The sequence below is a fragment of the Trichosurus vulpecula genome, chromosome X, assembly GCF_011100635.1.
Source record: "Trichosurus vulpecula isolate mTriVul1 chromosome X, mTriVul1.pri, whole genome shotgun sequence".
Taxonomy (NCBI): domain Eukaryota; kingdom Metazoa; phylum Chordata; class Mammalia; order Diprotodontia; family Phalangeridae; genus Trichosurus; species Trichosurus vulpecula.
The window spans coordinates 51,948,989-52,021,077 of NC_050582.1; the positions used below are offsets into that span (position 1 = coordinate 51,948,989).

A 72,089-nucleotide genomic window follows, 5' to 3' on the forward strand; every position below is an offset into this window, starting at 1 on the left:
CAACTGGACGTGGCCTTCCCCTAAGGCCATGGGCCTTGCATTATCATTGGGACCAAGTCTCTGCCTAGCCTAGCACTCTATTGTCCAGCTGTTTCCCACCCTTAATCCTGATCAAAATATCTATACCCTAGCTCTGTTAACCTAGCCCTCTATTGTCTGTCATCTCCATGTAGCCTTCAGCTATTTCCCACCTTGGAGTCTGACCTCATCTCAGTCCCATCAAGCCCCTCCCTAAACCCCTCCTCTAGTCACCCCAGACCACCCCTCAATCCTTTCCACAATCTTTGTGTATATAATCTCCATCTTTCCTCCATGAAGGTGCTCAGATTCAATCTAATTCAGTAGATTGAATCTGGCCTGCTTGTGAAAACAGGTGTCACAAAGGGTGGGATTTCTTAAGACAACCCATTATGGCAAACCCTTAATAAATTTTGTCTTTTGCCTTGGCTGAGAAGGCTTGAGTCGAATTCTTTTGGCAGGACCCGCTGTGTTGGTACTTTGGGGTGTTGAGGACCCCTCAACCCCAAACCTCTTCAATGTGAGACTCTCAGGAAAAAGGGTAATGTGGGGTCTTGAGAGAATGTCCAGGAATGGGGAACCTTCAGCCTCAAGGCCGCATGTGGCCCTCTAGGCCTCCAACAGAATCCAGACTTCACAGAACAAATCCCCTTAATAAAAGGATTTGTTTTGTAAAACTTGGACTCAGTCAAAAGGCCACGCCCAAGGACCTAGAAGGCTACAAGGCTGCAACTTCCTCACCCCTGGTTATAATTTGAATGAGATGGAGAGTCATGGAGAATTCAGAGGAAAAGGCTAATACTTTGTGGCAGTGAGGGCCCAGCCAGCACCAGGGAGCATAAGTTTCTAGCATCAGTTTTAACACTGAATGAAACAATGCTGTTGGTTGGAAGAGCCAGGTGGAATACTTGATACCTCACTGGGTTCCGATTGTAACAATAGGGGAGGGAAATCATGAGAATTCTAAAGGTGGGCACAGAGAGGACCTGCAGTTCTGGATCTAAGTAGGTATTTTTTTCTCTTATCCAAAGTTGTTTATTTAATTAGAGAAGGGTTATTCTGTTGGGGATAGTTATATAGCCTGAGAAAACTAGCTGTCTACTGAGCTTCAGTAGAGTCGGCCTATTACAAAATGTGTCTCTAGAGCACTACTTTTCCTTATACCTTTTCCCCTTTGCTTTCTGTGTCCCCTATCCTCTCTAGGTCTCTCATGTCAGGAAAGAAGCTTTTGGAAAAGCCGCTAAGTAACTCTTCCACATTAACTTGTTAAGGTCTCTATACACTAACTTCTCCTGGTGGTTATGTATATGGCTTCTAAAGGAGGGCCACTGTAGTGGAGAGTGTACTGGCTCTGAAATCTGGGGATCTGGATTCAAATTCTGTCTCTGAAGTTTACTACTAGAGCAAGTCACTTCATCTCACTGGGGAGGACGACTGGGTTTCATGGCCCCTGAAGACCCTTCTAGCTTGAGGGCTGAGATATATCTTACATAGCTTATCATCCTATGGGATAGCAATGTATAATCTAAAGCAATGAGCCCCTAACGGTCAAGTAGGCAAATTTCAGGTATTACTGGGGAGATATGAGGGACTAGGGAACTCCTGAGTCACTTTCAAATCCCATCACTTAATTCCAGCTAAGATATTTAACTAAGGGGAAGCTGCAAAATAGGAAGTCACTCTATGGTGAACAGGAAGTAAAAATGAGCATGGTAACCCCTGCTGTGATTGGAAATGTAATGAAGTGTTTACATACCTCCCTAATACCAAAGGCCCTGGGGAAAACAGTCTGCCTTCTACTCTCCAGGACTCCATCAGAATCACAGCTGCTCTCAGTGGGCCTGGTGCCAAGGTGGATAGATAGCACATCTTTGAGCAAAGAAGTTAAGGGCAGATTTGAGTTCACTTAGACAACATCAAATAAAAACTGTGTGTTGATTTGCCTGGTTTTGGTGGCTTGCTTCCCAAATCCCTTGTTTGAGAAACTGTCTGGCTCAGGAATTCCTTGCTTTGATTAATGAACTCTATTGCCTATGTGAACAGGATCAAAGAAGGCTGGGTAGCTTGGTTGTCTTGTCCAGGTTACTTTCTGCTTTTTCTTATAGACCAAAACTCCTACTATGATCTAAGCATGACCTTTGTATTAGCACTCCCTACCGTTCTTGGTATTCTTCTGCTAGGCCAAAACGTAGTCCATCATAAAGCAATAATAAAAAGTATAAAACTTATTCTTTTGTCTTCAGTGTGTTTTAAAGAATGCCAACTTCTCAGAAGCCCCCCTATTATTTTAAACAAATAGCATTCCATTTTTTTAAAGGGAAAAATCCAACTGAGGGGATAGCAAGTTTCCTAATATCTTGGAAGGTGAATAAAGATCCAAGTATTCCCATGGCATTACTATAAGCCTGTAGTCAGATGGCAATTGTCAGCCACCATCTAGCAGTATCACCTCAACCTCCGCAAGGACACAAATCACCCAAGATCAACCTCATCTAAAGATCATCTCAGGGAACATGGGTTCTGGTAAGAACAACCATTCTACCCCATCTTCTCTGATCTGTCTCTTTCCCTGCCTCTGTCTCTTGGTCTCACACCTCCTCCCCCAGTTTTTCTTTCTTTGTCTCTATCTTTCTTGGTGTTTTGCTAGCTCTGTCTCTAGCTATCTTTCCATCTCTAGCTTTCTGTCTGTCTCTATCAATCATTTCTCTTTCTCTTTCTGTCTCTGCTTTTATGCATTTTTCCTGTCTCTTTCAGTCAGTCTTTTTCCCTATTCCTGTGTCTCTTCCCTCCCCTGGCTCCCCTCAACTTCTGCTCTCTATACTTAAACTTATCTTTCTACCCACATACATTTACATGTGCTAATTTATTTGCTGTAGTGGAAATGGTATGCTTAAAACTCTGTGACCTTGAACAAATAACTTCCCTTCAGTGGGCCTCAATTTTGGAGCAATGGTCCTAGCACTAGCAACCTAAGGTTGTTGTGGGGCTGAAATAGCATCATAGATTGAAGCCTGTGAAGAGATCAACTATCATTATTATGTTGCTTAAAACAAGATTAATAAGGGCCCCCACTCACTTGACTGTGGTATGAAGTTTAATTAATATTTCCAAAGCCCAGTTGGCACCACAGAACAAAAGGGCTATTTAAGTGGGCAGCATACTAAGTACCACTCCTAGCTTAAGCTGCTGCTGACTCTAATTGGGTGGTGTCCAGGGCGAGGCATTTTGATTAGTTTAGCTATAGGAAGTTTGGGTGTGGAAGTCGGGAGGAACAGAATATGTGGCCATTTTAGCTGGCCCTGGTTAATTGGGAGAATCCCCAAATCTCAGGGTTGGAAGAAAACTCCAACTAGGCCACCCAGTAAATGAGTGGCCTGAACATTGCATAGAGGGATAATGGATGATCTTGGGCAAATCACTCAGCTTTTCTGGGCCTTAGTTTTCTCATATGGAAAATTAGGAGGTTGGACAGGATAGATAATCCCAAAGGCCCCTTCCAGCTCTGTCTAGAATCCTCTGAAGTTCCACCAATTCTAGCTTATGAGGCCCACCGGAACAACTCTAATATCTCCTCCTGGTATAGCTTCCTCCCCATCCCCACCTCTATCCCCACCCCCACCCCCATCCAAGTCTTCCCTTTTCCCACCTAAGTCTTCCCTTTTCCTGCCCAAACAGTCCCAGTTCATTCCTTCAACTAATTCCTAAGTGGCATGGTTTGCATTGATTCTTCCACCATCCTATTTTAAAATATTGATGCCTTTGGGTTATTTATTTGCAAATAGCATTTTATCTTTTCCAATTGCATGTAAACATAATTCTAAACATTCATTTTTTATGATTTTGAGTTGCAGGTTTTTCTCCCTCCTCTCCCCCCTCCCTAAGACAGGCAAGCAATCTGATACATGTTATACATGTGCAATTGTGTTAAACATATTTTTGTATTAGTCAGATTGTGAAAAAAGAAATAGAACAAAAGGGAAAATTGGAGTTTTATTTTAAACATTATACTCATTATACTCGTAACATTGTATGTATATATATATATACTCATAACAATATACTCATAACATTAAACATTATAACAGTATACTCCTCCTTCTTTTGAAACATCCCTAATAAAAAAGAACAGTAGTTAACCAAAGCTCACTGCCAAAGCAACCAAGTCTGACAGCATATGCAACATTCTGTACCCATAGCCCCTCACCTCTCTACCAAGAAGAGGAACATGTGCTTCACTCTCTTCTCTGAAACCAAAATCATAGAAGTTAATCCAAATTTAGTTATCTTATAATGTTATTTTTATTTACATTACTGTAGTCATTATGTAGATTGTTATTTTGGGTTTTTTCCCCATAGATTATTAAGGTAAGGGATATTTGTAGTTGAGGTTTATATACCATTTAATATTGACAAAGCCCTTTCTATACCTGACCTCATTTGAACCTTTATATACATGACCTTATTTGAAGCTTGTGACAGCTTTGTGAGGTATGACCATCCTCTTACAGACTCAAGCAGTATCAGTGACTTGCCCAGGGTAAGTGGATTCATTTCAAATCTAGTATTCTATCCACCCTACCACAAGAACCTCTACCAGTATCCGCTCTGATTCGGAGCTTCTAGGAAAAGGATAATATACAGCATAGCATGAGATTTTCTCTCTTCCAAGCCAATTTCCATAGTCCTCAGATCAAACAAGTATCCAAAATAAAAGAACATTCCAATCCATACCGAGATAACTTTGCCTGGATGGGACCCTGTGAGTGTAAGAATGTGTTCAAATGTTAACAATAGTCAGCTGTCTTTGAGATTGGTAGAAGACATTCCTCCCATACAAGGGAAACATTTATTTTTTTTCTTTTTCTTTTTAAAGAAAGCCATCACTTTCCTCATCAGTTACAAACTTATCTTGGGATAATGATAACAGATTCTTTCTCATGGGATCCCAGATATCCAGCTGCAAGGGAACTCAAGGTTCACCAAGTCCAATCCTCTTATTTTAGTTTTAAAATTCTTTATGTAGCTTTTATTTAACTTTAAATTTTTTTTCAACAAACAAGCATTTATTTTCTCTCCCTCCTACCTCTCCAAATCTGGGAGGGGAGCAAATCCTTGTAAACAAATACACATAGTCAATCTGAACCAATGCCCATATTGCCCAAGTCCAAAGTATCCAGGTCTCAATCTGTACCCTGAGTCCATCACCTCTGTTGGGAGGTAAGTGGCTGGCTTCATCATCAGTCCTCCTCTAGAATCATGGCTAGTCAGTGCATTAATCAGAGTTCTTAAGTCTTTCCTGATTTATGATCTTTACAATGTTGCTATTACTGCATAGATTGTTCTCCTGGCTGTGCTCATTCTACCTACTTTGTATGATTTTATACAAGTCTTCCCAGGTTTCTCCGAAACCATCCCTTTCATCATATAGCACAATACTATTCCATCACATTCATGTACCACCACTTGTTCAGTCATCCCCCAAGCAATAGTTTCCAGTTTTTTGCCACAACAAAAAGAGTTAAATAAAACATATATGTTTTTATTTATATATTATATGTATATATAAAAATATAAAAAATAAAATATATAAATAAACACAAATATTTATATTTATATAACCTCCTCATTTTATAGAGGAGAAAAACTGTGGTCCAGAGAATTTCAGGGTCACTCATTTGATCCTAGATCTAAAACTGGAAGGCACTTCAGATGCCATCTAGTCTTACTGTTTCATTTTCCAGATGAGGAAACTGAGGCCCAGGGAAGTAAAGTGACTTGCCCAAGGTCACACAGTCAACATCTGAGGTGGGACTGGAACCCAGGCCCCATGACTTTATCTCTGGCATTCTGTACCCCACATCACCTCCCTCATTCTCTCCTATTACATGGCACTGAGTACATTTGTAATATTAAAAAGAGCCACTGCTTTTTTCCAAGCATTACCAGTAATCCAAGATTACCAGGTCAGCCTCCTGGGCTTTGACATAAAGCTCAAAGCAGCTCAATCCCCACACTGTGTTAGTTATTAGGCCAGGTACAAGGCACAGCGCCCAACTTAAAAGAATTTTCTCAGTCCATTTTGGTACCTCCACTCCCGGAACATTTCCAACATTTTAAAGTAGCAGATGATTTGATCCATGGGTTAAGGATGTTGATGAGAATCTCTTGGGTGAGGCCCCATGGGTTGTGATCTTGAACTTTGTGATTGGTGAAAAGTATACAAATCAGCAAGTTCACAGATTCATTGACATATCGGATCATATGATTTCGGGTTAAAAGGAGTGGCCTAGTGGAAAAGGTACAAAATTTGGTGTGACAATAGGCAACTTCTCCAGACCACAGTTTCCTCCTCCATGAAATGAGATGCTAGATGTTTTTTAATGGGCTTTTCTAACTCTAAAGCCTCTCATGCTATGAGTGGTACAGACTGGAAGTGTTTGGAGGTGAAAGGGAGAGAACATTGAAAGTTGCAGTGATCTAGAAAAACCCTGTAGGAAAAGGCATTTGAGAGAGCAGAAAGCCTGTGCAAAATTGTGAATAATCATTTTTCTTTCCTACTTCCTTTTAAGCCACTTTCTCCTTTCTTGGTAGCCCCATAACCTGTTCTCCCAGCAATATCTTATGGTGTAATTCCTAAAGCCTTATTTTTAGTTGGTTCTCAATCCAGTTTTAAGGTATTATATGATATTGGTCTCGGGTTTTTTTGCACAGGTTTTTTGCATTGTAATGGGGTATTCTAGAGAGCAAAAATGCTTTAAAAGAACCAGGCTTACATACAAAAATCCATTGCTAATATAGCAACAACTACTTTGGGTACTGATTGCCTCTTTGGATATATATAATATATATATATATGTATATAAAATAACAAACTTGTATTCATAATCTTTTCTGTGGTATGTTGTACTGAAATTTCAAAATTACTTTTGCACCATTTTTATACATTTTTTTCTTTGATGTTGGTACCCATTTTGCTGGGAAACAATGCCGCTTTTTTATTTTAAATATTTTATTAGTGATAATGCAACTTCCAAAGCGATAAATTATGGATAAATTTTCAGAATTAGGCAGCTGTAAATTTTTTCTGTTAGGCTTTTCTCAAGAATTCTATGAACAAACTAGGCTATTTTTGTCTGAAAAGCAAAGAATTTGGTTTGTTTTCAGCTGGTAGGGTATGTTTTTTGTGGTAAAAGAAAAGCTATTTGGTCATTGTTATAATCTTTATTCATAACGAGATTTTAAGATCATCCTGTGTATTATAGTAAATAGATGATTTTGAGATTTAAGGTTCTTAAGGGTTTGATTTGCTCCCTTTTCCTAAAATAAAAACTGCCTTTCCCAACTGTTATATCCTAGGTATTATACTTCTAATTTTAACTTGGATTAATCATTCTGGATCAAGATGTTGATGTGAACCAGGCTGCTTTTGAAGTACATATGTATTATAAATTATCTTATGTGTTATATTCTTGCAAGTTACTATCTTTTCTAAGAAAACAAAAGCCCTATTATTCCTACTGCAAACTACACAGGAATTGAGAAAGTACGATAATTAAAAAAAAAAAGAACCAGGCTAACAAATGAATCTCTAATAATATTTTAGGCACTTAGATGGTAGGGGAAATATTTAGAGGCATGAAGTGTTTGTACCTAAAGTAATATATTAAAATCCCTGATGGGCACCTCTGGAACCAACTCATCAATGTGGCTATACGTATGTGTGTGTGTGTATGTATGTATATGTATATATATGTACACACACACTCATAAGGGCAGTGCTGCCAGAGAGGAGTATTTTCCAGGCTGGAGCTAGAACAATAAGTGATATATAGAGAACATCTGCTTAGTAAATGCTTATTGATCTAACAGTTCAGGATGCCAGGTATCCATACTTTCTTATCCCATGGGATTCTTGTTCATGGCTTTCTGGGACTGCTTCATTAACTCAGTATAGCCTATCCATGACAGAGTAGTCAACAGGTTTTACGTGATATTTTTTCTCATATGGAAACTCCAGTTAAGTGATTACTTAAACAAAGAACTTTCAGAGATTGTTGGGGATGGTTCCGACTTCTTCATAAAAGATTTCTTAGGTAGGTCAATCAACAAACATTTAAGTGCTTACTATGTGCCAGGCACTGTAATTAAATTTCAATTTTTGGATTGTAGGATATCTGAATAGAAAACGTTGGCATTGGAATTTTTCGGATTCTAGATCTAGTGCTGGAAGGGTCCTCAGAGGCCAGCTTAGTGAAACTCCTTCATTTTATAGAAGTGGACTGAGGCTAGGAGGTAAAGGGAATTGTCCAAGGTCATACATCATAGATTTAGAGCTGGAAGAGACTTCAGAGGACAATGAATCAAACCCCTCTCACTTTACATTTGAGTCCACACTATTTTCCTAAAATGGCTTCTGTGGCTTCGGATCATAGGACCATAGTTTCAAAGCTTGACAAGGCTGTGGAATTCAAATAGTCCAACCCCTACATTTTACAGATGAGGAAATGGAGACCTAGGGTGGTTAAGTGACTTGCCCAAGGTCATGCATGTAGTTGGGATCATCTTGAGCTGAGAGGGACTTTGGAGGTCATCTAATCTATCTTCCCCTCCCCCACCCCACCATTTTACAGATCCTTCACTAAGTTTTCTTAAAATGGCTTTCATAGGAATGAATTATGAGCTGGGTGAGAGTTAGTGAGAACAGGGAGGTGCTTAGAAGTATCTTCTAGGTTTCTAGCCTGGTTATAATTCCCGTGGTTTAAGTGCAGTCAGCAAATCATCCAATTCAACAAACATTTATTTACTAATGCTATCAGCCTTAGATTACTTCCTTGTGTAGGCTTGTAGCTCTGTGACTGCAACGTGATGCTGTTGGCTGCTGAATAGGTGACTTTGGAGGGGATCAATACAGACCCATTCTCGTCTTTCATTATTTCAGTGAATCTGTGATTTCGAGTTTCTGTTTGCGCCTCCAGTGCTTACTACATTTATTTTCCTGCCTTCCTTTCCTTATTGATAGGAGTACAGGCCCCAAACTATCTTCTGTCTGCCCTTCCTTATGTGATTGCTACAAGATGAACTGTCATTGAGTTCCCATTCAGAGGTCCTATTTCCAGATCTGGGAACATCTCTCAGGTTGCATCCATCTGCATTCCTTGCACAGCCACTTATTAAGCCTTGTGCAAAGAATCAAGGCAATGCTCCGTGAAAAACATTAAACCTGGGTTCTGTGCACAGCAGTATGCTAGGTGCTGTTAGTTTGAACTTGAAGAACTTGAGAGGAAAAATACGTTTTTTCTCCCATGCCAAGTCCCTTTATCTCCGCTTCCTTCCTTCCTTCCTTCTCCCTCTCTTCCCTTCCGCTATTCCAGTCTCTCCTTATTGTAGTGCCTATTCATAACTATTACATTTTGATGCATTAACCTCTTTTGCTCTTGCAAAGTTTCTAGACTTCTGCTCCTCCTTCAACCCAGGTCCGCTCCTACTCCCCGCCCTCTAGTGCCTCGCTGCTGCTGTTGTCCCCGCCCCTTACTCATTACGTCACAGTGTCCCCGCCCCCAGGTTTGGAACGGACCAATAGGAAGGCGGTTCACAGCCCAGTCGTCCCGCCTCCACGCTAAGTCCGCGCCCTATTTCTCCTCCTCCTCTCCCACTCCGCCCCCTTCCCGCACGCTCACCCTGCGGACCTCCGGGGTTCCGAGGATCGGGCGCTATGAAAAGTGTTTGCCCTGTCGCTGCCGGTAAGGGGTTACGGCGCCAGCCTCCCCGCGGGGAGACCCAGAGGAGTCTGAACGGTGGGAGGCGTGGAGGGCTACGGGGAGAGAATCTGAGGTTCGGGCGGCCGGCGCTGCCTCTCCTCAGCTCCCCTCCCCCCCTTCCCCGCTGGCCCCCCCCCTCCCCCGCCAGCTTGGGCGGGAGTGGCTGCTCCCCCCCCCTCCCGGCAGGCCACGGGGCCGGAAGTGCCGCCATTTTTCGCCTTTCGTACTATTGACAATAACAAGCCCCAGTTTTCTCTCTTGAGCCCCCCCCCCCCTTCCTCCCTCGCTCTCTCCCTCCCCCCTCCCGAAGCCCAGCGTCTCCCCTCCCGGGGAGAGAGAAAAGGAGGTGGAGCGGGCGCTCGCCAAGCCTCCCCCCGCCGCTCCTGGAGCCAGGCGGGGAGGGGGAGAGGGAGAGAGAGAAAAGCAGGAGGGGGGACCAGCTAAGAGTCCTGGTCCTCCCTCCCTCTCCCTCCCCTCCCCTCCTCCCTCCACCCTTCACCCCCTCCCTCCCTCACTCACTGACTGGCTCGCTCCCTTCCCCTCCCCTCCCTCCCCTGCATCCCTGCTTCTCCCTCCCTCACCCCGGTCCTGGATGGGTTGCTTTTCCACCTTTTCTTTCTCGCCCACCCGAAGGGCTTCATGTTTCCCAGCCTATTGACCCCAGCATTTTCATGTTTCCAACAGGTTTCTCAAACCCCAACCCCCCAGCTGCTGCTGCTGCTCCTCCTTCCCAGGAGGTCAGACCTGCCACTGATGGTCATAACAGCACTAGCCCCACTTCGTCCACCTCTGCCTCCTGTTCCAAGAAGAGAAAGTTAAACATCAGCAGCATCAGCATCAGCAGCAGCAGTAGCAGCAGCAGCAGCAGCAGCAGCAACGAAAAAGAAGACTTTGATCCCATCCCTTTTTCCTGCTCCTCCCCTCCCCCGCCCCCTCCCAAGAACTCCTCTACATCCTCTTCTGCCGCCTCCTGCCCAGGGATTTCAGTTGCCACCCCCAACCATCACCACCTCCAGAAGAAACTGCGTTTTGAGGACTCCTTGGATTTTATAGGACTTGATGTGAAGATGGCCGAGGAATCGGCATCTTCTTCTTCACCTGGTCTTGCTGTATCTCAGCAGCAGCAACTTAAAAACAAAAGCTTATTAATCTCCTCTGTGGCTGCAGGGCACCATGCAAATGGGCTGACCAAAGCCCCCACTACCATCTCTAGCTTCACCAACAGCAAACCAGGTTCGGCCAAGAAATTGGTGATCAAGAACTTTAAAGGTAACACCAGCTAAAATCTGGAGTATTTGGGGGGATTTATGTTGGGATAAAGACCAACAGAGTTAGTTTAACACTTTGTGAGCAGCTGTATGTAGTTTGCCCTTGGGGGCAGACTCACAAAGTTCTCTCTTTTCGGGGGAAGGCGATTCTTTTGGGTGGGTGGGTGGGTGGGTGAGATATTGTTTACATTAATTGCCTTATGTTCCTTGTGCTGAAAGATATGCTGTGCATTTCTCTAAAATATTTAATATTCTTTCTTCACAATTACTGCTAATGTTTATTTGTACACTTAATCCGAAGTGGTTACTACTGTGTATTATATCTTACGGGATCCTCAGTTATTGCCTCTTTTTTACAAGCGAAGAAAACTAAAACTTAAAAAAGGTTGATTTGTTCCAAAAGTCATACGTAGTCTTGGTAACTCTTTCTGCTCGGGTCACATTTTCCTCTACTTCTGAAATGGTAATGAATTGATGCAGTTTTCTTTCTCTTCTCTGGTGGCCAGGTAGCAGGCTTTTGCTCTACCAAAATTGTTTAGTTTCTTGAGCATGAAGGACATGTGTTATATGGTGAGGCCACAGTTTAGTGCTCCCAGGAGATCAGGTATTTTGAACTTAGCATTAAATCCTTTTATAAGTTGATACAAATCTGTGGGCAATGATGTAGTCTCGGATTTATAAGATTAGCTCAGTTCTAAGCTAAAAACTCCAGTTTTCTTGAAGATAATTACATTTGTTTGGGGAGGAAGAAGGACTGTGTTTGTGTTTTAAGTACTGTATCCTTGAATTTGAAGTATAGATAGGGAAAGGAGATTTTCTAGTTCTTAATTCCATCCCCAACATCTTTCCTAGGCTTGAAATTTATGGTTTTGCAAGTGTTAGTTGTCTTAAGAAATTGAGTTTTATAGTTTCTTTCCTTAATAAAGATCTTTAGGAGATGTGGGGTTTTTTTTGTTTTATTAAGCCCATTTCTCCCTTTTCTTTGTCATGTGTTAGTGGTTTTTGCTAAACATGCATGAATCTCGCTCAACTGCCCTCTGCTAATGGTGCTTATTTTCAAGGGTGAACACTCGAGATGTTTTGTACCTCTTCATCATTTTATAGCCGAGCCAGCCATATACAACTCAATTAGTCACCCCTCTTAAGGCAATCCTCTTAGTCATTTTGGTTGCTTTTTCCCAGACTATCTCTAACATGAGCACAGCTTCATAGCATTGGAGTGCTCTGAACCAGACATGCAGCATTATTATCTTCTCTCCCCATAGAACTGCAGAGTGCATCACATTATATACTTCACATAGAGGTACATAAAAAACACTGCTGAGTGTTTTTGAACATATCCAGTGTCTTGTCCCTATCACTTTTGCTCCTAGAAATACAGGTAGCAAACTGAGGCTTTCACACCTAAATGAACTGTAATTATTTATAATGTATGACTGTGCCTGTAGATTAGGCTCACTGTTCCAGCCCTTGAATAATCTGCTTAATTTTTTTTGTATGTAAGGAATTTATTAAATGAGAACAGCTCCCGACATGTCATACAGTGTTAAAACTGGAAGTAACCTTCTAGTTCACCTCGTCCAACCCCCTGTCCTGGCACATTACAGTTTTAGCTCAGTCACCTGTACTTTCCATAGCTGTATGGCAACGCCAGATGCCATGGTCACCGGTACTTAGCATCTGCTTACTTTTGAAACTTCGCCTTTCCAAACAGTATTTTGAAAGACCATAACCTTATCACTACCTGCAGCTTTTTTTTCCCTGTACACTTGGTTTTAGAGGCATAAAACACTTTATATACACAGCACTAGTGACTAACTGCCGCACTAGTCTTAACACAAGTCAGGTCATCATATCAATTTTCCCATCTGTAAAATGTGCTATATGGTACTGATCTATACCTGTTTGTAGAATACTCTGAGACCTCTGCACTGAATGTGCAAATGTATTGTTCTAAAAATGAAATCTCTCGAATAAATTTCTGCAGATGCAGAGGATTGAACTAAGAAACATTTTTAATATTAAAACTTGTTGGGTTATTTACAAATTTTGTATACACTATAACAAGTTTTTATAGATAGTATCATGAATACCTGATGTTTCCATTTCTTTGGCTATCCGTTAATCCCATCTATAAAATGAGGACATTGGTTGATCTGTCTGGGAGGTCTCTCTTCTGACGTGTCAAAAGATTCATTCTGGAAAGTTAAGTTTAATGGAAAAATTTCTAAGTTTCCTGTGCTAGTTAATATTAAGGAGATTAGACTTTCCTCATGTTTATGTAGTCAGTGTTAGTGTAGAAGTGAGGAATTTGCTATTTTCATGGCAAGATCTTTTTTTCTCAAACCTACATTTGTCTTTTCTCTCATTTCTTTCCCACCCCCAAAACCTTTCATTTTTGCTGTAATATTTTTGCCTTAGGTAAGGAGAGTGACCTGTATAGTGTGTGGGGGGAGGAGGGGGGGGGAGGTTTGAAGAGTCTTGATCATTTGTCATTTGCCTGAAAAAAAGTCTTAGGCATGCACAAAATGATCTGTGAGTGCTGTGATCCTTTGGTGTTTCCACATTTGTTTAAGAAATAGGTTGTATTTGTTGTGGCTTTTTTTAAAAAGGGTGTCCATGAAGACTTTTGTTTTTTTAAATTTTTTTCTCTGAAAATATAGTTTGACCTGGATTAAGGCCCTGCCTTACTACTGATAAATGTCCATATAGAAACTCATGTTGATGTTAAGGCTGTATATGTGATGGAATGAAATTAGGATTCTCATTCTGATTTTGGAGCTGGCTCATCCATACCTTGAATCTCACTTTAAGGATTATTGGAACTCTGTAGGAGGAAAAGATTTGCTGGGTGTCTGGAAATCGGGGAGGAACAGAAGAGAGTTGGTTCTAATACTTCTATACTGTATGCAAGGTTTGTAGACAATATCTAAAAGGTCTTGATTTGAGGTGATTTTTAAAAGTTTTTGCTTGCTACACATACTAAGCTTAAAGAGAATGGTTACTTTAATGTTTAAGTAGGTATAACAGTATAGTTGGTGTTTCCTTGGCATGATTAACTGGCCCCTGAACATAACATTGTTGCCCAGTTGGTTTACTAAAGCTCCATTATATTTGAGAACCACTGGATGAACAGTGAATTCGATTGCAGACCCTTCTTTAAAACATAAGCTGCTTGACGTGCTTTTTGGAAACTTGTTGATGATGTCTCCTACGTAATAATTCTGATATCAACCTTTGTTTATCTTCTAGAAAAACCTAAATTGCCAGAAAACTATACGGATGAAACATGGCAGAAACTGAAAGAGGCCGTAGAAGCCATTCAGAACAGTACTTCAATTAAATACAATTTAGAAGAACTCTATCAGGTATGTCTGAGTTTGAACCTATAGATTACATTACCTCCAGTAGAGCGTGCCTGTGATTTTACTTCTCTGAAGCAATTTTAAAGTAGATTTTTGTGGGCCTTCGAATGCCATCGCCTTTGCACTTTACTTGATTTTGTTATAATTGTCAAGTATGAGGTTCTCTCACACACTAGGTGTGTCTGTATGCCTTCGTGCACACGTGCCCATGCCTCACATACGCAGGGACGTGGTTACTGAAGTCCTTATATAATAAGACTGGCTATAGGCTTGGCAGATAGAGCATGAAGCAAACCCTCCATGGACCCATTTCTAGGAAGTGCTTCTGCAAGGGACTTTGACGTCACCCAGTTTCACTGTAGCATGTCCTGAAGACTGGGTTCTAGTGTCTTCAAAAATGACATTTGCTACTGGTTGTGCCTGAGTGTTTAGAAAGGCCAGAGCAAATACATGATCTGTTTTGTTAGTTCCTTTCTGTCTGCTGCTGCTCACAGGGTCTATAAAAGGGTCTTAGAAACTCTTCTCTGCCTTGCCCCTAGAGTGGGCGCCTGTCTTTCTTAGATTGTGGCCCCCCAGCTTGGTCTCTTCTTACTTCTTTCCTGCCCCTTTGCTTCAAATCTCTCTTAGTGAATTGCAGTACCTTTGAAAGGATTTTTATTAAAAATTTTTTCTTTTTCTTTTGAATTTGATGAACAGGAACAAACATGACCATTTCCCCATACAGAGAAGCCCCAAAAGAAGACTTGCATATGAAACTCTGAATCTCCACTACAGTGCATTGGCTTGTGTCTTTGAAGACTCAGCTTGTTAGTTCCAATACTTCCCTGCTTGTCTATCAGTTGTAGTACTTTGAGAAATTAATTCAAAATACCACTTTTAGGGCATGAATTGATTTCATGTTCTTAGCTGACTAAAGAAGACTTAAGCCGGAGAGAAGCAGCTTTTGTGATGAAAAACTTGTTAACAATTAGAGCTATCTAAAAGTGGATTGGGCTGCCTCTCATTAGAAATCTTTTAGCCTAGGCTGGATAACTACTTGTCTGTTATTTTGTAGATTTCATTCTTCTGATACCAGCTAGCCTCGGAGGTCCCCTCTACCTCTTGAGATTGTGTGATTATGCCAAGGTACTTTACCGAACAGTAATTGGTGGTGTCACTCTTGCACCAAATTGCTTTAGTGACTTGATACGTGGCTAATTGGAGGAGAAAAATCCTCAAATTTAATATTAGTAGAATCCCAGGAGGAAATTTTTTTGGTGTTTTTTTTAAATCAATAGTTATAGTATTTATCTACATATTTTAATACTTGGACAGTTGGTTCTCAAATGACGAAATAGATTTTTTTTTTCTATACACAGCCTGTTTCAAAATTTCTAATTTACATATTAGACTATTGTGTTATATACCAGATTCTCTAAGGCACACAGGAGCTGTGTGGCTCTTTCTGGCTAGTGGTGATCTTACCTGTTTCTCTCATCGTATATGTAATTGAAGACTATTCCATCACCGTATTTGAAGCATGTTATAAATTTCACTTTGGGGGAAGAAAGGATTCTTCCATTTACTCTTTAAAAAGCATATAACTTGAATATGTCTTGACTTTTTCCCTCATCATCTTTGTTTTTTTCAAATAGCTTTTGGCATTTTTATTTGGATACTATTGTACATGGGATATAGCCTAGAAATATGGATTCAAAAATTATGCTTTTTATAATAGGAGTGGACTGTTATTAATGAACCTAATTTACTTGGTCTCAAGTATTTTTCTAAGCTTTTGAATTGAATTTTTTTTTATACTACCTTAGTATACACACATTTGAAGAGTTGCAGTTGTTGATTCTAATTGCTTTGCTATTTGAAGCCTAAATTTAAAACTTAAGTTTTTGGATTGTTCTCACAGAAAAATTATTTTGAGTTGTTCAGATGTTGAAAAGAGGAGGAACAAAGCTAGGGTACTGGTGTTTCACACCACCTGGCTTTCAGGTCCCTGTTTTGTACTTGAGGCAGATTCATTGTGTTTTTGTTTGTTTGTTCAAAGATGAGCCTTTGTTGGAGATTGTTTGCATGCTTTGCCCACTTAAGTTTTCAGTTTCTAGAATAGTGTGCACATCGAAGTTTTGTTTCTCTTAGCACTAGGAATACATACCAAATTAGCACACAGATTTTTAGAATTTGGGCTTAAGTAAGCACAATTCCATTTCTTTGTTTTCCAAGATGTTTACGTATTTAACTTTAGTATGTCAAAGCACTATAGTTTTGGGTGTGGGATAGGCAGTTCTAACTTCTGTAACTTGAAAACCATTAGCCATAGACCTGGTTGGCTTTAGTTTGTCTTATTGAATATAAATTGTATGAGCGTTGTTTCACTTGGCTATTGTATTTTTTAAGGGCCTTCTTCTCTTTCTTTTAAACATAATAGCAATTGATTCTGTGGCTAAAGTTTTCCTGCTTGGCTTCAGAATAGCTGGATGGTAAATGGATGGCAATTGAACAAATGCTTGTTAAGCACCTGTGTTCTAGCTTCTCGGTGAGACACACAGATCCCTCGGTCCTGCCGCTGGGAAGCTTCACATTCCAAATATGCTTCAGTAGACACCATTAACTAGGCTGAGAGAGCATTTCTGTTCCTTACTCCACAAAAGAGTACAGGCTGTGATGGGATGTGTATGACTCAAGTTGCCTCAGCAAAGATTTAATTTCTTGTGTGTCACGGTCTGTTCTAGGTTCAATGAAGAGATGACTTCTGCATTTTCTGGTTACGTACCAGTCACATAAATATATAAATATGACTAGTAGGAGGAGGAATAGTAGTGGTTGTTGTAGTAGTAGTAGTAGTAGTAGTTGTAGTAGTAGTAGTAGTAGTAGTAGTTGTTGTTGTTGTTGTTGATGATGATATTTAGCTTCCTTGTTGGCTTGTTAGTTGGAAATAAACCTGAGAACATTACTCTTATTTTCTGTCTGGGAGTCTTTCTGATCTCTGAAGGAAGAGAAGTTGAGCAGTCCAGGAGGGAGGCACACCATTACACTGGCAGTGTTTTGGAGAAGACCACAAAAGCAGGCATCTTGTTGGAGCAGTTCTGTGTGAAATAAATTTTAACTCCTGGGCCTTTGGGGTAGTGATGTATTTCTGGAGTATATAGGAGAAGGAGGTGACTAGCAGCAGTGCAGAGTATCTTTCCCTGGGTGAGGGAGGCCCTGACCCCTTTTAGTTAAGGAAAGGCTTTGGTGACCTCCTCTGCCCTGCCTGGGAACTGCCTATTCAGTTCAGCTAAAGTTTGCTTAACTTTCTCGTGCAGGTAACTAGGGTCAAACTTGACACTGTTTGTAATTGTAGGGAAAGTTAGGTTTTTTAAAAACTCGGAGAGATTTAGCAGTGTTTAAACATTGCTAAGTCCTTCCTAGGTTATAATCACAGTGTAATTCTTGGAAAAATTACCTACAACTTGGTACTCTTAATTTTTAATGATTTCAGTATGGTATGTGGGCCTGTTTTAAAACCATTAAGAGTGTGTTAAAATCTAGCTAGCTAATGAGAGAGTTCTGGTTGGCAGTATGGAATTGTTTTTAAATACATAAAGTCTGCAAAAAAAAAGATAATGCAGTAAGCAGGTATTGAATCAGAGAGAGACAACACTAAGGGTCAGTGCTTCAGAGAGGAAACACCGAAATTCAGTCTCTCCTCTGTTTCCTAGGTCTTCAGGTAGAGAAATTGTGGGTTTCCGTGGACTGTGTTACTTTCATTTTAATCCTCCTCATTTTTCTTTCTCTTCTTCCCAACAAATCCCACTCCTTACCCCCTTTTGCTCCTGCTCCCACACAATAGACAATATATTTTGGGAGCACAGGATTTGAATTTTAGCTATAAAGCCAAGACATGACCTATAGTTCTTCCTACACTCCATTTGCTGCATGCTTCTGCTTCCACTGGTGAGTGAGTTTTTCAGTCAAATAAGTGTTTGGGATGGGTATACTTTGGAGAGGAAAGGCCAGAAGTGGGATAAGTAAATTTAAAAAAATTTTCCTGTCATTAGCTTATATGAAAGAAATAAACACCTATACATTTTATATAAAATCTTAAAAGATTTACAATTTTGAAAAGTCTGTGTTCAGCTTAAGAGTAATTGCCAAGTGGTGAGGATAGATGGCTGGCACTGTAATCAAGAATGATTGGTAGCATGAGGTGTAGCCAGTAGGGTGCCGGACAGACTTGGAGTCAAGATGACCTGAGTTCAGATCCACTCTCAAACACTTGCTGGATGTGAGACCAGGGGCAAGTCACTTTCTCTCTAAGCCTCAGTTTCCTTATCTGTGAAATGGGGGTAATAAGAGCACCAATCTTTCAGGATTGTTGTAAGGTTAAATCAAATGAGATAATCTATGTGCAGTTCAGTGAGAGCCTTAAAGCATGCAGAGATATTCTTAATTTTGTGTAAGTAAAGGGCTTTGTGAACTGTAATGTACTATCTGTATAAATGGTAGCCATTATTACCATTTGTACAGTTAAAAAAAATAGGATGTTATACCAAACTCCACGGGCCCTACAAATTGTTCTGTTTTAGTGGAATTTATGAGTACAGAATGCATTGCTAAAATCCCAGAGCTGAGCCCAGCCCGAGCTTCGGTTTTCTTCTTTCACTTTTTTCATGAACCTGACAAATGTCAGCCAATGTGAACGTTTCTCCATACGAAGAACAGAAAAGGAGGAGTCCATATGAAGCTGTGAATCTACTGTGCTGCAAGCAGCTCGGGTTTTTAAAAAGACTGTCTTTCAGATTCCAGCCTTGCCCTGCTTGTCTCTGTCCCTTTTTGACCTGCCTTCTGCTTGTTTCTCCATTTTTCCAAATGATTCCTTGATGCTTTTATCTTTTTTAGTATCACTATCAATAGTAATGGTCCCCCCCACACCCCACCCTCTGCTTCAGTGCATTGCATTGTATTGAATTAATGCATTTTATACAGGTGATCTTTAGCATTTTCTGTTTCTAAAGCACTTGCCTTCTGGTATCTTCTTTTATCCTGACAATGGCCCTTTGCTGATGCTTTTACTGGTACAGTCACATCTTGGTGTCATAGATTTCTTTCCTTGCCCTAATAGCTATGGAGCTGTGGACAAGCCGCTTGGCCCTTTCTGAGCTTTAGGCCTCCCTTAGGACTTTGGAGGGAGTGTCTGATGAAATTGCATCCCCGAAATGCCCCATATCACCCCTGGAGCCCATCTCTTTCTGGACATTGCCACTCCCATATCTGTCACCACCATTGTGCTTTAAAAAAGCTGTTAAGGTTTTGGGGGGGTTTATTTTATGTTTTTGTCTTTTGGATTTTAAAAAATTCCCTTGTAACAATGAAAAAGAGCAAATTCAACTAACAAAGCCAGTGACATCTGAGAGTTGATGGGGGAGCTTTAATGGATAACCGCTACTTGATGGCTGAACAAAAGAACAGTAACAAGCATTAACTGTTGAATGTACTATCAAAACCAAGACCTTTCTTTTGTCTTAAATAAATGCAGTCTTGTTATCTTTTGTTTTTCCATCATCTATTGTAACTAAAATATGGAAAAAGTTATCTGTGTCCCCAGATTCATAGCTCCACAGATGTGCAGAGAACCAAAGGAGATGTTTTCTAATCTCTCTTCTTTACTAGCCCTCCCTCTCCTTCCTTTTAAAATTTCTTATCTCTTTTCTTTGCGTCTAAGTTTGGTCATTATAATCGAACACCATTCAATTTCAATTAAAATCTGGATTTTTTTTAAAAATTAGAATTTTTTTTCAGTTATCAAGCATTTTTTTTTCCTCTTCCACCTCCCTCTACCCAGAACAAAATGAAAAACAAAAGCCTTTAACAAATAGTCAAGCAAAACATCTCATATTTGCCGTGTCCATCTTGAGTCCGTCACCTCTCTGCCAGGAGATGGATAGCATTCCTAATCATCAGTCCTCTGGGACTGTTGATCATTGCCTTCAACAGCATTCTTGAGTCTGTCAGTGTTACTTGTCTTTATAATAATGTTGTCTTTGTAGGCATCGTTATCCTGGTTTTGCTCTCTTCACTCTGCATCAGTTCATGCCAGACTTCCTAGGTTTCTCCAAAACTGTCTCTTTTATTATTTCATGTGGCTTGATTCTGGCATGATACAGCAATGAATATGGTGTTCCATGACATTTGTAACATAATTTGTTTAGCCATTCCTTAGTTGATGGGTGCCCCCTGAGTTTTCTTCATTTTTCGATGACACTAGCTCTATCTTCACAAATTCCCTAAATTTAAATAAGGTTTCAAGGGACTCGATAAAGTTCTTCCCTTTTAGTTCATTAAAACTTTCCCTGGGTATTTAGAATTGATACCATGAATGTCTGAGTGATAGTTTAAAATGTAAATGATCAGCATCATCAAGTGCCTTTCTTGTGCACAGCATTATAATATCAGGGACATGAAAATTTCCAGAGCTCTGTGATGAAATGACACTAAATCTTTGATAATAGAAGGCTGAGATCTTAAGCATGCTGGGAATATCAGATGGTAAAATGAAGTAGAGACTGATTTGACCCATTTCTTTGCTGTCCAAAGATATAAAACCTGGACCTTTCAAAAGCACTGTGACTAACAGGGTCAGGGTCCAAAGACTTAAGCTATTTGCTAAGATTACTCGTTGTAGAAAACATGCTGTATCTAAGCCTTTAGCTTTCTGATATGAGAGTTTCTATAGTAATAGTATTTATTGTAATGGGATTTTACCATCTCAAGTATCCCGTTTGCATTGAAAGGACAGCTAAGATTAGAGTCCTTTCATCAAATTGCAATTATCCTTCAACTTTACTTATTCTTCTAAGTCTGCTTAATGACCCCTTCATAGAAAAACTCCAACTCCCAAATCATTCACAGAAGCCATGGAACCAGACATACTGAGACATCCAGGGCCTGGGAGAAAGACAGAGGTGAAGCATGTATTTCATCATCAGTAGGCATTCATTGAATGGGTACTTGGAACAGGGTACTGGTCTAGGACGCTGGGGATGCTAAGGTTCACAGACAAAAGAGCCCAAGACAAAAAGGCCCGGTCCTACTAGGGGATTAGAATCAGGTTGGAGAGGCAGGACATTATCTCTCTCCCTTTTTCTCTCTTTCTCTCTACCTGCCATCACACATCTTACCCAATGAATGGTAGAGATAAGTGCTGTAGGAATACAGGGAGTGATGATTGCTGGCTGGGGCAGTCTGGGAGTGCTTTGTGGAGACTGGAAGGCTTGAATTCGAGGGCCGGATGGCTTAGACCAGAAGAGATGAGTGGGGAGGGCAGTCTAACCCAGTACCTTTTTGAATGAATGAGGGAATTGCCAGGGATTGCCTGCTGTGGGACTGAGTTGAGAATCTCTTTAGGGGAAACCTATTTCTTCACTTTATTTTCCAGGAAGATGGGAAAGAAAGTTTCAATCTAGATGGGAGGTAGGGTAGTTGCCTGAAAAACTTCTCTCAGCCTGGTTTGATCCCTAGACCCTGAAGATTAGAATGTGGTTTACAGTATATTCCTTTTACTTCAGCCAGTGGATTTGGTTGCCCCTTGGAATTCATCAGATCTTTAGGGATGTGTGCCTAGGTCTCTTCTAGGAGATTGAAAAAGAAAAAGATGAATAAGGTAAGGTCCCTGATTTCAAAGGGCTTAGAATCTAGGAGAGGAGATTAGCCATGCACCTAAATAAAATAGAAAATAGACTGACTCCACTGTCAGAGCTCACATGAGGGGAGATTTCACTTCTCGCTGAGGGGATTGGGGAAAGCCAGGGTGAGGAAGGGCTAAAGAGCATTTCTGGGACAGAAGTGAGCAGCCAGGCAGCCAAGCTTGGGACATGTTCTAACATTAGGCGGAGTATAGAATGGGTAAAAAGAAGTGCTAGGAGATAAGGTGGCTGTAAGCCAAATAGCGGCTCTCCACTGTCATACTGTCTGGGATAGGCAATGGGGAGTCAGTGAAGGATTTGGAGCAGGGGAACATTGTGATGATTGATATCCCTGAGCTAGACCACTGGATCTGATTATGAAGAGAGGGTGGGGCTAGGAGATCCTCAGGAAGCAGGAATAACAAAGCTTGCTGTTGCAATTTGGAGGTACCAGTAGGAGAAACCGAGGGTGGCACTATTTTGACCCTGGGCAGAATGGCGATGCTGTTAACAGAAAAGGGGAATTGAGGAGAAGGATCAAGTTGGGGAGGAAAGAGAAGTTCTGCTCAGGACTTGCTGTTTGAGGTATCCATGGGCCCTTCATTTGGAAACATTCATCTAGAGTATAGGAAAGAGACGAAGGGTAAAAGATGCAGCTTCATGAGCAGGATATTAGAGAGGAGAGAAAAGAGGGACTAGGAACTTTTGCTGTTGATTGAGGCCTATAAAAGAATATTTTTTACATTTGTCACTACATCTGAATTCTTATCAAATTTCTTCAAAATCCTTTTACTCTCTGTGCCAGCTGTTTTACATTTGAAACGCATTTGGTATACATAACCACGACACTAGGCAGCAGCAGCCTGGAGGTTGTCCCTTTGTCATCTAGTCCAGGCAGTAAGAAGAGAACAGTTTAGCTTCTGTAGAAGGACAGGAAATTGCAATCATTTGTCTTAGGGTTATCAGTTGTACTGTTTTGCAAATTTATATTTGGTTAAATATTCTTAAATTGAAACCTTATGTGGGAGAAATTTCTCATAATTATATACTGTATCTCTTGTTAGGAAAATCCTGGTGACATTCTCTGCTTTTTCCAGTTGAGAAAAAAATTTTTAAAATTATAGAAAGCCAACTTTTAGCCCACTGTAGGTATTAATCTTTTGATTGAGGTACCAACAGTACCCAGAGAGTTATGCCTACGCGTGCTGAAGAAAAAGAAATTGGGATTTGTAACAAATCAGTGTGTAAGTAGATAGCTTTTGTATGTCACAGTTGCTGAGAATTGAATCTCCTCAGGGCAGTGTCTTAATCTTATCTACAGATGTGTTCATTTCAGTAGAACACTTGACTAAATCTAGTGACTTTTATCTTGATGTGTAACTATTCTCAAGTATGCTAGCTACCTTTTTTAATAAATATCATAAAAGGGTATTTTGATGTAAATCATTGATAATGTGTTCCATCCTTTCTTTAAGATGGTATTTGTGTTTGGCCTTTTTTAAAAAAATTATTGTTTTTCCAATTAATAAACATTTCCTTTCTCCTCCATATCAGTCACCAACTTGAGGAAGAAAAACAGAACCCTTGCAATAAATATACATAGTCAATCAAAACATCCCCACATTGGCCATGACCAAAAATGCTTCTTTTTCTATGTATTAGTCCATCACCTCTGTGTCAGGAGGTGGGGAACGTTCTTCATCATCTCTGGAATCACCATTGATCAGAATTCTTAACCCTTTCAAAGAAGAGCTTTTGATCGTACAAAGGATAGAGAAGGTCATGGAAGAGAAAATAGGCAGTTTTGATTACATGATATTTAAAGTTTTTTCCACAAACTAATATAGTGAAAATTAGAAGGGAAACAGTTAACTGGGGAAAAATATCTTTGCAGCAAGTTTGTCTAACAGTTTTATTTCTTAGATAGATGAAGAACTGATTCAACTTTATAAGAATTAGAGCCATCTCCCAGTTGATAAATGGCCAAAGGGTATTAGCAGGCAATGAAAAATCCAAGCTATCTAGAGCCCTGTGAAAAAAAATGCTCCAACTCAGTAATAATGAGAGATGTATATCTGTTTAATCTTGCAGGCTGTTGAAAACCTGTGTTCCTACAAGATCTCTGCAAACTTATACAAACAGCTGAGACAGATTTGCGAAGAGCACATCAGATCCCAAATTTACCAATTCCGAGAATATCCTTTTTAAAACATGAACAACATGTAGCACATTCACTTTTATTTGCCTTTCCATTCTCTCCCTGCATTTTCATCCCAGTTCCATTTACCTCTCTGGAAAGAGACATAGCAGGTTTTTGATTTTGGAACTGAATGTTTCTAATCTAATTTTACAGTGTGTGAGGTTAGTACCAATAAAGTGCACTTTCAGCCTTGGCCTCTTCCCCTAAAAAACTTCCATTAGGGATGGGGCAGGGAGAATGAATCTTCAATTAGAAACTGGAAACGTGGGACTTAGTGTATGGAAGTTCTGAGGGGGCTTCAACTCTGCCTTTAGGGCAGCCTTGAGAGGAAGCACTGACATTGTCAAGAAATTGCACCATCATCTGGGATTGTATTGTGTAGCTTCATTGTGTGGGACATTCTCCATGTTTATTTTTAAAACTGCTTTCGTGTATTACTTTGCATTAGACTGCTAATATTTTCTTAACATCCCTCCACGGATTCATTGGACAGTGTTCTGTTCCTAAAGAAGATAGATAAATGCTGGCAGAGTCATTGCAGACAAATGGTAAGCTCCAAGAAGTCTTTATAGTTAAGCCAAAAATACTGGAGTAGAAACATCATCGAACGAGGCCAGGGAAGGAAAAAATGACAATTAGATTTTGTTGAAAGATAATTTTAAAATCCTACTAGCTACTTTTTCAATATTTGTTTTTGTTCTTAAATAGATGTTTTTGATGTTTTAAAATCTTAAACAGAGATAGTTGTTCATTTTAGATTAATTTTCATCTTAGTTCAAAACCTCCACTAAAGTCCTGCTTTGATACCCTATCTCATGGCATGGAGGTGACCCTGCCTTCTTGAAGGCTATGCCAGTGGAGGGTAAATTCTGGCAGGCTCTGCCAATCTAGAAGGGCTCTGATGATGGGCCTGGCGAATGAGGGGGATATCTGTTGGCCAAGACTTAGCCATCTATATCTAGAAAGGCTCATCATCATCAGGGTGACTGCAGGGTGACAACTCTTTGAACCACAGCAACTCTCAAAGACAGTCTTTGATTCATAGGAGACTCAGGTTCAGTGCAGATGGAAGAAGTACTCACACCAATGAAATTAGACATTCTTAAAGATTTGGGTTTTAATGTCTTTTACCCAGTTATTACTTTTTTAAAGCTCAGCATTTTGTCCCATCAGAGAATTGGCAGATGTTCTCTATATAAAATCCTGTTTGTGTTTCAACTGTGAGTCCTGCTAGTGGTTTCTGGGTTTAAGCCTGGTCAGAGCCCAACCTTTCTGTTATCCATTTGGGTCCCAGTAGAGCTGGTTTTCTGTTAATCAGCCTGGCAGCACATGGCAGCCTGGTACATCGGAGCCCCAGCTCGGCCACTGACTGTAACCAAGCTGTAAAAGAAGAGGATTTGATTGGATGAGCTCTGATGTGTTTTGAATCTATCCCAGAGCCACAGTTTTAGAACCTTCTTTGCCCATGCCTTTGGCCACCAACTCAGTTCCATTGAAAAGGAGCATTGCATGTAGCTCTCCATGTTGTTTCTGAATAAGGAGGTAATAGGATTATTCTATAAGGTTTCCCTTTCTGAAAAGTCCATATGAATAAGATTAGTGGGAGAGAGGAGTGTTGAATTCCCAAATATGTATGTGTGTACTGCACATATTTACTGCTTGCTTTTTATTCTCTTTAGGTCTTTTTATGAACAAATGATATTTCAGTCTTTAAAAAATACAGAAATTGGTATGATTTATTTTCTTTCCTGGCAGATCATGATCAGGAGCATTTTTTTGTTCCTGGATCGAACCTATGTTCTTCAGAATTCAATGCTGCCTTCCATTTGGTAAGAATGCCCTCAGATAAATAGGCTTATCTGGTACAACTCTTAGCACTGACTTTTGCTGATCTACACTGCCAGTCTATTCTCAAGCCATTTCTATTTGGCTTTGAACTCTGGTTAGCAGTGTAACTTTCTTAATATTATGGCTTGCTCATACGAAGATCTTTTTGTATTCCCTTAGCACATATCAGTGGACACAGTTAAGATAGATCTGTATGTTGGAGGAAGCCAGCCTTGTGTTCAAGTGTTTGCTTTGACATAACCAGAGTAGATGGTTTCCACACTAAATAATCAATACTGATACCATTTATACTTGGAGGAAACACTGCAATTTAATACCAAAAAATGGTTGTTTAAAAAAACTATACTCAATTTGGGCCAGTTTTTATTGATCACTCCTTTTTATTTATTAATAGTTTACTTTGAAACGGTGTCAGAGACAGCACCATAAGAAAAACTTAGGCATGGAGACAGCCTGAAGTTTAGGTTTGTTTCTGTTTAATGACAAAAGGTATAAGTACATTCTAGTAGAATATTTAAAAAAAATAAACTTGATATTTCATTCTGCCCATGCGCAAACTTTGTAAAGTAGCTGATTCAAAACTAAGAATCATGATTACAATTTGTGGGAAAAGTTAATATTTTCAAAAGTTGCCAATTATTTAGGAAATTGTTTGGTTGACTTTCAGGGACATGGGTCTAGAATTATTTAGGACCCATATAATTAGTGATCAGAAAGTCCAGAGCAAGACTATTGAAGGCATTCTCCTTTTGATTGAGAGGGAAAGGAATGGTGAAGCAATTGATAGAAGTTTGCTTCGAAGCCTTCTGAGTATGCTTTCAGATTTGCAGGTGAGTGTTTTTTCTACTTCATACACTAAAGTCCTTTTCTGATGCTTCTTCATAGTGTAGAGTTGACCCTAGGTTCTCAAAAGCTATGCCAGCAAAGTGTAATTTCTGGTAGGCCTTACCAAGCTGGAAAGGCTCCATCCATATAGAAGCCTAGTGACTAGACATCTGTGTTCTGTGGACCAGGCTAGCTAAATTCAAGGAACTTCATCACCAGGTTGGTTGCAAGGGATGAAACTCTCAAGGCTATCTCCTTGGGCAGAGATGGGGCCTGATCTGCCTTTGTGGAGGGGAAGTACTTATGCTGGCAAAAATGAATCACAGACCCTTGAAGTAGAGAATGTCACCACTAACCAAGTAGAAGATAATTTCTAGTTGGGTACTTTATCAGCCAAATTTGTAATATGCATGTGGCAGTTTCTCCACAAATTTATTGAGTGAATGAATGGATGAGTTGACTTGCTTTCTCCTTTATTTCTTAGATTTATCAAGATTCTTTTGAACAGAAATTTTTGGAAGAAACCAACCGGCTCTATGCAGCAGAGGGTCAGCGTTTAATGCAAGAAAGAGAGGTACTTGAAAAGCATGCTTGCTCGTCAGCCCCCTGCCTCTGACAATTGACTAGCGCCTAGTGGAGCTCATGTAGTCCATGGAATTTTTTCCCCCATTTTCTTGTGACACACTTCTTCTCTGTGACACTTTCTGAGTTCCCAAAGGCCATCATTCCAGATCATCCACACCACTTGTAGTGTCATAGCTAATGATGCCTGTCAGCTCTGTCAGGGGTAGGCCAGGCTGGGCAGTCTTCTGGATGGTTCGGGGGAAAATAGGAAGTGACAAATTTGTCTTTGCAGGTTCCTGAATACCTTCATCATGTCAACAAACGTCTAGAAGAAGAAGCAGATAGACTGATCACCTATCTAGATCTGAGTACCCAGTAAGTATTACTGCATGCTTCAGCCTAATAGTTTTACCATCTGTATTTAATTTCTCAAAGGATTTTTGGAACATAAAAATGTGCCAGGAGTGTGATTTTGAGGCTTTTTTCATTGGTTTGTATAGTAAAGTAACACAAGCCACCAAGTGCTTTAATTTGATCTAGTTGAGTGTTGGATTGTTTTGTACATCCAATAGCAGAAACTGTGATAAGAGACTGCCTTGATCTTTGAGACCTTTAGGCAAAAGTTCAGTGGACATTGCTCAGAGAAAGCCTGATCCCATGATCCTCCAGTTCCTACCTACTGCCAATGAGTGCAGCACAGGCAGCTTCTTGGTTGCCTTCCTGACAGTAGGAAAAGGCCAAGCACAGTGAGGCCACAGAATTGGTTACTTTACAGTGCACATGCAAGTGCCCAAGGCTGTGAGCTCTTCCCTCTTCTAGACTCCGGAAGACCAGGGCATTTCTGCTGGTTTTGATTAAAGAAAGTTGGGACTAATAGAAAATAGCTTATTTTACAGTTCTTTTCAGGAGAGGCTTTAAATCCCCAGTGTTGGGGAATGTCAATAATTCTAAACATTTTTTTCTATAGGAAGCCACTAATTGCTACTGTAGAAAAGCAACTTCTAGGTGAACACTTAACAGCCATTCTTCAGAAAGGTAATTGTTCCAATATAAACAAGAAAGATTGTATTTATTAAAATGTTTGCAGCAAGTGGGAAATCTGGAAAAGATTTCTCTGTTGAGCCTAATACCATGGCTGTATCTCTAAGGAGATACGTAGGGGGAGGGCCCAAGTTGTATAACTATTTTTTTCTCCCCCTCAAGGCTGCATGTCATACCATCCTTGCCAGAAGTCAGGAGTCAAAATGAGTTACGATCAGTAGAACAGAAATGCAAAATGGGAATTCTTGATATGATATAGTAGACCCCAGAGTGAAAGGCAAATGCTGGGTGGTTGGCACTTGCTTTGAAGTCTATAAAGTTTGGAGTTGCCTGGGTCCTCATTTTACCTTCAGCATCCTCTATAAATTTCATCTGATCGCTGAGATTCCCTGGGCTTTTCAGATTTTTCACCTAGACAAAGCAAATGTTATTTGCTCACCTCTCCTAGGTGTTAAGGATCTGAACAATGTTTGGAATATGTTTAAAGATTGACAAGCAATAAAAGTAGAAAGTTGTACCTGTGGAAAGTCTTGTTAATTGGTACCTTTGGGATCAGAGCCAGCTGCTGGGAGGGGAGGCGAAATCTTCACTGGAAATCACACAGATCTTAGAATAGGCTCTTAGTAGGTGTGAATGAGATTCCCTACCAGGCATTATTGCATAAGAAGTCTGTCTGGTTCACTAGTCATCAGTTCATACAAGAAGTCTGTTCTCAGTTTTTTGTCTTAACGTTGTATGAGTGGAAAAGCTCCCGAGAAAGCGGTGTGTCCCTGAAGCCTAGTGTACTCTGGCATATTTGTTTATGTCATGTGTGATACGTGTGACTCTCAAACTCCAAACCTTGGTACTTGGTGTACCTCCTGGCTTTCAGTGTGCTAGAGCCACAGATTAGTAGGGCCTAGGCTTTAGCTCATGTTTCCCTCAAGTAATAGAAGAGGGTTTTCGTCTCTTTGGCAAGGCCTCTGGCACCAGCGTTTAAGAGGGTGCACTGTACAATGTCAAGAGAGAAACTGCTCTATGGAATCACTTGTACCTAGTGATGCTCCAGCTAGGGGTCTCCATTTTCACTCATCAAAGTGACTGTATTTTTTAATCCAAAGCAAATGTCTGCATGACCACCCTGATAAAGAGATGATGTCAACACAGTAACTTGTAGCTCATGAAAATGTCCGGTGATTCTTGTGTTCAAAATAAACTTGGTTGTTTTGTTCGCTTTTTTAATGCTTGAATGTTTCAAATGTTTAGGTTTAAATCACCTTCTTGACGAAAATCGGATTCAAGATTTGTCTCTACTCTATCAGCTGTTTAGTAGGGTCCGCAGTGGAGTTCAGGTTCTCTTACAGCACTGGATTGAATACATCAAGGTACTGACACACTCAACTTTGATTTTCTTTTCATCTCATGTAGTAAAAGCAGCCAGCTAAGACCTCTTTATCTGAAGGTCTTCAGTACATTCTGTATCCAAAACATTAGGAACTCTAGGAACTAGAAAGTGGAAAATGATCTATGTGTTGGTTTGGATGTCCCTGAACAAAAGCAGCACCAAAGCTGTTTCTCCTTTTGTCTCCTGTCTGGAGCAGCTGTGGTAGTGAATGTGGAGAGGGAAAGAAAACAGTTTCTTTTTTGGCCCAAATGATTGTGAGTTTGGCACGCTGCCCCCCTGCTCCCCGTTTTCCTAAAGGCTCCAAATGCTGATGCCTAATTCTTTAAAATAAAAAGCTCCTAAGGAGATTAACTCTCTGACCTTTAACACAAAAAGACAATCCTGTAAAACATGCCCCAATCAATACCTTATACACTGTAAGTATGCTGTGGGCTTATATGTGTTAATGTACTTGTGTCTACTAGCTTCAGCTTCTTCCTTTTTGGTTGCCTCATCATGGCATGGAGGGGATCCTGGCTTCCCAAAGGTTCTGCCTCTGGATTGCTGGTTTTGGCAGTTCTTATGAAAGCTGACAAGAAGAGAGGCCTAGGGCTACACTTGGTGCTTCCTGCTCCCCCCAGCTTTTAAGGTCCTAGAGGCTCAGGACCGGAATATTAGTATCTAATAAGACATACTGGTCTAAGGCATACAGGGGCTGTGTTCTTCCAGGAGAGATCCCTGTGTGTGACCTTGTGTGTCTTTGGAGGGATTGAAGTGAAGACAGTAGTTAGGTGGGGGTACCATTTTTTTTTAAAGATTTCAAAATAGCTGATTTCAAAATGGCTCTGTTATGTGTGTGGACAAAATTTTAAAGGAACAAAAAACTTAGTGAAAATTCTTTTTAAGAAGATAAATGTTCAGGTCCAGAGATTTCTCACTTTGAATATTTATTTTCTAGGCATTTGGTAGCACTATTGTCATTAATCCTGAAAAAGATAAGACCATGGTGCAGGAATTGCTGGATTTTAAGGATAAAGTTGACCATATTATTGATATCTGCTTTATGAAAAATGAAAAGTTTGTCAATGCCATGAAAGAAGCGTTTGAAACCTTCATTAACAAAAGACCGAACAAGCCTGCTGAACTCATAGGTATTTTTTCTACTCCTTTTTGTACCCTTATTTTATTTTTCCTTGGTTGTCATGCTATTTCCATTGATATCCTGCCTAAAAACTACACATACACAGTCTAGACACTGGGACCTGGGCTCCTAATTATGAAAGACTGTTTCTTGGTACCAGGTACTTTGAACAGTTTGTGAAAGGCCCTAACATAGTGACAGTCCTCTCTCTGGGGCTCACTTCTTCAACCATAGTTATCTGCAAAATTGCCAAGAATTTGAGATTTAAAAAAAAACAAAACCAAAAAGGTTTTAGGAACTTGAGTCAAAGGAGAGTCCTCTTAGGCTTTCATTCACAGGCTGTTTATTCTTGTTTTTGCACAATCCTGCCATATCTAGTGTCTCTGCAGCCAGCATAATTGCAATCTTGGATCATTCAGCAAAGAGACAAACACCCCTATACACCCCGGGAGTCCAGGAGGGCAAGGGCTTTTGTTAGTGTTCAATAACTCCCCATTTGTCCAGCTTTATCAAGGACTGAGGCGTTTGACTGAAGTGAATTGTCTCGGTAACTAAAGTGTTAACTGGGCACAGTGTTAACTCTTCAGAACAGTTGACCAAAATCCATTGCCTACATCCCTGTCATCTTAATCATTATAAATTGAACTAAATTGGGGTTGTCATGGAAATTTTAGAGCTGATAAGTGCACACTTAGATGATGATCATCCTGCCTTAGATTTGCCCAGTGCTGGAGAGTTTTTAAAGGGTTTGTGCATGCGTCATTTAGCTCTCACAGCCATGGGAAAGAGGCTGGCGAGAGAATTGTGATTATCTCCACTCTACCCTGAAGGTTACGTGTTTAACAAGGACCACGTGAAGCTGAAACTAGAACCCACTTTTCCTGACACAAAATTTTCCATTGCACCATTCCCCTTTATTTTGATTAATAGTTATTGTGCTCAAAGATGGAGCGGGAACATCGGTGTATAGTAAAGTAAGAAAAGGGGATGGAAATCTTGATGATTGTTTGTGAGAGATATAGGGGAGAAATATATGAAATAGCAACATGGAGCTCTCTGGATGAAAAGAATGTGTGGGTGTGATTATGAAAAATATATGTGGGTATAGACGTCCACAGAATGGATTAGAGATAGAGGAAAAGTCAAAGATGGATGGCAAGATAAAACTATTACATTTGTGGATGGAGAGAGAATACATGGGGATGTATTTTTATACATATGTACATACATACCTATATATACACACGAAGACACATAGCCACATGCTTTTGTATATACCTAATATATGCATTCATCATAGATATTATCTACATGTCTCTCAATCCATATATATTTTTTCCAATAGTTGCGGCTCTCCCCATTTGTATATGTATACATGCTGTTTTTCAGTGATTCATTCACACACACACACGCACCCTTTCTATTTTACGCACATAATCTATGAGAGTGGGCACAGCAGGGTGGATCCAGAGCCAGCCTGGAGGTCCTACCCCCAGCTTTCAGAGAAGGTGTCAGCCCCACCTTGGTACTGAGGATGTCACAGATCTGGGCCCTGTCCCTGTATAGATAGATCTAGTTCATATATGTAACCAGGCTTTTTTTTTAATCTGTATCTCTATTTGTCATCTATAAACATTCATAGAAATATTTGTCATGTGTGCCTTTATTTACATGTGCTAAACATGTCCACTTGTGTATCTGATTCAGGCTTATGTGTCCCTTAGTGTGTGCATTTCACATATACACATATACTTGATCATGTAGATATAGTTCATATTTCATCACAGATAATGTTTCACATGTAAAGATAAATACTTATATATATGTTTCTGTTTCACATGCATATATTAAGCTGTTCCCATGTGCTTTGCAGGCACACCCATCCAACACAGATAAGAACTATATTTCACATATAGTTGTATTCATTCGTATGTGTTTTCATCTGTCTGTATCTCTATACACAGATGCCTCTCCTTCTCTCTTCCTGTCTCTCTGTCTTGACAGTCAAGAGTTTTCATATGTATACGGAGATGTCTTTCTGTCTGTAGGCATTTCTCATATGTCTCTTCATATACATTTCACATTTGTCAATATTCCCACTCAGTCATGTGTGTTTCACATAGATATGTATCAATGTCTATATTTCCATTAATTTATGGGAGTTTCATATGTATGTGGATTTATAGATCTTTAGTCATTCATGTACATTTCATATAAATATGTGGATATACATATCTCCATTTATGCAGATATAGGCATCATTATTCATTTGTCTGCATGTCTCTCCATGGGTACATTTCATTTATGTGGATATATTCTAGATTTTGTGTGTGCATATAACTTGATATAAGTATATATTTATATTCTCCATTCATGTTTTCTCTATCCAGCTATTGACATTATAGATATCTGTGCAAATGTCTATTAATTTTTATGCATCTTACATGTACGTTTGCCTCATTCATTTATACACACTTCATAAATACACGTACACATACATTTCCATTCATATGCTTTTCACCTTTATATAGTATGGATGTATTCATCTCCATTCATATGGGTTTCATATAGAGAAAAGAGGGGAAAGGGATTTACACATCACTATTCATTTTATGAATTTCATATATATATATGTGTGTGTGTGTTTATATCTCTCTGTTCACGCACATTTCATATAAAGATTCAGATGTGTATATCTCCATTTGTTTATGTGTTTCATATGTGTGTATTCTGTAGTTCTCCATTCATGCATGTTTAATATTGACATCTAGAAGTCCTCATCTTTGTACTGTTTCATATACATCCATATGTATTTTTCATATGTATTGTATCTATTGACTTCTACATGTAGATGTCTATCTCCATTTATACTCCTCACATTTATTCCTATATGTAGATTATGCACCTATTTATATACATTTCACCTACAATATCTAGATACAGTAATCTCAGTTCATGCACACATGTTTTATCTACAGGTTTTGATGTCTGTATCTCCATTCTTAATATTTGTTAAATTGTTATGTTTTTATGTAGACGGATAACTATTTTGTTAAAAGGTCATACACATTTCACCTACTTGTGTATTGGTAGCTACCTGTGTTCTGTGTGTGTGTGTGTGTGTCTGTCTGTCTGTCTGTCTGTCTTTGTCTTTATCTCCATTTCTACCATATCTTATTTGGTACATGGAGGTACCATAGAGGTAGATGTATACCTTTCCATTCAGATGCCTTGTATTTCTATGTAGATGCTTCTGTGTTTAGACATCTTTATCTCCATTCAGACACATTTCATTTATCCAGATGTTGATGTTTGCATGTATATGTCTAGATCCCCCTTCACATGTATTTCATATATTTAGATATGGATGTCTTTATCTCCATTCATGCATGTTTTATCTTTATATATAGATGTCTCTCTGTAGATAGGTAGCTGCATACATCTCCATTTAGACATGTTTGTCATATAGATAGGTTAATTTCAATAGATGGATGCAACTGGTTTTTATTCAAACACGCATGCATATGTATTTAGTTATCCATACCTTCATAAATACATATGTAGATAGTGAAGTCTCTAGCTTTTCATATGCCTTTCATATATAGATTAATGTATGCGATTTCTTTCATATACATTTCTTATGCCATCTATGGAGATATATAAGTTTTGTATACATTAATCTGTTGATACACGCATCATCTTTTGTACACATTTCTTTTGTGTGTGTGCACGTATGTAGACATTTCCATTCATCTGCCTTTCCTAGTTGTATGTATTCAGGCAGCACTATTATAATCTTCTTCGTGTACTTTTTAGCTATGTAAATTCTGATATTTACCTATAGTATAGATGTCTCATCTCCCTCTGTAAATCCTTTTATTTAGATCTGAATTTCTATTTGTTTCACCTATATACACACATAGCTATATCTATGTGTATAGAGAAAAATAGATGTAAATATGTCCATCTCCATTCCTTCATGTATATTTCATCTCTCAGTACATGTTCATATATATAGTTTCTTCATTTTTATACATTTTATCTTTCTAGGTAAACATGTTTATATATAGGTGTCTGTATCTTCATTCATCCATATGTTTTATACATATGTAGATATGTATCTCTATTAATATCTGTATCTAATATCAGTACGTTTGTCTCCTTTTGTAGGCATTTCATATATCTATATAAGTGTGTATATATACACATGATATGTGCACATGGATGCATCCCTCCATTTATTTTCATTTTGTACATACATAGTTATATACATATCTACATGCATTTCCAGTCTATATGTAGATGTATACCTTCATATGTGTACATCTCCTTTATACTTTATACCATTTATTTGGATATTGATGTCCACCTATTTGTAGATGTCCATATCTCCATTCATCTACGTACATTGCATATCTATGCAGTTGTGCACATCTCCATGTGTTTTATAAACCTATGTGAGTGTGCATGCATGTGCATCTTTTCCTTCATACACATTTACTCTATTGATGTGTGTGTGTGTGTGTGTGTGTGTGTTCATTCATAGGCCTTTCTCACATTCACACTCAAACATATGTATATGTAGTTGTATGTATCTCAATACGTATTTCATGTATACAAAGTTACATCATTCCATTAATATGTGTTACATGAGGTATGCACCTCCAAACATATGTAGGTACATGTATCTCCATAAGCTTTTCATATATGTTGTATGTCTCACAGAATATCCATTTGTATGTTTTATATAATATGTCTATCCATTTATGTTTCTGATATGTCTATATTTCACACATTTTTATACACACACATATATATAATATATACGTACATCTTCCTGCATTAATAGTAACACTAAAATGACAATACTAATAGCAAACATTTATTTAGTGCTTTAAAGTTTGCCAAACCTTTTATGTACGTTATCTCATTTGATTGGCACAACAATCTTGTGAGTTAGGTACTATTATTAATAATCCTCATTTTACAGATGGGGAAGCTGAGACAGAGAGTTTTGACTTTCTCGGGCTCAATATAGTCAATAAGAGATAGGATTTGTTTGTTTTGGTTTTGGGGTTTTTTTTTTTTTTGGCATGGCAATTGGGGTTAAGTGACTTGCCCAAGGTCACACAGCTAGTACACATGCCAAGTATCTGAGGCTGAATTTGAACTCAGGTCCTCCTGACTCCAGGGCCAGTGCTCTACTCACTGTGCTACCTAGCTGCCCCAAGAGATAGGTTTTGTACTCAGGCCTTATTCCCAGTCTAGCGGTTGCTCTTCGCTCCCTCTGCTACCCAGGTGCCCTTCTGGATGTTTCTTCACACACCTGCATGCATCTCTCTTTGAATACATGTTATATATTATTCACACATATTCATCGGATTGTTTCATATATATCCATTAATGCTTCTCCATGTGTGGAACACATATTTTCATATGTGCGATATATCAATTCATGTTAATTTCACATATATTCATTAGCATATATTTATCACTCATAAATTTGTGTTTTACCTGTCATGCATCTCTTTAGCCTTCATATATATTTCGCATGTACATTCCCATTCCCTCATGATTCACCTGTAGGCACTCATTCATGTTTCACATGTATCTTTGTATAGTTATCTGCGTAAGTATGCCTATGGGTCGGTTCTCATGTTTCACATGTTTGTAGCCATTCATTCAGAAGTCTCCATTCATATGTGTGTTTCATACATTACCATTCACTTTACGAATTTGCGTTTTCACATATGTTTATACTTGTCTCTATGCTTTGTTTACATGTTAAACTATATCTCACTTGTCTCTGTGTGTAGGAAATATACATGTGGATGTATAGCTGAAAAATAAGAATTTCGATAGCACTCTAAGGCTTGCAGGTTATTTTTCTTGGGTTAATTCTTTTGATCCTCAGAACAATACTGAGGCTGAGATACTTTAAAAACAGCTATGTATGCAGACAGATGAAAAAATATTTATTTTACTTGTTTATAGATAGGAAAAATGTATTTCTATGTAAGTAGAATTATTTATATATACACATTTATATTTATATATATCAGTAGATACATTTTTCTGTGTGAGAGAAAGAGAAGTCGAGAGTTAAAGTAGGTATGAGACAGCAGCTAGGTGGCCAGTGACTAGATAGCTAGACATGAAGTCAGGGAGGCCTGAGGTTACATCCTACTTCAGTTTGGCTCTGTGACCCTGGGCAGGCCACTTAACCTTTCTGATCCTCAGTTTACCCAGATGTTAAACGAGGATGATAATACTTCCCTGTCCCACTGGGTTGTTGTTAAGTTAAAATGACATGCGTGCCAAGTGTTTTACAAATATATAAATGTTAGTTTAGCAATGCTCATTTATTATCGTTGGTATCATCATATGCTGTCTCTCTAGCCAACAAACCATACTGCTGCCATGTGGTGGTTGGAGACCTAGCTTTGGAAATCCTGGATTCAAGTCATACCTCTACCCTGTGCTGTCTTTGGCACCTGGGCCAAGTTACTTTTTCTCACTGTAAGACTGTCTGCTGCCAGGCAGATAGAGCAAGTACACGCACATACACACACACACACACACACACACACAACACATGCACATGTATATGTATGTATGGCCACAGAGCTATCCTCGTATCCCTAATTTTGTTTTATTTTTAGTCCCGATTTGGTTTTTCATTAGTTTCAGGAATTCCTGTTGTGGAAACTCTCTGGTGCAGATCAGCAAGTCATCTCTAATCGATAGTGGGGCAGTGAGAGGTTAAGTGACTTACCCAGGGCCACACAGCTTGGATGAGGCTTGCTCCTAGCTGCACCTGGCTCTAAGGCCAGCCTCTAGCAGCTGAATTACACTTTTCTCTCATTGTATTTGTATACATCTCATTGTATGTATAGAACAATGAAGCTTTCTAGAATAACATTTAGGACCATTTGTTCCCACACCAAATGGCCCCAGACTTCATGCTTCTGTCCTCTCTATTGCTTTCAGCTGTTATTTGTTTCTGCTGTCAGCAGTGTGCCTGCTCTCCCTGAGCTGTGCTAAGTACTTCCCCGCCCCTATTTCCAGTGTTCTGCTCTAATCTGTTGAGTACTAATCACAACCCGTGACTAGGCGTGTTAGAATTATGAATAAAGTAAGAGGAAGTAAGCACTGAGTGTTAGCCTGAGGAGTTCTTATGAAAGCAGGTATTGTGATGCTCTTTTGAATGAATACTCAGAACCTTTTGTTGCTTCCTGTTTCTTAGCTAAGGGTAGCTAGGTGGCGCTATAGTGCAAAGAACACTGGGCGTGGAGTCAGGAAGACTTGGCTTCCTGAGTTCAAATCCTGTCTCAGACACTTCCCATCTGTGACCCTGAGCAGGTCACTTCACCCTGTCTGCCACGTTTTCCTCATCTGCAAAATAGATATAACAACACCTCCCAAGGTCCTTGTGAGGATCAAATGAGATAATGTTGGCAAAGCACCTAGCATAGTGCCTGGCACACAGTGGGCACCTAATGGATGCCTACTTCCTCCCTTCCCTCATTCTCCCCAACACCTCTTCAGGAAAAGTGTTCTAGGATGAGTCACATAGTCCAGCACTGGGCACTAATGTCTGTTATCTTTGTTTGTTTCACTATTATCACTGCCTATGTTTTCCTGGGTCTGCTTTCTTTGACCTGTATCAGTTCGTGCAGATCTTGCCTTGTTTCTCAGGCTTCCTTACATATGTCATTTTTTGGGCACAGCTTATTCAGTCATTCCCATGTACTTTGTCTCTCATTTTTTTGCTACTGCTATTTGTAAATATCCTTTGTTCAAACATTGTAGCTAATTAAATTTTTGAAAGTTTGGGTACGTGAGTGTTGCTGAAAACTCACATTGCATTTCTCTACAATGTCTTATAAGCAAGGCATCTCTGTAACATTTTGTTCCATCCAGAGCTTGCCTTTTCTGATTTTAGCATTAGGTGAAAGGGATCACTACTACTTCAGAATTCCTCTATAACCTCAGCCAGCTACCTAGATCTCATTTTCTAGAAAACCAATATTTACCCCTGTAAGAACCAACTTCTTTTCTTTATCCCTTCTTACCTGGCAGCAGGATTGGAGCAATACACACACACACACACACACACACACACACACACACACACACACACACACAACCATACACACAAAGACACACAATACATACGTGCTCACATCTTGTTGTGTGAGCACACTTCTAAAACTTTCTAAAGCCAGATGTTTACCCACACAATTCTTCTGTCTCCCATGTTGGAAGCTTAGTCATCTTAAAACCTCTGTATGTGTCACTGTTACAGGACACCCAAAGCTTTCTTTTGAAGCGTTTGGTAAAGACCCCAAATGCTTTAGAAAGACACTGTATCTTGAGTAAAGTTTAGTATTTCTTGTATTTTGTGCGGGTGGAACATGTGAGCAGTAGGTAGGTCAGCATCTTGGTTTTGGTTTATTGTGGACCGTCCCAAAGCATAACTAGAAATTAGTCATCTAGCAGTTCTTAGGCACGTTGTAGCTTTCTTTAAAAAATTAAAAATGGATGTGAATGTTTCTGGAGACTTTGCAGACTCTGCATGTACCTTGCTTCTACAGGGTTGAAAGAACTGTTGAGTGAGCATTCTTGGTACGATGTCCACCCACTAAGCATCGTTAAATAATCCATTTGTCGTCCCGTCCCCCCCCACCTTTTTTTTTTTTTTTTTTTTTTTTTTTTTTTTAGCAAAGTACGTGGATTCAAAGCTCCGTGCAGGTAACAAAGAAGCTACAGATGAAGAACTTGAGAAAATGTTGGACAAGATCATGATTATATTTCGGTTCATTTACGGTGAGTGATTCTGAACTGTGGGAACTTTTCCCCCTCCAATTAAAACTAGGTACTCCACAGAAAAGCTGTGTGTATTCTGGTGGGAAAAGTAAGTTGGGGAGGCAGAGCTAAGGGTCTTATTCCTGTAGTTGAATTCATCAGGCTGACTTAGACTCATTATGGAACTGTCTCGTACTTTCGTTTTAACCTTCTAACAAGGATTGTTGGTTGCAAGCTACTTGAACCAAGTAGGAGGTTGTTGGTAAATGGCCACTAGGCAATGTCTTTTTGGAACTTTCACTGCTCTTTTCATTTTGATCCTTATGTTAATATATACCTTATTAGTAGCAGGCACAGTCTAGCTGTTGTATTAGCCTGAACGTAAACCTCACTCTTTCTTTAAATCTGGCCTATGTAAACTTGAGTGTGGCCTATAATTAAAGTTATTCTTTAGTATATGTCATTATATTTTTTTTCCTTTTCCCATCAGTCTTTTAGGAGTGAGGACTGTGTTCAGACCAATGTCACATGTCCAGTGGAGTAACTAGACCTTTGGGCCTATAAAATTTAGTAGGAGAACGGATCTTAGTGTTCATCCAGTCCCCCTTCCTCCTCTTGCAGAAGAGAAAGTGAGTCCCAGCCCAGGGAGGGGGCTGGCCCAGGGTCACACATAAAGTAAATAGAAAAGCTAAGATTTGAACTCTGGGGCTAGACTCGAAATCCAGTGTTTTATCAGAATAACTTTTGAATAATGTAGTTGTGATACATTGTGGTTAATGATATTATTAGTGAAAATTTTATTAGGTTTTCTCATTGCATGGTCTTGTTTGTTTTGTTTTTAAATGTTGCAGGGAAAGATGTCTTTGAAGCCTTTTATAAGAAGGATTTAGCCAAGAGACTGTTGGTTGGAAAGAGTGCATCAGTAGATGCTGAGAAGTCAATGCTTTCCAAACTCAAGCATGGTACAGTTCTCACTCTCTTGATGTTTCTCCTCATATTTTCGTGGGATTCCAGTGGAAAAATCCCAGTTGGGCTTTTCTGTAGTTTCAGTTTTGTACCTTTCTGTAAATTGTGCAATTTTTCCTGCCATTTTTTAGTTTAATTTCTTAAGCAATTGGGATTAATGAAAAATGAAATGAGATGTACAAGTCTTATGACATTTTTTGCCAATCTAAGACAAATACGCTCTTGTATTTAAGGTAGGATGGGAGGCATGGATATGTATAGTATTTTAGATTGCTTTAAGCTGTCCTACTTTATTGATTGTCCAAATATGAGATAAAGTCACTTTGGGATCGAGAATTTGGACTTTGCATTTATGATTGGGGTATTGGGTTTTGAGTTTATATTTCTTTTAACTTTTAAGAACACATCATGGATATTTTATGGTAACGTACCTTCTGAGCTAGAAATTCTTCATTCTTAAAACTCTTGTCATACATTGTGCATAGTATAATGTTTCTCCCCTAGAATGTGGAGCTGCGTTCACCAGCAAACTGGAAGGAATGTTCAAAGACATGGAGCTGTCGAAAGACATCATGGTTCAGTTCAAACAGGTAGTTCATAGTGGCCCCACAGCTAAACAGCATCTTCTTCATTCTATGTGTGGTTCATGGTGGGGATCAGGAGAAAAAAGGTTTGAGACAAGAAGCATTTCAAACTTACCTATAATCACAGAAAAGAACAAATGAAGAGGGAGAGACATTCAGCATGCTTGGAGAGCTTTTAGGGTCATTGCAAATCAGCCTGCGTTAAGGGGGAGTAGACCAAAAGCCTTGCTGAAGACCTGGAGGGGAGTGGGAGAGGAGCAGTTGAAAATGGGAACAGTTGCAAGACAAGTTTAATTGGTTCTATCGATGCTGAATTTGAAGTTTATAATAATGTGACATGAAACATAAAAGCGCATTATAGGATGGCACCTAACATTACCATTTGTTAAATCGAAATGATCCTGGGTAAAGCCATGGTTTGATAAACGCATGGTAAAGCATCCTGTAAAATTTTGTGATAGTTGGTGCTGCTTCTCTTTGGCATCCTTACACACATCTTGTTCATTTGGGCCCTGTTGGAAAGGAAACTGTCTTTATGATTCTATGATAATTTTCATATGATTAAGGTGAGGAGTGGTGGTTGCTATTTCTAAAGGATCGAATTGGAATTTCTTTTTGCAGGGGAGGCGAGGCAAACGGGATTAAGTGACTTGCCCAGGTCACATAGCTAGTAAGTGACTGAGGCTGGATTTAAACTCGAGTCCTTCTGACTCCAGGGCCAGTGCTCTATCCGCTATAGCTCCACCCGGCTTCCCCTTGGAATCTCTTAAACGAACCACTATTATAAAATATAAATATGCTTTAAGAAAGGATTTACACATCTTTTTCTCATGAAATTTCATTGTGTGTTGATCTTATAGTATATACAAAACCAAAATTTTCCTGGGAGCATTGAATTAACCGTGAATATCTTGACAATGGGTTATTGGCCGACGTATGTGCCTATGGAGGTTCACTTACCAACTGAGGTAAGTCATTGGATAGAACTTAAATGTTGGAGTACCTCAGAATACATAGGATTTGGAGCTGGAAGGAGCTTTGGGGGTCGTTTAGTCCAGTCAGTCCATTCCTTTCCTTTTGTAGTAGAGGAATTTGAGACCCGAAAAGGTTTCCAAGCCTAATTCGTGTGTGTGTGTGTGTGTGTGTGTGTGTGTGTGTAGCTATAAGATTTCTTGTTTTTCACTAGCGATACCGGCACCAAATATAAACTGTGTATTCTTACACCATCATGTTAATGTCTTTTTGCTTAGTTCATTTCTTGGGAGTATGGCTGATGATGTCAGTTGTGTGTCTAGTCCCTTTTAGGCTCCATTCCTTACTCAGATTATTCCCTTCCCCAGCCATGCACCCATTTCCAGACAGCTGGCTCACAAAGGTGTGTCATGGTGGTAGCTAGATTGGATAGTGTTCCATCATTGCTTAGAAAACATCTCAAACTTCATGTCCTTCTAATGGTAGACACACATACACCCAATAAACTTTCGGTTACATATTTTAAAGGATGGTAAATGCAGTATATGAAGACAGGCCTTAATTAAAGTTTTTTTTTCATTTCTTTAGATGGTGAGACTTCAGGAGATTTTCAAGACTTTTTATTTGGGCAAACACAGTGGGAGGAAGCTTCAGTGGCAGTCAACTCTAGGACATTGTGTACTGAAAGCAGAATTTAAAGAGGCAAGTGGATGCTCCCAGAGTTTTTTTTGAATCTTCCTCATGTCTACTTAATCATTCTTTTTTGCCAGGAGCATTTAAAAAAAAATCCAGCCCTTTTCTTTTTTGTCCATTTATCTGAAATAGCTCCACAATATGGTGATGCCTTTTCACTCTATTCTTATAGTAATGTGGGGTTTTCTGTTATTCTAGACCAATTTCATCTGTGTAGCAAACTCCCTCCACCAGTGCAGGTCAGCAGCTGTGTGTAACTGAAGTTTTGTAAGAGTTGTTGCCTGGGGCACTGAAAAATTAAAAGACTCGGCCCAGGGTCAGACACCCAGTATATGTCAGAGGCAGAACTTGAACCCAGGTCCCCTTTCACCCTCTGTTCACTAGGCCATGTTGTCTCTCATAGTAACGTTTAAGCCCTGTCTTTATTCAGCAGGGGAAAAAGGAACTCCAGGTGTCTCTTTTCCAAACTCTGGTGCTGCTAATGTTTAACGAAGGTGAAGAATTCAGTTTGGAAGACATCAAGCAAGCAACAGGAATAGGTTTGTACTGAATTTGTCAACCATCGGCTTAATGCTCAGTATTATACTGTAGGGCCTGGCTGCCCTCAAGAATTTCTGAGGCAAGGAGAACAGTGATTTCAGAACCATTACACATGATACTGCTTCTCAGCACAATAGGTATCTTTTGATGGATTTGTGATCTCACCAGTGGTATTCCTACCACAATGTAGATAACAACCAGCTGTTCTCATATTCCTGTCTATGTTCTTCCATAAATCCTTCATGGAGAAGCGAATCAAGGCTTGGCGGGCCTTTCTCTTGGTTGTTGAGTATGTTGTGGCTCCCAGTGCCACAGTCAGATCATCTGGTATCTTCACCCTTTTTTGTCTGCCTGGCCCCCACCTCTTTCTCCTCTCATCCGTGTCCTTGATGATGTGTTTTACACCTCTTGTCATGCACGCCATTTTTGTATGAGTAGGCTGCAGGATCGTAAGGTGTCTCTACATTGCCCTTTGGATCTCCAGTGATTTTAGTTCTTCCGAGACTGGTGTTCATGATTTGCAGAAGTCATATAGTAGTAAATGGGAGTATGTTTAGTATTGAGAAGATGGGCTTTTATAGTCAGAAGCAGCCTGAGATCATGGGAAAGCACTGCACATTTTCTCAAATGCCATTCTGTCTGCTCTTCTCTTTCTACTCATTTCTGGGGCCCATCCAAATAATGTCATTCTTCATTTATTTTTTCACACTGTATGGAGAAAAAAAAATGAGTGGCCATGGCTAGTGAGGAACTTTTGCTGTTTTCTGGGGCTTGGTGTAGTCAGCAAAGTGTCCTCTGCAAATAAGACGTGGAGACCCTCACAATCTAAAGCAAATTCATTTTTCATTTGGACTTTGTACAAGGCATCTCCTATGACAGTGGTGAGAACACCTTTGATAAACGTGTCTCCCTGTTTGGGGCTCTCAGCATCATTAACTAGGGGATTCTGGAACGAGGTTATCTCAGTGGTTGTATCTGTCAAGGAATTTAGTATGATTTATGGTTGTTGGATTGGAGACTTGATGGATACATAACAAAGTGGGATCTTAGGTTCTTTACACCTTAGTTAAGTCTGTGATCCTGGAGACATTTTCTACAGAGAATTGTCTGTGAAGCAGGTTTGTTCCTGTTCACTGTGTTTTTCTTAAAGATACCCATGAGATGTGTAAGGACTATCCTCAAAAGTATTATAGACATGGAAAAGTAAACATGTGGGTCACTAGTTGCCGATTTCTTCTCCGTTCTCGTTCTTGGAGGTAATGATATGATCTGTACACTTTCCTGTTCTTTCGGAAGCAAGAGGGTGAAAATTTGATCCCTGAGTGCCTTTTGAGTTTTATCATTTCCAACCTGGATTTCTTTCCCTATTTTTTCTCTTTCCATATTTGGTTAGTTCCAGCTGCTCTTCTCGGCTTGGTTTTGTTGTGTGTCATTTCTGCTTTCTCACATAGCCTATTGAGTGCTGAAGAGTTAGAGTATTCAAAGGTCCTTTCACCATCATCAACGATGAGAATAAATCACTATAGAAACACTGGCTGATCTATCCCATTTGGGGTCTATTTGTTTTGCTCCTTTTACTTCGGCTCATGAGTGTCCTTGAGCTGATTTGGTGTAGTTGGGTCTTAGAGTTGGCTAACTGCTTCTTGCAGCTTGTATAAGGTGTTATTTGGAGTTTGCAATTTTCCTCCATCATGTTTTGCAGAGGAGCTTTTACTTTCCAGTGTTTGTTGGCTGGGTCACTTTCTGGGCTCTTTTGGCCTCCTCTTTGTGACAGTTATTTTACATCATTTAAACTTCTCTAAATGTCAGTCTCAGTACTTTTGTCTGCTTTTCAGAGTCAACAGCTTATTTAAAAAGCTTGTGTTGGAAGTGTTGTAATTGCATGCATTTTCTTCTCATCGTTACTTTTCTAATTCAGTGTTAATACATCTTGTTTTGACACAACAGACACCTCCCGATGAACACCCAAATCACACCATTCCCCCACCCCCAATTTTATTCCCTGAAAACCACCTAATTAGTGTGGCTGTGACTCATATAGTACATGGCACTTTCTTCATTCCTCTTCTTCATTCCTCACTTGTTAACAGAAAGAAAGAAAGAAATGCACTGTATCATTGATAGGATAGCACCTGCATTGTCTTATTTTTGTTGCCTGTTAGTGTTGTCCTGCAGGAGCTGGTCTATATTGGTAGAAGGAATTTCTTCACTTGGCTGGCAGTTCTCCATACCAGTGAAATCACAAATCTGCTCTAAACAAAACAACACTCCTTTCATATTGTGATAGTTTGGGTGCTCCTTTCTTTACTCTTCATCACTCCACATATTTACGTTTTCACATGATTCTTGGATTTCTTCACATTTGTCATCACTTAACAACATAGACTGTAGTTTGTTCCCCATTTGTTAGGTGCATCTTTTATTTTCAGTTTTTTATCACAAATAATGCTTTTATTGACTCTTTTGGTATGTAAGGGTCTTCTCTTGTTTTGAATCACCTCATTTGGGTATCATCTAACCTAGTATTAATTTTGATCTTTGAAGCACATGATCAGACTTGACTGTGTACAGAAGCTGATTCTGAGTTCCACATTAGTCACCATGTAATCCCTAACAGTTGAGATGCTCCATTTCATTTTCTGTTATTGAAGGAACTTATAATGTTCTTGGTAGAATCTCTCTACTTTTTCATCCTCTGCATCAGATGTGGTCTGTAAGATGCACCTGTCTTCAAAGTACTGCAAGTTTGCCAAATGACCCAAATCTAATCCAGGTGTGCTCCTTGGCCAGATGCTGATTTGACCTGAGGATTTGCTCCTGGAAGGCACCAATCAAAGCAGGGAGGGGATTTTGTTCCTGTCCAAGAGTTGGTTGGGCCAACTTTGTGGCTAGGCTGTATGTAGTTGAGAAATAGTGTTGGGTAAGTAGATAGATAGGCAAGGGAATGTTTTGACTTGCTATGGTAGGCATTTGGCGTTTGAAATGCCAACCTTTGAAACAAAAAATGGCAGATTAGTTTTACTGGGGAAAAGAGAAGAGATGCAACCTAGTAAGATGCTGTTTTCAGGTCTAAGATGATGAGTGTCAGTTGCAGATGTTGTAGAACTAATGAAGAAGGAGCATTTTGAAGGAAGAAAGCTTAATGCTTGTTGGCAGATTGTAATGGGATTGTAAAAGAAGAAGGAAGAGGTTAAAGTCATTGGAAACAGAGGGCTGGAAGATAGAATTTGATGGTCCTGGGCAAGATTCAGTTCAAGTGGCACAGTGCAAGGCACTGAGCGTACATACAGAGACAATGAGAAACATGCTTATCTGGTGATGCATGTTTCCAGGCAGAAGCAAAGGAACCAGGAGAAGGAGATAAAGAAGGTCTTAAGGGGTAATCGAAGGGCTAGATTGCCAGAGGAGGGGAGAGAGGGGATGGAATTGGGGGTTTAAGTGGAAAGGCCAGCCTTGACAAGAAGAAGCTCCTGTTTGTCAGAGCCTGGAATAAATGAGGGAGAAGAGGAATGGTGAGGTGGGGTTTGAAATGGAAAATAGAGAATGGATAGGGTTTTTTTTCCTAATTAGATAAGAGCTCTTTACCTGAGAGGGAGGCTTGAGAAGAGTTTTAGAGTAGCTTTTTTCAATGAGGGAAAAATAGATTACCTTGCATCAATTAAGAGCAGCTGAGATTCGAAAAGGTAATTCTGTAGTGGACCTGGTCATCTCAGTTGCCATTTCCTCTCATAGTAGGTACTTAGCAGCCTTTGAGTAAGAGCTGAGAAGGCAGAGATGGTAGGGGTAATCCAGGGTTGGCCTTTGGCAAGGCGTAATCAGTAGGAGAATAGGGAGACGAGATTCAAAGGTTGAGGACAGCGTCGAGCTAAATGGGTTGACCATGAGGTCTAGACTTCAAAGGGTGGGAGACAAGGCTGGGGTAGCAGGGTGGGGTGGAATGGCTGGTCATCACAGGAAGGAGGCCAAAAACAGGTTTCAGAGAAATGAGGCAGAGGTAAGAGACGGCAGGTTAGCAAGTTATGGGCAGGTAGTTTCTCTCTGAAGTTAGGGTGTGAACTGTTGATTTGACGGTCATCTCCACTGAGCTATTCACTGAAGCCACAAGAACAGGAGGAAGACTGAGAACAGGCCCTTCGTTGGCTATGCCCAAAGAGGACATCATTTGATAACATCCAAGAGCAATTCCAGTAATAATCATAATTCATTTCTGTAGCGCTTTAAGGTTTAGAAACTGCTTTCCTTGCAACAATCCTGTGAGGTAAGTAGTGAGAGTATTCTTAACCCTCTTGTACAGATTAACCAAGTTTAAGTAATGTGCCCTTGGTCTGTCCAACAGCTAGTAAGTGTCAGAAGCAGAATTTAAATTGAGCTCTTTCCTGATTCCATATTCAGGGTTCTTTGTACAGTGTAACACTAGTGGAGGGATGGGAACAGGAGCCAGATCCCATATTAAATGTGCTCTCTGCACTTTGGTTGGAGATGTGGGGGAACTCTGGGTGTAGCATATTGCACCCACTAGATAGTGCCAATGTCTGGGGTGGTTCTGCTGAACTGGTTTTTTGTTTTGTTTTGACCTTTGTTGCAAGGGAAGACTGGGAGTTAGGGTAGAGGTAGTTAGTGCTTGTGAGATGGAACAAAAGTGCCTTAGAAAACATCCCCCGGCCCCTTCTTAAAAATTTATCGTACTTTTTTATGTCTGTGAACAAAGGACCTGCATCCTAAACCATTGTTTCTTCTTCAGAGGATGGAGAATTGAGGAGAACACTCCAGTCGTTAGCCTGTGGCAAAGCTAGAGTTCTGGCGAAAAATCCAAAGGGCAAAGATGTGGAAGACGGTGATAAATTTACCTGCAATGATGACTTCAGACACAAGCTCTTCAGGATAAAAATCAATCAAATCCAGATGAAAGAAACGGTATTTTCTTCTCTCTGTTTTGTAATGTCTCTTGCCTCTCCTTGACGCTTTTAAGATTAACTCTGTGTCCTACCACTCTTTTACTGAGATCACATCTTGATCTATTAGAGTGACTAGTACTTTGAGGAAGAATCTACTGAGTTAGATGAGCTTCAGTTGTGATCATCTTTGTGAACAAAGAAAAAGTTGTGATCATAGCATCAATTTGAAACTCCCAGGACCTTTTAGTTTAGAATACCACTTTTCTACTTAATGTCTTTGGGATTAGGCAAGCATTGTCTACGAAAGGGTCCCTTCTGCTATGGATGTTTGGATATATGACACATCTTGGAAATATTCTGTCTGTATCCTTTCTGGAGTTTTCCCAGAAACCTTGTACTCCTCAGCTCAGGTTCCCTCTGTTAAATGTCTAGGAATCAAACCAATTTAACTACTGACAGCTCTTGGTCCTTCTGAATCTAAGTCTGGAATAACTGTAGTGAGTTTGTGCATGGATGAGTGGCTGAGAAGGGTGTTCCTGACACAAAGGTCAGAGGTGCAAACCATAGCCAGATGACTCAGTTAACTTCACCCAGTGGGGGGGAACCCCACCCTTAGGCCCCACCACCTCCCAGACAAGTGCTATAGTCAGTAAAAGACTCTGGGTGTATTAGCAGGAGTCCTTTTCCAACACTGGACAAAACAGCTCCAAGAATGAGTGTTAATGCTCCTTCGTTTGGGAAGAGGGGGCAGAACTTGGAAGAGAGCAGAGACTCCTTTCATTTGGCTTCGTTTGATGAGCAGTTGGCCTGCTGTGTTGGTGGGGCCCAGGATTTGGAATCCGAGGACCTGATGTTGGAGCGCACACTTGGACTATTTATGTGGCCATCTCTAGGCCTGCTACGATAAAGGGGAGGAGGGCAGTGGGGAGACTCAGTTTAGATTGATCTGCAGGCCCCCTTTCCATTCTCACCCTGTGCTCCTATGCTCAAATATGGCAGGGTTTGTAAAGTGCTTTCCTCACCGTGGCCTGATGGAAGTACTAGCTTGTGGAAGTCTTGTATTTTTATCACTTTACAGTTGAGAAGCCCAATGCTTTTCAGTGCCAAACCCACAGTCAGTGGGAAAAATGGGACAGCAGGTCCAATTTGGAGTCATTCCCAATTCAGGGCACAATCCACTGGACACACAGCACTGCTTTTTGCTTTTATAAAGGTTCCTTTAGAGAAGTCTTAGATGATTTAAAAAATGATCATGTTGTGTCTGCCAAATGTGAACGTTTGGTAGGCAGCCCAGGAACACTTGAGTTTTGATAATAATTCTTCAACCCTCTTTTTTTTTTTATTAACATGACCTTGCAGGTAGAGGAACAAGCAAGCACTACAGAAAGGGTCTTTCAGGATCGACAGTATCAGATTGATGCTGCCATTGTGAGAATCATGAAGATGAGAAAGGCCCTTGGCCACAATCTGCTGGTTTCTGAAGTGTATAACCAGTTGAAGTTCCCAGTTAAGGTGAGTGATCAAGCACCTGCCTCTTCTTGCCTTAAGTGCTTCTAGTTTAAAAGGGGGTGGAGAGAGTGTCATTGCGAGTATTTGAGTTTGGGCCTTTGCTCTTCTGGAGAAAAAAAAAGGATTGGATTTCCCATTGATCCCTTAGATTGGTTTTTAGATTCTGATGGCATCATTAGATACAACACTCTTTTAAAAGACAGGTTTCAGGGGAAGAACAGTTTATTAAAAAGACCCCAATAGCTCAAAGCTACCTGTGAGATTTTGTAGAAAATTTTCACGTTGATTCTTCTCAAATCATCACCAGTATATTTTCTCTATACCACCTGTAAGTCCGTAGCATCAGCTCTTAACATCTATATTGTAATGGAGTTAGAGTTGACCCTGTTGATAGGATGCCCAGTAACTAAGCCTGTCCAACTATGAACTGAGAAAAAAATCACATACCAAGCAGCTAGCCTTGAAATAGCAGACTGTAATTCTGGTAAATTAGAGGATTAGTAATTTTGCTATTGTTCAATTAACATCAACAAAACCAACCTAATGACTATTTATTAAGCCTCTCTTTTGTATGAGGCATAAAAGCAAAATAGTCCCTGCCTTCAGGGAGCACCCCATTCTGAAATGTTCTGAATCGGTGAATAGTTGCCGACAGAAATGCTCATTCACATAGTATACAGGACTCCTGAATTCTGATGTTTGCCTTGCTTGAAAAGACGTTGGCAATCCAGAGAGTTGGACTGATCCTTTTTTAGGGGCAGGGGATATAGGAGATGGTTAATATGAAAGGGCTTTTTCACTTTGCCAAAATAATCCTTTAAATGGTCAGCTCCCCGGGTCAGATGTTTAAAATGCATTCTTATTCTTATTATCTTAAAATTCAGCTCACAGATTATATTGTCCAACTATCTGCAGGAAGTCGGTATCCTCAACTTCCTGCAAACTGTTTATAAATGTAAAGGAAAGCTCTTACCTCTTATGATGAGAGCTGAGCACAGAGGGAGTGGTCCACTTGGTAGGCAATGAATGGATTCCACCTCGCTGGAGATCTCGATGCATTTTCAGAGATAGGAGTTGAGCCAGTTGGCCCCCGAGGTCCTTTCCAGCTCTGACTTTCTGGGATTCTTTAAGCATGCTGAAAGAAATGTATTGAATAAGTAATAACAGCGCCATTCTAACTGTACATAGTAATCCTTCATTATCAAAACATTCAGCAGTGCTCAGCTCTGAAATAGCTCCTCTAGATAGTATGAAGGATAGAAGGAGCAGAAAGTTCTGAGCGATAGCAGGGCAGAGAAGGTACATAGCACTTGTGCATGATACAAGTCAAGGTACAGAAGCGAATAGAGGTGAGGGCATAGGCCTCACTCACAGTGTGTCTCTGATGCAGCCAGACCCTCTTCTACTTTGCCTACTCCTGCGTATTTGAAAATGAAGGAAATGAAATACTGCGGCATGGCAGTGTCACTAAAGACATGATAATAGATTTCCCTCCTTTTTGTTTGTTATTCGGTATGGTTAAACAGGTCCCTGTTGCTTGGAGAGTGTCCAGTACGGAACAGAAGGTAGCTCACCTGCAGCCTGGGCTTCTGAGGGGAGGGGGTTTGGCCATAAGTGGGGATTGATTGGGAGCCAAGCTCAGCTGAGGACTCTCCCTCAGGCTTTCCTTTGCCTTCTTTTCCAGCCTGCTGATCTCAAGAAGAGAATAGAATCCTTAATTGACAGGGACTACATGGAAAGAGACAAAGAGAATCCAAACCAGTACAACTATATTGCCTAAAACGTTCGCCTTCGAGCACTTGCTATGTCGTACACAGTTGCCAGTGGATAAACTAGCCTGTTGTTCCAATTAATTGACTTCTTTTCTACTACCGATGACTCAACAAGTGAAAGCCATTTCATGGAGAAGTATAGTAAAATGGACTTTTTCAGTGGCTGATACACCCATTTAAAGAGCACGGTTTACATTTAAGAAGAATGCTGTTGAACTCTTTGCATGTTTAGTTGATGGCAACAAATTCTGAACAATTTGATCTTTCATGTGTCACTTGATTTGGGGTCTGTGAAGGGTCCCTGTGGTTGTTGGGGGAGGGGGGGTGGGGGGGGAGTGTGGATTCCTTTATGCACTATGACTAGGAGGCAGTATTTGAGTTGTTATACAGGAGGCTTTACCCAGGATGCCTAAAGTGCATGCAAATGTGACATACCGTACAGAATCCTGGATGGATTTATCACATAGAAAAACCATTCTGAGCTTTGGTTACTCACCTGTTTTGTGCTTTCCCTTGCAAAGAGAACTAAGTGGTCAAGTGTATTGACATTTGCTTCATAATGTTCTGTTTCACTGAAAGGATGTTTTTAAAACAAATCTTACCCAGAAAAAAAGTCTTTTAAGTTTTTGGAGCAGCTGCTCCTAAATATTGAGCAGGTGAAGCAAGAATCACAGTGTTTTGTGAAAACAAGCCCCCGTGAAGCTTCGAGTGACATTTGCCCCTCACCCAGCTGTGCTGACTGTGCTAGCACAGTGATGGCCTCTTTTCTGGGCTAAGGTTTCTGAAAGCATCCCAGATCTCTTTCCATTTGAAGTCGAGCTTATTTTCTCCTATCCTTATTCTAATTCCTTGAAAAGTCCTAGAATAGAAAATCCTCCAGAATCTGGGGATTTTCAGGGACAGGACATGCTGGTCCCTCTCTGCTTCTCAAAATCACTTGCAGTGTAAAGAGTTGACACACAGCCACACCACAGATGCCACCTACTGTGCAAGAGAATGTCCCAGGCTGGAATGACTGACCACAGAAAAGGGTAGCAAGACGATGGAGCTTTCCAAATTGGGAGGAGTCTGGAGAATGAAAAGGCTGCTTTTCTCCCACTGTGCATGTGTATGTTGGTGAGATTTCTGGTATAGCCCACAGTGCGTCAAGTCCATCTTGCAGTGCAAGCAGAAAATAAGTGGCCTTTAAAAACCCCAAACTAGCATAATATTTTGGAACATTGCACCCATGTCACCACCATTTTGAAGCCACAAGGAAGGGGAGATATTAATCCCAAGCTTCAGCCAAGTAGCCTTTGCCCTTTCTGTTTGCCAATTACATTTCCTTAAGCCCTTCCTCGTTAGTGGCCTCCTGTGGCCAGCTCTAGGACATGCTCCTCTCTTCTGGCACCTTTTTATATGAATGTGGTTATCTAACAAGAGGTAGCCTTGACAGGCCTTCCCAATCCTTTTTTAAGCCTCAACTTTTCCGTATCCTAGATCTCAGCTCCTCTCCTTTCTTGCCCAGTGCTTATCTGACAAGGAAATTACCGCCAGTTATCGCCCTCCCAGGTGGGCTTGGCCTTGCCAGGAACCTTACCACTCCCCCCCACCGTTTGGAAGGTAGGTAGGTCCCTTCCTCAAAGAGATTCCTCCCCCCATGCAAGCCACCCTTTTAAAACTGGAGGCTGCATTAATTGAAATGAGCAGTTACTCAGAAAATAGAAAGCATCAGGAGAAAAGATTAATGAAAATTGGAAAATCTTTGTAAATTATAAAGGACTTTTTTAGAGCTGTTCTTTTTGAGTTGGCTAAGTTCTGGGCTATTTTTCCTCCCCGTCTCTTATTTTTCTCCAATAAAAATTTTTATTAAAAAGTTTCTGAAAAAGAGATCCTTAAAATAATTGAGTATTGGCTTTAAAATCCCCTGCTTTAAAGAATTTTATAATTTGCCACCATAGGCCTGTTTAAAGGGTAGAACCTACACCAGTCCAAATTGTGCTTTCTGATCTTGCCATGTGCCCTTCTCAGATGAGAGGTGGAGCTTCATGGCTTGGCAGGCCAGCAGACAAAGCATACCCCAGCAAAACCAAGCTAGGTCTCCAGAGAGGAGAGGAAGACTTTTCCATCCTTATCCTCCTTGGATCTTGTGTGTCTTGCCTGGTTCTTCTGAAGTTCTTGTAGCTTGGGCATCAGTCCTCTTCTCATAGCAATCTCCTTCGGGAGATCCTCAAGCTAGGCTGTGGTTATGCCAGTCTCAAGGCACCCAGGCCAGCTCCACAACTGACACGTGTCAGCATCTAGCCATAGATTACAAAGAGAATACCTCTTGCATGCAATTCACAGCAGCCGAGTTCATAAGAAATTGCATTTTATTCTATCTATCTGTAGGTTAAAGATTTTATATATGTGTGTGTGTGTTTGTGTGGCTACACACACACACACACACACACACACACACACACACGTATACACCAATAACTTTGCCTTTCGCTTTTTATTCAATTCAATTTTGGATAGGTAAGAAAAAAATGACCACTCTTGAATAACGCATTTGCAGAAATGTGGTAAAACATGTTCTGTTCACTGGTTTACATGGACGTGCCAAAGCCCATCATTCGTGAGAAAACAAGACCATAGCAAATGAGGGAGCTGCATAGCTCAATGCGGTTTTCATTTGTATTCTGCTGGTCCTTGTGAAGTTTTTTTTCCCAGTCCCTTGACTATCAACATTTGTTTAACATTAAACTGAGATGTCACCTGTCCATCCGGAAGCATCTAATCGGACACTTTGTTCAACGTTATTTTGAATCGGTTTTAGTTGCAAGAGTCCAGCAGCATTCCATCCCAAATGGAATAGGCTTTTGTAGAACAACTCTCCACGAGTTGTGTCTGAAGGATGCGTGTGGGGAGGCAGTGGAACTAGACTAGGAAGCCTTTTCAAAGCTTGGCTGATAGAATACGGGAACGTGCTCTTTCACTGCAGAGTCCTCAGAGGGCTCGTGACTTGCTTTTACCCTTAAGCACACATGAAATCTTTGCCATGTTTCCTAACAGGTTCACAGTGGGTACTGAGGCTTTCCGAAGTTGGTAAATAATGTAAATACGTGTCCTTTCAAAGAGTGAGTCTTTGGGTATTTTGTGTTCTTTATTAAAAAGTTTCGTGTTGATTAAGCCACTCGTCTGTGTGCTTCAAATGCCTTTCATTTTCTTCACTTTGTAAGCTAGCTCTTTATCACTGTAACATGTCGCATGCTCAAAGAATTTAGTGCAGACACCAAGGACTTCAAAGCTACTCTGCCCTGTGGGGAAGGACAGCGGACTGGGCTTGGTGTCCGGAGACCAGAAGGCCAAACACTTTCAACACTTACCAGCTGCATATTGATAAGAAATAAATTTCACCTCTGAGGCTCAGCTTCTCCTTCCACGAAATGGGCATAATACTCATACTGCCACTTTCCAGTGTTGTTCAATTCAAGAAACACCTAATACGTGCCAAGGTTTTTGGTTAGACACTGGGTATAAAAAGACCTCAAACGAATCAGTCCTTACCTTCAGAGAGCTCACGTTCTGCTGAGTCATTGGGAGAAAAGTGCTTTGCAAACCTGAAAGCACAAAGTATAACACTTGATAGTTATGCTTGTTAAGTGATGAAAGCATCTAAGTACTTCAGCATCCTGGTTTTTGCTAAAAGATCACATGATGGATAGTATTTTTAAAATCTCATTTAAGGTGACTAGTAATCTAGCAGCTTTTCAGAATGACCAGTTTTTGTTTTAAATACCAAATCTGGATTTATCAGGGAAACTGAACGGTGGATGAAGAAACTCCTTCCACCCATGTGGTTGGGCAGTCAGTAAGTGTGACACAGCGGGTGTCAGACAGGACATGAAGACTACCAGGCTAGGCATCCACAGTGCCCTTCATGGTTAACGCTACAATAAAATGTCCATCTAGCACTTGCTGTCCTTTTAGCATCCCACAAAGCCAAACGAATGGTAGGTTTTCCTAAACTGACACGTGGTTGGGCCTCTATGTTAAAAAGACCAAGGGCAGTTGAGTCTGTCAAGTTGGCAGTCTTTTAGAGGTTTATCTATCACCTCGTGAAGAAAAGCAAGGGGCTGACTGAAGTGCTATTGTAGTATCAGATACAAAGTCAGGGTGTGTTATCTGTCAGAATGTCCTGCCATCTGACTTAATGACCAACTGGCTTTAGGAAGCATTTGAGTTTGCCATCCTGATCCCCAAGGTCTTCAAACAAGGAATAACTTTGGTATCTTGAGTGATTTCATAGGCTTTTGAATTCGACTGATAAGGAGCCATTCATTCATTCCAATCCTTTCTCATCCCAAGGGCCTCTTACCTGTGTTTGACCATAAAATCACCCATTAAGCATCTCCCTTCTTCCAGAGTCTATAATCAGGTGATTTTTACTTTTTTTGCATCAATAAATTTGATTCAATAAACCATTTATTAAGCACCAACTGTGTGTAGAGCATTGTGGAATGGTGTAAAAGAAAGTAAACAAAGACAATCCTGGGGTGGGGAAGGAGCATCTAGTGGAATAAGATCGAAACATAACCATAATATATGACTACGCTACGGACAGAATGAAGACCACAGTCTGTTGGGGGAGGGGGTCTGTAGGAGTTTATTTGAGGAGGTGCCAAGTGAGTTGGGCTTTAAAGGATGAGTAGGAATTCATTAGCAGTAGAGGGAGAAGAAGGGAATGAAATGAGCAAAGTCCCAGAGGTGCGAAAAGCACTGGATATTCGAGGCTTGTACAGAGCAAACCCATCTGGGCGGATGGTGGGATGAGATAAAGCCAGGAAGGCAAGATGGAGAACTGCAGAGAGCCTTAAATGCCAGGGAAAGGTGTTGGAATTTTCCTCAGGAGGCAATAGAGAGGGAGCACTGAATGCCTTTGACAGGAATTATATGACCAGATCTCCCCAAGCCAATTGGTAGTGATATTAAGGAGAGATTGGAAAGGTAAGAGCAGAGTCAACTATTGCAATAATCCATGTGGATAATAAGGAAGGAAAGGCTAGCAGGAATAATGTGGGGCGGGCAGTGGTAAGAACGTTGGATTTGGAATTTGATGTCTTGAGTTCAAATCACACCTCTGACACTTCCCGAATGACTTGGCCAAGGTCACTGAACCTCTCTGGGTGAACCTCAGCTCCTCATGAGTGAAATGAGGGGATTCGACTTGGCTTCTAGGGTCCCTTCCAGCTCTGCATCTATGATTGGGCCTATGACTAGGCAAACTACTTCTCTCACCTTCCTCATCTAGGAGAGGAGAAGAGCTTGGTTGTGAGAATCCAATGAAATAATTTAAATAAAATCCTTTGTCAGCTTCGAAGCCAGTATAAAGACGAATGAATAATGCCTGATAACGATTTACTATTAGGAAAATGGTCCATTGTGGGGCCAACCTAAATACCCATCAAAGCCTATAAAATTAGGGACAAGTGGTAGCCCCTCTAAAGGAAAAACCAGAGTGACTCAGAGATGGGTAAAGGGAATATTCAGCTCTTTTCTGTACTGGGATGGCCCCTTGGGGAATATCATGTCCTTTTATACTTTGAGAACACTCGGTTAATCTAATCTCGTTTGTTGCCACTAATATGCCATTAGACAATGACGCTCTTGAGAAGAAAATGGAGATGGGTACATTAATCAAAACAATAATTCCTAGCATGCCCTGCTTATTTCCACGTCCCCTTGTGATTCCTTGTTCTACATGTTGGGGCCAGGGGGCCAGATTGTTACAATTTTCTTACCTAGCCAGCTGTGTGTGTTGGTAGAGGGATGAGGACCGGAGCTGGGATTTCATTGGAATAAGGCAGTATTTCTCACTGCTGCAAGGGACCCTGAACCCCCTCCCCAACTTGGTGTTTGCTTTTTGCAAAAATGCATCTGTAAAATTAAGAGATGAGAATCCCAGGGGTGGGAAACCTGTAGCCTTGAGGTCACATGTGGCCCTCTAGGTCCTCAAGAGTGGCCCTTTGAATCTAAACTTCACAGAACAAGTCCCCTTAATAAAAGACAAAAGTCAAGACAACTGGTGATGGCCTGGGACGCAGTGGATGACCTTGGGGTCTTTGATGTCTGACCAAGCTCTAAGCACTCCCCAGCACCTGCTGCAGCCACCTTCATGGTCATCGGAACAAATTGTTCTCATCTGCCCATTCTTCTGGGGCAAGTCTTCACATGTTTGGGGTAGACATCCCCCTAACTCACTGATGGGTTTGAGGACCGTAGGTTCCCTCCCCTGGTTTAGCTTGTCTGCTGAGACAGTTTTACTAGCATGTGGCTTCTGGGATAGTTTCTTGAAGTCACAGGTAAGAGTTGGGTGACAGGTGGATACCTAAGGTGGATGAGCAGCCATGAAAAGGGGTTTTCTTGGCAGAGATACTGGAGTGGTTTGTCATTTCCTCATTTTACAGATGAGGAAACTGAGGCAAACAGGGTGAAGTAACTTGCCTAAGGTCACACAGTAAGTATCTGAGGCTGGATTTTAACTCAGGTTCTCCTTACTCCAGGGTCAGCTCTCTATCCACTGTGCCACCTAGTTGCCCTCTTTATATTTGATACTGGAGGTGATAGGGACCTGCTAGAATTTATTGAATATTAGGGTGACGTGGCCAGACCTGCACTTTAGGAAGATCCCTTTGATAACTGAATGGAGTATGGACTGGAGTGGGGAGAGAATAGGTAGAGAGTGTAGGCCTGAAGTGATGAGGACCTATATCAGGCTGGTAGCATTATGGTTAGGGTTAGATAAGTCGATCTGATAGTTATCTACATAGAGATGGTAATTGGATCCCTGGGAGCTGATGAGTTAAAAATATTCAGAGGATACCTATCATGCTCTGAATCAGAGCAGAAGCACCATCCCAACCATCATACCCATTCCAGAGCAGACCCTTAATTTATATCCCCGTTTGTGGCTCAGTTCCCAATCTAGAGCTGAATAAAAGGGTTTTCAGTCATGAACTAGGTTCATACAAAACTAGTCTTTCCTGGTTCTATTTCACTCAGGCAAAGAAATATTTATTAAGCACTAGCTATGGTGCTAAACACTCTGCTAGGTTCAGGCAATTTCAAACAGAAAGGAATTGGTCCCCAGCCTTGACAAACGCATTCCAACAAGAGACAGTCTGTCCACAGAAGTATGTATGATAAAAACAAATGTATGCAAAATGGTTAAATCCAAGGCAGTTTGAGAGGGAGGGCAGTTGGGTAGATCAGTTAAGGCTGCACGTAGAAGGTGATGCTTGGCCTGAATCCTCTTGGTGTGGGGTTTTAAAATTTTTATTTATTTGTTTGTTTTTAGTTTTCAACACTCACTTCTGTGAGATTTTGAGTTCTAAATTTTCTCCCCCTCCCTCCACTCCCCCCTCCCTAAGACAGCATGTAATCTGATACAGGCTTTACATATACAATCATATTAAACATATTTCCACATTTGTCATGTTGTAAAGAAGAATTAGGACCAAAGGGAAAAACCATAAGAAAGAAGAAACAAACAAAAAAAATTAGTATGGTTCGATCTGTATTCAGACTCCATAGTTCTTTATCTGGATATGGATAGCATTTTCCATCATGAGTCTTTTGGAGGTGTCTTAGATCCTTGTATTGCTAAGAAGAGTTAAGTCTATTAAAGTTGGTCATCACACCATGTTGCTGTTTTTTTGTGGGTTTTTTTTCAAGTTGTATTGATAACCTTTGTTTTTCCCAATATAGATGAGAGCCAGTTTGTGAAAGTCTTTGAATGCCAAAGGGAAGAGGTTACCTGTCCCTGGAGAAGCTAGCAGGGAGCCCCTGGGGCTTCTGGAGCAGTGTTATGGTCACCCCCAGGGCTTTAGGCACTCTGGCAGCTGCATGGAGGAGAAATTTGAGAGGGGAGAGACTTGAGACTTGATTTCCAGTTAGAGGACCTGGATTGGAATCCCAACTCCACTATTCACTATGTGTATGACCTTAGACAAGTCTCTTAACTTTTCCAGGTCTCAGTTCCCTATTTACATAATAAGGGGATTGTATTATGTGGCCTCTGTGGTCCCTTCCAGCTCTAGCTCCGTGATCTTATTGTGACTTTGGACAGGTCACTTCAGTCATTCAACAAGCATTTCCTGTGTGCCAGACACTGTACTAAGTTCCTGGGATACAAAAAACGACAAGAACATGGTCCCTGACCTCACATTCCAGTGGATCAAAGACCATACAAGCTTGTGTACCAGGAACAAGAAGGCTAGTAGAGCTGGGCCATAGAGTGGGTAGAGGAGAGTCGAGTATAAGAACATTGGAAAAGTAGGAAGAGGCCAAGTTGTGAAGGGCTTTACATGCCAAAGAGAGGAATTGATATTTCATCCTGGGGGCAAGGAAGCCACTGGAGTTATTATTGAATAGGGGGTGATATGATCAGATCTGTACTTTAGGAAGGTAATTTTGTTGTTTTTCGTTTGTTTTTTAAATTTAATTTTATTTAAGATTTTATTTTTTCCTAATTACATGTGAAAACTATTTTTAACATTCGTTTTTTTAAAAAAATTTTGCATTACAAATTCTCTCCCTCCCCTCCCCCCTTATTGAGAAGGCAAGCAATTTGATATAGGTTATACATGGGCAGTCATGCCAAACATATACGAAGATCATTTTGGTAGCTCAAAGGAGGATGAAGTGGAGTAGGAGAGACTTAAAGCAGAGAGACCAACCAGAAGGCTACTGGAACAATCCAGCTATGAGATGATAAAGGCCTGATCTAGGGTGGTGGCAGTGTGGGTGGAGAAAAGGGCATACATAGGAGAGGTGTTATGAAGGTAGACAAGGCAAGACTTGGTAACAGATCGGAGATGGGGGTTGAGTGCGAGGAATGATGACACCAGGGTGGCAAGCCTGGATGACAGAGAATGGTGGTGTCTTCACCAGTAACAGGGAATTTAAGAAGAGCAAAGGGTTTGTGGGGAAAGACAATGCTGCGTTTAGATGTCTACAGGGCATCCAATTTGAGATGTAAAAAAGATAGTTGGTGATTCGAGACTGGAAGTTAGGAGAGAAGTCAGGGATCGATATGTGGATATGAGAATAGTCTACATAGAGATAATTTTGAGATTCCTACAGGACAGCAGAGAAACATGAGAAAACTTCTACAAGTCCCAAATACACATCCCAAAGTGAAATGAGCTGCCTCAAGAGGTTGTAGGCCCATTCCTCCTACAGGTATCATGAACAGAGGTAGAACCAGGAAAACACTACAAAATTACTATAATAATGTAAATGGAAAGATCACTAAAAGAAGCCATATTTGGAGTAATTATAATGACCAATCTGGGTACCAGAGGACAAGTGGCCAAATGGCTCTCTCCTCTTCTCAGTAGAGAGGTGGAGGACTATGGGTACAGAATATTGCATACACCATCAGAGGTAATCACTGTGTCCTTTGGTTTTGCTTAACTTATTGTTATGAAGGAAAGTTCAATGGTGGGTGGGCGGAGACAATTTGAAATGACTGCAGAAAATAAAGATATCAATAGAACTTATTTTAAAATGAATGAACGAACAACAGCAACAAAACCATGCAATAAGTGTTTATGATGTGCCAAGCCCATGTTAATTCCTGGGGACACAAATACAAAATTGAAGTCAGTTCCTGTCCTCAAGGACCTTATATTCTAATAGGAGGAACCAACACAGAGAAGGTATTTACAGGGATGGTGGATGGGGCCCAAGGGGAGTAGGTTTATACACTCCTGCCAGGAACAAAGTTGGAGTTATTTGATTAAGATCAAAATGAGGACAGTTAGGCTAGATGATATCTAAGATGCCTTCTGGTTCTGAGTATTCTTTTACTTTTTCCCAGGAAATACACACTCAATTTCGCTACTTGGACAGCAGCCACATGTAGTACACTAAGCAGGTTGTCCAGTTGTGACCATGGATAGTTCCCCGAGGGCAGGAACCCTCCGGGTTTGTCCATTTACTGGTGCCAGGCACAGGGTTAGGTACCACCCAGGAGGTTTGCTGACTGAACGAATGGAATGCCAGCCAAACTGGCCTGCTTGCTCTTCTCCATATACAAGCCAAAGTTGCACAGTAAGTAATAGCAAAACTAAGACTAGAACCTAGCCCTCCGGGGTCCCAATGCCAGGGCCCAAGGCCTGTGTGACCTTGGTTAAGTCCCTTCTCCTGGATGGGCCCTTCTGTAAAATGAAGGAGATGGGAAATTAAAATCTGTGGAATTATAAGAACCAGGCTAGGCCCTGGAGAAGAACTGAGGAAAGGAACCTTCCTCCCCTGTTTGCAGAGGTGGGGAGCTAAGTGTATGGAATATTACATATACTGTGAGATATGGAAGGATTCAGGAGAAGAAAAATGAGAAAGATACTGGCCTACTGGATGGCTCAGCCTTGAGGAGATGGGACCAGATCAAAGGAAATGGAATCCTTCTGTAGCTGGAAAAAGCCCAGAAGGATTGCTGACTCCTGCACATTCTCTATACTTTATTCATGTCAAAGTAGAAGGGCTTCATCCCATCTTTTGGAAAAGCCTTCTACATCCACCTCTCTGGTTAATAAAGACAGCCACGTTCCTGCTTTCACTTTCTAGCTGTGGATATGGTTCCCCTTTTCTAGCTGAATCAAATCACCTTCATTTTCTGAGTTTCTCTTTTTTTTTACTTCACATGTTTCAGCAGATCCAGGATTTCCTCAATGTTCTTACTTCCTCCATGGACACAGTCTATAGTCTCTCCATGCTTTAAGACAATCTTTAATTTATAAAATATAATCCCACCTATGCCCTGGTAGCCAACCCTTTTGGTGGTGAGATTCTCTGGACTTCCCTTACAGAAGGGTGGTAGAGGTGATAAATGAGGTCTGGATGTTCAGGGTTTGAATGCTAATACTTATTTGCTGTATTACCTTAGGCAAGTCACAGCCATGGTGAGCCACAGTTCCTTAGGTGCCATATGAGAACAATAACATCTGTAGTATCTATTTCCCAACATTGTTGAGAAGGGGATGATGTATATAAAGTGTGTAAATGCTATATAGATGATGCCAGCTGGGTATTTAGTTGTAAAGGCAGTCTGGTAGAGCGGATGGAGAGCCAGCCCTGGAGTCAGTAAGACCTGGGTTCAAGTACTGCCTTTGGCACATCCTGGCTGTGTGACTCTAGGCAAGTCACTCTCTCACTACTCCAGGCGATTCTCTCAGGCTAGAAGTTGCAGAGTAGATGCTGACTAGCATTGGCAGAGGGAGATTCTCCACTGGGAGTTCCTCACAGAGGTTCAGACCACCACTCCCCACCAAAAAAAAGCAACATCTCTAGTAAGTCGGCCTTGGAATGAGGAAGACTTGGTTCAAGTTCCACCTTCAGCCCAGACCTGGGGCAAGTTTCTTAACCTGTCACTGGCTGAGACAAATCTTTTTAACATTTTATTATTTTAAAAAATTTTTGAACTTAACAAGCATCAAATAAAATGAGCTTTTCTGTACAAAAAGTAGAACAAAAAAAATTGTAATAAAATTGTATGACTATAAATCTCCATAATCATTTTCCAAATGAGGAAATTGAGGTAAACAGAAGCTAAGTGACTTATTCAGGGTCATATAGCTAGTAAGTGTCTTGGGCTGGACTTGAACTCAGATCTTCCTGACTCTAGGCCTTCAGCATACATGCTAATATTCTCTCAAGTACCCAAGGTTTCCAGTTCCTCAGTTTCCTTATTTCCCTGACCTTCTCCTCCATCCTATTTCAGCAACCCACAGAGATGGTCATAGCCTTGATCTTGCCATCACCACAAATGTCCTGCTGCCATATTTATAAGCTCTGAAATTCTTTTGTCTCATCCTAACTTTCTATCATTGCACTTCTTTTGCCTTACAACCCCAACCCTGTTCCTTATCCTCTCTGTGACCTCAGATCCCTCACCCCTCAGTTCTTTCCCAGGCCACCACCCATACACTGGCTAAACTCTCCTCCCTTCCCTATCTTGACCCCTTGGTGAACCAGTTCACATCTATACTGTCCTGTATACTGGGGTCCCTTGTCCTTTCCCTTTCCAAACCCCTACCTTGGATTACTCTAACCATCTACCAGTTTACTCCTATTCAAAGGCTACTGAACAGAGCTGAGAAAGGTCACAAAACTGCTGATGGGTTCCTCTACAAATGTATATTATAATCTCACCTGGGCCCTCACTGCAGCAAGGCAATGCCTCTTATACTCCCTAATCAATTTATTCCCCCATTCACCACAGTGGCTCCTCCAAACCTTTCATCCCTCTCTCATGGTTCTCCCTCCCTTCCCCATTCCCCTATCCTTTAACCTTGAGAATATTACTTCATACTTTATTGAAAAAAAATGGAGGCCACTTTCTGAGAGCACCATCTTCTTCCTCCTTGTAATAGTAATTAAGGTGGGACTTTTTGCTGTTGACCTTTAATGATTCTGGCCTTTGTTTGAATGGGGCAGATAAAGTGGGATGTTTTTGTATTTCTCAGTACTGAGACAATTGGGAGCCAATGATTTGTATCTGCTGTGATATTGGGGGTGGGGAACTTCTCCACGCCCTGTCTGGGTGAGGTCAGGGCCCTCCAATCTGAACAGGATATATAAGTGCAAAGGTTAGGGTTCTCGCTTGGAGCTCTGAGCCACAGCAGGAGTGGCGTGTGACTCTGAGTCAGCCGTTCTAATGAGCTCCCCGGCTGTACACCCAGATGTTGAAAGCTATGAATTGTATTTGGTCTGTAATTCAGGGTGCTGGCTTTTTCCCGTGAACTAGGTGGATATTATTTGTATGCTGGATTAAAGTAAGATTGTTAATCCCTTAACGTTGCTTTCCTTAAGTAAAGCAGATCAAAAGGACCTGTGTTGGCAGTTTTCTGGGTGCTGGTTGTTTGTGGATCTTACACCCCCATAGAAGCTGCTAGCTGGATTGTTGATACACTCCTCTTTATCTCCTATCATGTGGATGCCTCCTGCCACCATCTCCTTCACCCCCATCTCCCATTAAGGGGTGGCCCTTTTCCTTGCCAAGGCTAACCCGTCTACGTGCACAAGTGGGACCCTTCCATCCTTTCCTCTTCAGCAGATTGCTCCCTCCATCACTCTCTGACTAGTTCTCAATCTCTCCCTGTCTGGGGACTGCTTGCCTGCTGCTTACAAATATACCCATGTTTCCCCCATCCTCAAAACCCTCACTTGACCATACCATCCCTGCTGACTTGTCCTATATCTTTCCTCCTCTTCTCAGCTGAACTCCTAGAAATGGTTGTCTACTCTTTTTCCCTTTTTTTTTTGACCATGGCTCCTGACCTCTTAATTCAAAAGAAGCATGCTCTCTCCAAAGTTACTAATCTCTCTCTCTCTGTCTCTTTCTCTTTGTCTCTCTCTGTCTCTGTCTCTCTGTCTCTCCTTGTGTCTCTGTCTCTGTCCCTCTATATCTCTCTCTGTCTCTGTCTCTGTCTAGTTTTTAAAGAGTATTTTTCTTTATTTTTTTGGTGACATTTTAAGTTCTGAGACGTCTCCTTCCTTCCCTCCCTCCCAACCCTGAGCTAGAGAAGGCCTACATTTGACACAGATATATATGTGGAACTATAAAGAACATACTTCCATATATCAGTTCTTTCTCTGGGGGTGGATAGCATCTTCCTTCATAGGTCTTGACCCTAAATGCGTAGTTGATTTGAATATTCATGTGACTCAGAATTGCTTAGTCATTCACAGTTACTCTTCAAACACTATTACTGTATCCAACAGACTAGTGATCTCTTAACTGTTAAATCTAATGACCTTTTCTCAGCCCTCATCCTTGCTGCCATCTCTGAAGCCTTGATCACAGTAGAGTGCCCCCTTTTCCTGACTATTCTGGCTTTTCTGGACTTTCATGATACTGCTTTCTTCTGGTCATCCTCCCTGACTGTTTCTTCCCAGTCTCCTATGATGATTCTTCAGCCAAGTCTCCCAGTAATCATGAGTGTTTCCCAAGGCTCTGTCGTAGGCCCTCTACAGGTCTTCCTCTATACTATTTTACTTGATGATCTCATCAGGTCCCATAGATTCAATTATTGTCTCAATGTAGACGATTCTCAGATTTACTCATCCAGCCTTAACCTCTCTCCTGACCTTTAGCCCAATCATCTCCAACTGCCTTTTGGAAGACTCCAGCTGGATGTCCCATAGACATTTCCAAGTGAACTCATCTTTCCCCATAAGCTCTCCCCAATTCCCTTGCAGATTCAAAGAAGTTAAATGATTACTCAAAGTCACCAATGTTCGAGGTGAGATCTGAACCTAGATCTTCCTGACTCAACAGCCAATCTTCTCTTCACCATACTCCAGTGCCTCCTAGGAATATCCACCCCTTGCTCCTGGTTCTGCCCTCTGGAACCAAGTAGAAAGAGTCCAATCCATGTGCTATACCTTTAAATTCTAGAAGACAGCTATGATATTCCTTTAGAGTCATAAGATAATGATAGCTGGCATTTATATGGTGTTTGGAGTTTTCCAAAGCTGTGTGTATGTGTGTGTGTGTGTGTGTGTGTGTGTGTGTGTGTGTGTATAATTTGATCTTCACAACAATCCTGCAGGGTAGGTGCTATTCTTATCTTCATTTTGCAAATGAGGAAATTGAGGCAAGCAGAGGTTAAATGGTCAGGGTCAACAGCTAGTAAGTGCCTAAGGCAGAATTCAGACTCAGGTCATCCTGACTCCAGGCCCAGAGCTCTATCCACTGTAGAATCGTAGGATTATAGGATTACATATATAGGGCTGAAAGGGACCTCAGAGGCTATCTGGTCCAACCTCCCCTCATTCTTACAGATGAGGAAACTGAGGCCCAGGGAGATGAAGGGTCACCCCAGGGTCACCCCAATCCTAAGTGGCAGAGGTGGGATGTGAATCCTGGTCTTCCTAACTCCTGATCCAGTCCCTTTGCTCCTGTGCCTCCTAACAACATGCAGCCATTGCTCCTCCATCTGCCCTCAGACTACACAGAACCAATCAAATATCTCTCCTCATCAGTTATGTCTTCCCCCCACCCCCCAGTCTTCTTTTCTAAGAACTGTGTCTAAAGATCACATGTCCTATCCATGACAAACTATAGCCCAAATGTGTGCCTACTAAATTCATCATGAGTTTTGAACACATGTGTAATGTAACTGCAAGAACATGCCTCTGTATGTTTATGTTTCTCTATTACATAGCACACTTGTGTGTACATGCATATATTGAAACATTTTTGCTAGGCTCATGCATTCCTGAATTTTTATGCTTTAAGTTATATGATAACTGCCATCTGCGAGGTCATGTAAAGGGGCCACTTTCACATATATGATAAATGGTAGAAAAAACAGAAGCCAGGCTAGCTCTGTCTTTGTTGCCTCAACTAACTGTAATGGCCAAAGACAACAAGGTGTCCACTGAGATACGAAGAGAAGAGGTGGCTCCTTGCTGCCTCAGTAGTTAAAATGTTGGAAAGTCCAAAATGGAGACTGAGAAGCAGGGGCCCAGAGATAGCCTCTACCCTTCTCCCCAAGTTAGGCCTCCTAAGGTATAAAGGCATTAGTGTTGGTACAGTACACGTGTTCTTATCCCCCACAGTGCTTTGTGTGGGTGTGGGTATGGGATGGCATTGACCTGTGGAAAATGTGGCCTCCCCCAGTGGCAGTTACAAAATCGTTACATCACTGGGCCAAAGACAGCCACATCTTACCCTCATTCAAGGTCATTTAACTGAGGAGCAAGAGCACTCTACATATGAATGAAAGTAACCCAAGGACAGCTGTGTGTGTGTATATATGTGTATGTGTGTGTGTATGCGTGTGTGTGTGTGTGTGTGTGTGTGTGTATTGCTTTTATTTCTGTACCGAAGGGCACATAACATTTGTACTGAGCTATAGATCTTGAAGGTCGAAGGCACCTGCAAGCATACTGCCCATTACCTACCATGAAGTGGCATCTCATCTCTCCAAATGACCCGTATCCTCACAGGGAGATATCTCCCAGAGAGACCAAGGGGAGCTAGAACAGGACAGAATGTTCATAATGGACACTTGGCTTAACGTGATCACAAGTTGATGGCGCAGTCCACATAACAGAGCCAGTGATGATGGCAAAGAGCCCTGGCCTCCCACGACTGTGGCTCATCGAAAAGAGAGGACAAATGGCTCCTGACCAGTTAGTTGGTGAAGGCTTACTCTTGTCCCCTTTTCCTCAGGGTACAAGAAGCATAGGGCCATAGGATCAGAACCAACTCCCCTCATTTTTCAGAGAAGCCAACTACACCATTCTGATGACAATTCATCAAGTCATAGGCCTGGTTCTTCCCCTAGAAGCAATGCATCCCTGGCCACCCTCTCTGCCTTGATGGTCTTCTTGTGCCTCCCGCACCCACACCCACTTCCATTTCCATACTCTCCCTCCTTCTACCATCACCATCTTCTTCCTCAAGGTCCACACCAATGTGTGTGTATTATATATTATATATATGTATATATATATATATATTTTTTTATATATATATGTATATATATATTTTTTGCGGGGGAGGGGATCACACTTGTGATTTCATTGCTATAAGGAGTTCCTAGTGGGGAACTTCCTCTACCAAGGAAAACTGGCATTTTCTCTGCAGGTGGGAGTCTTGGGAATTAGAGAATAAGCCTCATGAAGAGTCCTAGAGAATTCTGGGGACAGCGAGAGCTCAAGAGACTTGCCTAGCATCACCCAGCTAGCATGAGGCAGAGGCTTTTAATAATAATAACTAGCATTTATATAATGTTTACCATGTGCCTGGCACCATGTTAAGTGCTTCACAGGTCTTGTCTCATTTGACCCTCACAACAACCCTGGGAGGGAGGTGCTATTATAATTCCTATGCTATAGTTATGGAAACTGAGGCAGACAGAGTTAAATGACTTGCCCAAGGTCACACAGCTAGTACGTGTCTATGGCTGGATTTAAACTCAGGTCTTTGGGATCCCAGGCCCAACACCCTATGACTGCGCCATCTAACTGTAATCTGTGTACACACTCATATTCAAAAACTCAAATCTCCATTGAATCACTGCTCTCACGAATGTAAGGATTTCCTCCGATGGCACATTCTCGTTGGCCACCCATCCTGTGATACTCGTGCCCAGATTCTTCTATAGGCTCTTCGCAGGGGTCTGTCTCAGGCCTGGGAGCCTGCCTGTATGGGTCAATAACACCATTACTCCATTGCCTTTTTTTGGAGGTAATGATGAGAATACCTAGCATTTATAGAACCTTTACCATGTGCCACACACTGTGCTAAATGCCTTACAATGATTATCTCAAATCTCAATTGACTCTCACCACAACCCTGGGAGGTAGGTGCTAGTATTATCGTCCTTATTTTACAAAAGGAGAAGCTGAGGCAAACAGGTGTTAAGTGATGAGCTCAGGGTCACACAGTGGAGGAAACTGGGGCAGACAGAAATTAAGTGACTTCCACAGGGTCACATAGCTAATAAGTGTCTGAGGCCGCATTTGAACTCGGGTCTTCCTGAGTCTGATCCTAAAGCTTTGTCCACTGTACCACCTAAGGGCCTCATGCAGTTTGGTTACTAAGGTCCAAGATGTTTTTCCATGTCTTTGGTCACTCCTCCTTTCCCCTACATATCTTGAAATTTGATCCCTTGATGCTCTCAGAATTGTGCCAACTTCATCATAGGCCTCCTCTATGTATACTGTATGTATATATGCATGTAACTATACACATACACAAGCATGTACATGTATATGTCACGGGGGAAGCTGCTAATAGTCTCTGAGCTCCATGATCAGCGAATGACATTCGAATGGCAGCTAGCAATGAGTTAATACTTCAGTGGACTGTAATATCGCCATTAAAAATGACAAATATGAAGCCTCAATGGAAATATGAAAAAGGTCTATATGAAATAATAAAAAGCAAAAAAGTAGAACTGGGGCTAATAATAATAATGGAGGCATGTTAAGGTTTGCAAACCAAATTAAATCCATTAACAGCCCTGTGAGGTAGTTACTATAGGTGTTATGATTCTTATTTTACAGACCAGAAAACTGAGATGGAGAGCTTTAGTGGTTTCCCATGGTCACATAACCGTTGTTGTTGTTCGTCCTTCATTCTCGAAGAAGACCATGACATCAGGGAGGTGATGCCATGACTTGCAGGTGAACTGGATTTAAGTGAGGAGGGCTGTGCAAAGTCACCAGCCTCACTCTCTCCTCCAGAACCACCTGGGCCCAGTGGCCAGATATAGTTCAGGATGAGTGGGAGACTTTGGCCTTTTTAACTAAGGTCTTTCCCAGGTCTCAGTTTGACTGAGGCAACACCCATTCAGTGATCAAGGCTAGGTAAGAAATGAGGTCATGTAGCTAATGAGAGCCACTGTCTGATGGGGTGACTGTGCAGAGAATGCACAAATGTACCACTCTATAAAACATTTTTGTACAATCATAAGCATTGGAGTTATTTGTTAGTCGCTGGTGGTAGGTGAGTTTATTTTTATTATAGAGTTGATTAAATATATAACATTTCAGTTTAAACAGTAATGAGTAGAAGGGGTTTCCTTGTCAGGAGTTCCCTATGCCAATGAAATCACAGGTCCGGTGGGCATCAGATTTGTGAGTGATATTGGCTAACAAAAGCAGCATCCAAATATATACAACAATTTAGAATGATGCATCTAAACTACAATGTAATTTGTTGTTGTTCATTCATTCATTTCGGTCATATCCAACTCTCTGTGATCCTGTTTGGAGTTTTCTTGGCAAAGATACTGCAGTAGTTTGTCATTTCCTCCTCCAGCTTATTTTATAGGTGAGGAACTGAGGTAAACAGGGTTCAGTGACTTGCCCAAGGCTGCACAGTTAGTAAGTGTCAGAGGTCAGATTTGAACTCAGGAAGAGGAGTCTTTCTGACTTCAGGCATGGCACTGCAGCACTGCCTAGCTGCCCACGATGTAATTTAATAGAGTTAAATGTAAAGTTTCTTTTAGGCTCAAAAAATCAATTGAACAAGAGTTTACAAGATACCAGACAAGTGGTCATCTACTGTTAGTTTAAAGCCTGCTGAAGGGGAACCTGCTACCTCCCAAGGCAACCCAATCTGCTTATGGATAACACTCATTGTGAAGAAGGTTTTATTCATCACAAGCTCAATATGAGCCTTCACTGAGCTCAATATAATCTTACTGGTATAAGATCATAGGATCATAAAGTTAGAACTAGAAGTGACCTTAGAGGCTGAATACAACCACCTCATTTCATGGAGGAGGAAACTGAGGCCCAGAGAGATCAAGCACTCAGGGTCACACAAGTAGTAATCATGTGAGATGGAATTTGAACCCAGATCTTTCTGTCTTGTTTTATTCCATCTCCCTGCTTTTCAATCACAATGTGACTGTTAAAAAAAACTTTCCAATGCAATGTTAGTTTTAGTGAAAGAAATAGAATGTTCAGATAAAGGGAGGAGATAGTCTTGCTGCCCCTGGCATTGTTAAATTATATGTGGAAGTATTATGTTCAATTCTGATAGTCAACTTTAAGACAGACATTGACAGACTAGAGACTTACTATGTGGGTTCTGTAAAACATTATTAGGAATGGCTGAATTCAGTTCAATTCAGTAATCAATGTAAGGAAAAACATTCTAACAATTGAAGTGGTTTTGAGGAAGAATGAGCTGCCTTGCAAGGTGGTGAACTCTTTGTCACTAGAAGTATTCAAGTAATGGCAGAATGATTATCAGGCATACTATATAGGGGGTTTCCTGCATTGGCTAAGGGGCTGAACTGACCAGTCCAACCTTCATTCCTTCCAATTTTGAGATTCTATGAAATTGCTTTTTTAAAATTCAAAGACAAAAATAAAGGTGCTAAATTGATATTATTAAAGCACAAGTGTAACCAAATCACTCCTTTGCTCAAAAAACCTCAATGGTTCTCTGGGACTTCTGGGATAAAATAACATCTGTTTGACATGTAAAACCCTTCACATTGTGACTCTAGTCTGTCTTGCCAGACATTTTACATCACTTCTCTTCAGACACTTTACGTTCCAGCCAAACATGCCTACTTGCTGTCCCCCGTATATGACATTAAGTCTCCTACTTCTATGCACAATCTGTTCCCCTCTCATCTCATCCTCTTAGAATCCTGGTCTTCCTTCCAGACTCAGCTCCACTACCATCTTATAGGAGAAACCTTTTGTGATTGGGTTAGTTTCCTCTCCCTGAAAAATCTTCTATATTAATGTAAAGGAGTGTGTGTGTGTGTGTGGGGGGGGGTGTTCTACTCCATTTCATGG

The 72,089-nt window shown here is 40.8% G+C and overlaps 1 protein-coding gene across 2 annotated transcripts; it reads left to right on the top strand.

The window, feature by feature from the left end:
* Positions 1 to 9,684: 9,684 nt before the first annotated feature.
* CUL4B (cullin 4B) lies at positions 9,685 to 54,938 on the top strand. 2 transcript variants are annotated; one of them, XM_036739918.1, is made up of 21 exons: positions 9,685 to 9,758; positions 10,461 to 11,045; positions 14,297 to 14,412; positions 24,156 to 24,259; positions 24,743 to 24,812; positions 26,020 to 26,093; positions 26,780 to 26,942; positions 27,422 to 27,511; positions 27,794 to 27,876; positions 28,469 to 28,536; positions 29,788 to 29,906; positions 30,864 to 31,056; positions 39,771 to 39,875; positions 40,706 to 40,816; positions 41,325 to 41,410; positions 42,265 to 42,372; positions 42,965 to 43,078; positions 43,500 to 43,608; positions 48,351 to 48,523; positions 49,864 to 50,016; positions 51,698 to 54,938. In XM_036739918.1, exons 1-21 carry the CDS (start codon positions 9,731 to 9,733, stop codon positions 51,791 to 51,793), a joined length of 2,748 nt encoding a protein of 915 aa, XP_036595813.1. In that variant the 5' UTR covers positions 9,685 to 9,730; the 3' UTR covers positions 51,794 to 54,938. The 2 variants fall into 2 exon arrangements, with proteins under 2 accessions (XP_036595813.1, XP_036595814.1); XM_036739919.1 differs by having other exon boundaries at positions 43,503 to 43,608; positions 51,698 to 52,046.
* The last annotated feature ends 17,151 nt before the right edge of the window (positions 54,939 to 72,089 follow it).

Coding starts and splice junctions, on each gene's coding strand:
- CUL4B (XM_036739918.1), top strand. CDS start 9,731: ATGAAAAGTGTTTGCCCTGTCGCTGCCG. Junction 9,759..10,460: donor TGTTTGCCCTGTCGCTGCCG/GTAAGGGGTTAC, acceptor TGTTTCCAACAG/GTTTCTCAAACCCCAACCCC. Junction 26,943..27,421: donor GTATGCTTTCAGATTTGCAG/GTGAGTGTTTTT, acceptor TTTATTTCTTAG/ATTTATCAAGATTCTTTTGA.